Genomic DNA, 72,089 nt, shown 5'->3' on the forward strand with positions numbered 1-72,089 from the left:
ATCATAGGGAACTGTATGGGTGCGGCCGACCCCTGTGTGTGCGTGTGTCACTTCTGCTTTGTCTTGCCAGAACACACACACACACACAACTAGTCTGGCAATCCTCTGAACACACACACACACACACACCACTTTCCCCAAAAGTGATTACCCAGGAGAGAGAGAGAGGATGGATAAAATGAGTGACTTGTCTCCGCTCCAACTTTTTACCGCTACACAATCAATGATGGGCAAGCAAAACAACAATTGAGTTACACTCATTTGGTGTTTTCCGACCGGACTGTCGTCTGTTTCCAGGCAAGGCATGAGAAGACTGGAGGGGAATTGAATTAGCCCCAGTCACAAAGGGGGAATGGCACCTGGGAGCTTGAGCTATTCAATAAACCACCTTACATTTATTCCCTCTCTGTCTCTCTCTCTCACTCCCCCCCCCCCCCCCCCTCTCTTTATCTCGCCCACGCTAGTGTGGATTAAATGCTTTACTTCTTAGAGACACCACAACAATGGATTCAGGACTGCGCAATCAATCGTGTATTAATCTTTATCGTGATTTTGGCCCCTGTGATATACTAATGCATTCCTTTGGGTCGCCTTCTTAAAAAAAAAGCATCTGCAGTTGTGGCTAATCTCATTGCTGGTTGACGTGTCAGACAATTGACTATAAATAAACCAAACTTTCATCATTTTGCTGGAGAAAAGAATAGATAGAAAGTGTCCCATGTCAGCATTAGCGCTAGCCTACTTTCCAACATGAATCTTTCACTTTCTGTTCTGGAGGCTCAGCTGTGGTTAACATTGTGCTAATGTGGTGCTAACATTACTGTAGTGTGGTTAACATTGTGCTAATGTGGTGCTAACATGGTGCTAATGTGGTACTAATGTTACTGTAGTGTGGTTAACATTGTGCTAATGTGGTGCTAACATTACTGTAGTGTGGATAACATTGTGCTAACGTGGTGCTAATGTTACTGTAGTTTGGATAGCATTGTGCTAACGTGGTGCTAAAGTTACTGTAGTGTGGTTAACGTTGTGCTAATGTGGTGCTAGCGTTACTGTAGTATCATGGTACTAACGGTACTGTAGTGTTGTGGCTCTGTGAGTTTTTCTCCATCTTTTCTCCACTGCAGTCTGAAATAAATGTAGCAAGTTTGCTAGATTTATCACTGGCTACGTCAGCTATATAGACCGGTGTGCCTTAGAGTGAGGGAGGCTTAGCAGTAACCTTCATGCGACTTGCATGGTGAAAACTGTTAGTCAATTACAGGTTTTATATCTGACAACAAATTGAAAGGAACAATTATTAATTTATTATATCACCTCAACAGATCCCTTTATCCATACAAGCATAAAAGCACATGATATAAGGAAAGCACAAGACTGAAAGGAATCTGGGAGTGACCCGGGATTACCAGTTGTTCTCATCACATATCACATCTGTTACATGCAGATTCCTGCTGTACAACATCAGAAGGATTTGCCCTTTCCTCACTGACGAAACGGCACAGTTGCTCATCCAGGCTCTTGTCATCTCCCACCTGGACTACTGCAACTTCCTCCTTGCTGGCGCCCCAGCGTCAGCCATTAAACCCCTGGAACTGAAAGCTGTCACTCGCCTGATGTTCAACCACCCCAAGTTCTCTCACACAACTTCACTGGCTCCCTTATACTGGCTCCCTGTAGCAGCTCACATCCAGTTTAAATCTCTGGTACTAGCCTACAGAGCAATGAAAGGAACAGCTCCTTCCTACCTCCAGGCTATGATCAATCCCTACACCCCCTCCCGACCACTATGCTCTGCTGCCTCAGAATGACTGGTTTTCCCGTCACTCTGAGGCGCCTGCGGTTGATCGTCACAGTCACGTCTCTTCTCTGTCTCGGCCCCGCAGTGGTGGAATGAACTGCCCACTGACGTCAGGACAGGGTCGTTGCCCATCTTTCACTGCAGGCTCCAAGGAGTTCTACCCAGGTCCTCCCTCTTAAGCACCTATACTGTAGTATTGTATTTATATTTATTTAGCTTCTCTTGCACTTTGGCTAGTTGCTTAGAATTGAGATGCACTTTTGAGTTCTTGTGAGTACTATTACCCTGGCTACCTAAGTTAAACGCAATTCGTGTAAATCGCTTTGGATAAAAGCATCCGCTAAATGACTGTGATGTAATGCAATGTAATATAATGCTTTTACCACGTTTGTTCGGTTGGTCATGATGAGGTTAACTTCATTATGAGTAGATTTTAAAGGTCTCCTCATTATGAACAAATTAATTAAGGTATCTGGGGTCCTCAAAACACCTTTGAATATTTTTTTCTGAAAATACCACTCAGATCAAGCATTCTAGCCTCTATACCCCTCTGTCTCAGTCCTGACCTGGACAGGTTATTTCTGGGTCTGTACCTTTAATGCAAATGAGCTTCTGCTCCCCACCCCCACTCCGTCCTGCCTCCAGAAGTTCAAACAAGGCAAATGCAGCAGGATGTTTCTGAATGGTTACTTAACCTTTTTCCCTACTTTTGTTTCAAACGGGAGAGGTATTATTTTCAGAACAGGGGGCAAATCTGAATTAGTGATGGGAATTACAACTCTTTGAAGGGAGACAGACCTTATGGCTATGTTCCTTGCTCATTTAGTTTTTTTTTTTTTTTTTTTTAGGGTGCGGGAATTACTAGTCTATCAGTGAAATAATCAGTACAGTATATACGTAAGATTTGTTTTAGATTCAAACTTCCCACCAATATAATTAGATTTGAGTGAGTGGACTAGGTTTGGCAGCACTAAATTAGGCTACTTGTATTGCCAGACCTAATCTTGCATAACTAGGCTACTTATCTCCACACTTTTTTTAGTAGTAGAAATGTAGAATAGAACTGTAGAAATGCCAGACATCAATGATCTGCGTTACATTCACAATGCTGCCATCCCTCTGCTTTGTCAGTGAATTTACTATGAATTTGATCTTGCACACTCACATTCTGTTTCTCACACAAGCCATCTGACGTGTCAGGTTCTATGGGGCAGCCAGTGACATTTGGGCACAGCAATAAAAATAAAGTTTCTCTCAAGTACAACTCGGTTCCCTTTGTTCGTACCTAATGGATTTTTGGGCCGATTTATCCTCGATTCACCCCTCCCGACAATCGGAGGAGGAATCTGGTCTGGAACATTGGTCGGGGCCGATGATCAGCCCAGATTATCTTGTAATGTGAGGGGTTTACAGATCCAATCTTATACCTCCCGATCGGCTCGCAGAACCATCGGGGCGGCCCCGATAATATCAAACAAGTTTGATATTTAAGATTATTACGTCCCTACTTTACAAGTGAGACGGTGAGACCAGTGGTTCGTTGCTCCCTCGGGCACGATAAGATCCTGTAGTGTGTGATGAGCCGTTATTTTTAAATATTGCTGTGTGTGCTTGTTTGAGATGCGCAAGAAGAATATCTGTTAAGATTCTCCTTATGTGCGTGATGTAACCCGATTTCGAAATTGGTTAGGATTTTAAATATCCTGTAGTGTGAGCCCGGCATAAGAGCCGTTCAAAAGAATTGGACTGTCAATGTTTGTCATTCCCAAGTAAATGTGACCGGGTCTGGAGGTTTCGTCCTGATGTCGGCAGTACTCAAAATGCGCTGGAGGGCAAAATACATTTTTGTAATTTTTTTTATTTATTATTGTTTTCCTTTTTTTCATTTGACTAAAATTTAAGTTGCGAAGTAGCCACTCAATGTAACAAACAACAGTAAAGAAGCTTCTTAAGCTTCTTAGCTTAAGCTAAGATGGACCTTAAGAAGAACTCAAAGAAGACGTTCGGGAAACACTCTCGTCTTAAGGTTCCGTCTTAGCGACCTCTTCTTTGGAGCCGTCTTAACTCCTTAAGAAGGTTCTTTATCGGGAAACCCGGCCAATGACAGCTAGTCAGTGGGGGAGTGGTTGGGGGAGTGGTTGGGGGCAGGGTTAACCAGCTACTGTTTCCACCCATTACCTGGCTGTGAGAAGTGTGAACAGCTCTGAATCTTTGAAGCCCTTTTTCTCTGCTTAGTGAATTCAGGTGTGCCAACATTCACAGAAGCATATCTAGTATTGACCTATATTTAATGAATAATTGACGTGTGTCATCCAGAAGACTACAAGCTGTAGTCTGTGCTTGCATTTCTGTGTTACGTGATTGGTGTGTGTGTGTGTGTGTGTGTGTGTGTGCGTGTGTGTGTGGATGGCTGCTTCTTCCTCCAGGCCTCTCCAGTGTTGGAGGTAATGAAGATCAATGGGAGGAGAATGGAGGCAGACTGAGATCCAGGTACTGTCTCCTTGTTTCAGGCCAACGACCTATCGATCCTCTTCTGATCTGCTCGGCCAGCATCTGATAAAAGGCCTCAGACACACACACACAACTACACTAACACACGCATGCACACACACACACACACGCACACAAACGAGCGCACACACACACACACACACACACACACACACACACTACACTACAATAAACTACACTAACATGCACACATCCACACAATATTTCAGCACTCAGAGGCACACTCCCAGAAAGGGAATTAAGCTCCCACCACACTGGCACTTTTTTCTTTGTCTTTGTTTCTTCTTATTATTTTTTCTTATTTTTTTCATAAATAAAGCTGCCATAAAAAAGATAACTTAAAAGGGAAATGTGGAACTTGGTTTTCATCATCCTCAAACCATTGCTCTCGGCCTGGACGCTTCTTTGCTCCCATCCTCAGGGAGAGTGAAAACACAGCATGAGGGTTTGCTCTCCTGTTACCTTTGTTTATGTTGCCGACTTGCGACAAGTTAGACTCACTACCTTAGTATCTAGTTAGACTCACTACCTCAGTATCTAGTTAGACTCACTACCTCAGTATCTAGTTAGACTCACTACCTTAGTATCTAGTTAGACTCACTACCTCAGTATCTAGTTAGACTCACTACCTCAGTATCTAGTTAGACTCACTACCTTAGTATCTAGTTAGACTCACTACCTCAGTATCTAGTTAGACTCACTACCTCAGTATCTAGTTAGACTCACTACCTCAGTATCTAGTTAGACTCACTACCTCAGTATCTAGGCCTCATCTTTCATGTAGGCTACCTATCCATATTCAAAATATGTACCAATATCCATCTTAAAGGAAATATTTAGTCATTTAACAAAAAATTAAAAGCAAGCCGAGAAAGTCCATCACATGTATTGGTGAATTACAGGATTTAGTGTTAGCCCTGTAGCTAGGTAACTATGAAGAGAGAACTAACTGCTATGAAGTGGAGAGGGTGATAGCAGTCTCCCCTCAAGTAGCAGTTAGTGGCGGGATTCAGACACTATAGCTTTTGTTAGCGCTGTCGCTGCGCAGTTGGAAGGGAAGGCGATAAAATCAGCAGCACTCTTTTCTGTTAGCGCTGTAGCTACGTAGCCTGAAGTGATACTGGGTGCGTTAAGTAGCTGAGTGCTCACTCTTACTTTGAGCGCGGAGCAGTTTTTAAAACCACTTAACGGTCTTCTCTAACTGAGCGCTGAGTTGCTAGGAGACGAGAACTTTTCACCTGTCGTCAATCATGTGTGATTAGCGAGCAGCGTCCCAACGATTCCTAAGCCAAAACGCACCCCTTGTTTTTTTTTGCTCAGGTGATGATGATGATGACTATGACGTGGTGTTTGGCTCAAACAGATCATAGTTCAAAACTGCTCACTTGTGCTCTGAGCAGATCAGTCTGAGCGTAACTGAACAACCCGTTAAGTGAATTCTCATCACTGAGCGCTCAGCTACTTAACGCACCCACTGAGTGCTGCGGAGCAGCCCGGAGGGTGGGCGAGGTTGACGTGCTGGCCGGGACAGGGCTGAGTGGCTGCGAGTGCCTGAATGGCTGCTGGGGTTGGAGGCCTGCAAAGTGAATGTGGCATGTTATTCATGGCCCATGGCAGCAGTTCAGGGCATCAAAAGAGGATGAAGGCTGGGTTTTAGCTGACGTGCGTGTGTGTGTGTGTGTGTGTGTGCTTGAGTTACTGATCCTCCAAAATGAAGACATCTCTGCTTTGTGAACAGCCAAAAAGCTTAACTCAAAGACAATATTTTCATAATCAAAGACAAACATACACTGAGTAAACTTGAATTTGACAAGTGAAATAAACTATTCAAATGCTTGGCTCTACAATGCTTTAGCAATCATCGTCAACTGCTCAGTGTGCTCAGCACAGTAGACTATAATTCAACACCAAGACTAATTAAATGCAAATGATTGGTCTCCCTTTGAACTACCTTTAGAATTCATTCATCCCAAATTCATCTCCATTACAGATGTAAAGCAGGTGCTAATTGTCTCGCTCTCCCAAAGCCACACTTCCAAACGTGTTTTGCAGAAGATTAAATGGTCTTATTTGTCAAACAGATAGTCTGTTTTTCCCTCACAAGCATGAAGCAATTAACGAATGTGGATGTGATGCCAACATGTGAGTCACACCATCCCAGAGACCATCTCCTTTCATCCATCAACATGAACGAGGTATGTGTGTGTGTGTGTGTGTTTGTTGTGGCGCTCTGTAGTGGAACGTAAAGTCTGATGTGCCTATGATTTATCTCAGAGTTTGGCCTTTTGGGACTATCCCGTTGCTCTTCATTGTACTTTGCAAGCAAGCAACCAATTAAATCAAGGCAGCCTGATCATTACTCAATGTATTTGTTTGAGCCGTATCCGACCCGGGTCTGCTGGTCCCAGTCCAGTACCCTCGTGGGCCAATCCTGATCTCGCAAGTTCACTTTCAGTTTCTCTCCGCAGCTCAGTCTGGACTTCCCCATATGTTGAACGATTTCTTTCCGACTACGTTTTGACAAAGCCAATCAGGGACTGTGTTCTGACTGCTGTTCTCGGCAAGTATTCCCACCCACTGAAATCGTTCGAGACAAGGGGAAGGACAGACTGATCTGTGGAGTGAAACTGAAAATATGCTCACGAGATCAGGGGGGTCTCACAAGGCTAGTGTTTCTGTGGTAAACACAAGCAATTAGCGAGATGATAACGTTTATTCTTGGTGAACCCCACCAACTGTTTGTTATTGTGGAACATCCATTGGATTAGTTGGCCTAATTAGCAAGATAAGGGAAGACAGAGCTTTTTTTCTGGATCAGAGAGCGGCGTCTTGCTCATTTGAGCATGTCTGTTGTGCGAGTGTGTGAGAGAGAGAGAGTAGCCATGTCTGAAGAGAGAAGGATATGCAGCCAGACCCTGTTTTGCATCTTCCATCGCCACTCGTCTGTCGAAATGTTTCTCTCTTTCCCCTCTCATTCTCTCAGAGCCAGGGAGACGAGAACTGCACTCATGGGCGTCTCAGGCACCGTGTACAGAGGCATCATCCCTCTCTCTCTCTCTCTCTCTCCTCTTTTCTTTGGCTCCCTCGATCCTCTTATCTCCGTGGTTCAACATTTCCCTGGGGGGATGGGGAATAGCTGAAGGAGGCAGTGTGTGTGTCTGGAGATGGATGGATGGATGGATGGGGGAGGAGTGGGACAGACAGTAGACAGTGGTCGCCCACCCTGAAATGTGTGAGTCAGACATTATATCCCCTGAGGTGTCCGATAAGCCTGTCAAACAGTTTAATCCACTAACGCGCCGAGGGGGTTGGTTGTCACAATAAACGCCTACTGCTGAGAAAAACATACCTGCACGCACACATGTCGTCTCTCTTTTTCGTTCTATATTTCTCTCTCTTCCTCTCTCTCCGTGTCTGTCTCTCATTCATTCTGCCCTACAAACAGGAACTCATCTTTGAGAGGTCCATGTTTGTTTTTAAGCAGACACCAGGCGTTCTTTGTGAAAAGAAATAGTTCTAGTTCCCGGGATTTTATGGAGAAGGAAATCAGTGTCCTCAAGACATTCTGTTCTCCCCAGATAATGGCCTCAGAGCTTAACTGAAACATTAGCTGGTGGTCATCAAAGTATCTTACTGTGACTTACCGTTGAGACCATATTTCTGAAAAGTTACTGTCTGGTTTTAAACCTCGACATAGTACTGAAACCACTCTTTTAAGAGTTTTCAATGATCTGATACTAACTTTTGACTCTGAGGACACTTTTGGATTTTACCACTGCGACACCGTAGATCATAGGATCCTTTTCTATCAATCAATCAATCAATCAATCAATCAATCAATCAATCAATCAATCAATCAATCAATCAATCAAAGCTTTTATCTTGCCTGGAACAGTGTGTAGGGATTAAAGGTGTGGTCATACCTGTCAGACAGGAGTTTCTCTGTCCATTTCGGGGATCATTCCTCAGATACAGCCCCACTCACCTGTGGTGTCCGCCAAGTCTCCATTTTGGGCCCCATTCTATTTTCTTTATATATGCTGCCCTTGGGGTCCATTCTCCGAAAGCACAATGTTTCCTTCCACTGTTATGTTGATGATGTACACATCTATCTACCTCTAAAATAGAAATGCAATGAGTCTCTGCAGCCTACTAGACTGTCTCAAGGACATAAAAACCTGGATGGACCTGAACTTAAATGACAACAAGACGGAGGTCATTATGTTTGGTCATCTTGCTCTCTTGGATGATGAAGTGGGCAAAAACTTCACCTTTTGCTGTCTCAGATATAATTCACTATTGCTAACGTAAACTGCACTCAGTTGACGTCTAGGCCTAGACACAGTGTATATTTAAATAACCACACTGAAGTCTGACCTAATAGGGAACGTTCCTGGCAGCATATTTGCTGACCAGTATGCTGGTTGAGCAAGATAAAACAGGTGCTAGTGCTTAAGGGACATAAGAACTTCGGTCGTCCTGGTTACAGTTTAATTCTGACCTGGCAGATTGACCAGATGACCTTATTTAGCACATTGCAGGTTTCCATAAACTAACACCCAGACATCTGTTTTATGACTGACTCAAGACCTACTTAAAGGTACCCCGAGGAGTTTATTTTTGGTTACGAAACAGTCTAATTTTAATGTGGGTAAATCTACATTACCCACACTTGTTTATGTGTCCATTTTCGACAAATGTCGTTTCTTGTATGTAGTTTATTTTTAGATTATTATTTCGTGGTCGGGTCGTCCAGAACTTCCTTAGAATGCCGAAACGATTTACTGCAGTAGCCTATGCCGCCGACAAGACGAAGAATAATTTAAATATGACCGTTATATGTTGTCAAAAGTAACGTTACTAGTAAGACCTATGTAATTACCTCGTCGGTAGCAATCGTTCCGATGGGAGGCTCATGAGAAATGTGGTCTTTTTGGGCGGAAAACACTTCCACTTCCCGAAACTCCTCGTAGGGCCTTTAAGGGGAAACTCTCAATGGGAGCTTTTAGCTTAGCTTAGCTAATGCAGTTGTTGCTTCCTCTTGCTGCCTTGCCCGGACTGCTGTTCGGTCCGGAATGCCACTCTGCTATGACAACAACAATGTAATTGTACTCTGCCTAGAGTCTGAAGCTCGAGGCTAATTGTAACAGCTACTACAATGCGTATTGTTTAATAAACACCAGCGTCTGTGACGGCTTCTGGAAAACCATCTGTCTGGAACTGAATCCATTTACATCAAAACATGGCGTTGTCGAACAAGATTGGATCGAGCTGCGCCAGGACTCCAGGGAAAATCCATTTGTCTGCACTGGGTGCCAGAACTACAGAACCAAGGTAGGCTAAACAGTTATCCCTGTGCAGATAAATTGCCCCCAGAGCCTGTGTAACTTACCAATAAAGAACCAGTGCTAAATTTATGATAAAATCAGTGAACCAGACAAGATGCTGGGTGAAAGCCTTGCATGACGTAGCGCACTAATGAGTGTTAAATGTTGTTTTAAAGTTTTAATGTTGCATACCAGCTATAAGGGAACCACACAGGGCTTAATCAATTGTATGCTACATAAGTCACTTGGGAAAAATAAAACAGGACTCCAGCTGATGTAGCAGACTGAATGGCCCGCCTCACGTAAAATGGACTGAGGCCTGGCATATCCTTAATGAATGTATTTGAATGTATTATTTTTTAATGCATAGTAGATCCAGACTCTAAGAACAAATGAAGGATAAACCGACTGAGTGGGCCCGCTGAGACAGTAATCAGTGAGAAGGGAAAGATTCCCCAGCGGTTTATCTGTCTAAATTGCGCATGAAATTCCCAAAGAAAAAGGGTGGTCTCACCGCCCTCTAATCTCATTGCAGGAGAGCAGAGTGGCTGGGAGAAGGTATGACAGGTGAGGGAGAATATAGGCCGTGCAAACCTGTGGTTTATAGTTGAGCCCCGAAAAAGACAGTGAGACACTGCTAACATAAAGATTAATTGACAGATGTGGCTGGGGACCACGGATAAACTTAACATGTATGAACGTAGTTGAATTGTTGGAATGTCACAAAAAGAAGTAGATAAAAAAGTTACGCTTGTATATGTATAAACCTATAACGTTTTGCCACTGGTAAACATCCCGTCCTGATAAGAACAATAGAATTCCCAGAGTGGCTAAAATTGTCTTTGTCTGTATGCTAATGTTATACAGTTAACAATGCTTATTGAAACAATGCTAACATGCCAAGGCTATGCTAAATTGCTGAAACTTAACCATGTAAAGAGAGCCAGCTGTGACCAGAGTTTTGGAGATGAGGAGAACATAATTTGAACTGACTCTGACTGCTATTTAACAACAATCTGTAACAATAACTGTTTGATTGGTCTTGATAAAATGTAAATGCTAAATTATGGTGTAATGTATTTTGAAAGATGGTACGGCTAACCAAAAACAAGTATGAGCGTTTTGCAAGTTGCTTCTCTGATTGCATGAGATGCTGAGCGACAGTAGCCACAGCACCTCTAGGCTATTAATAGAACAGCACAAGCCCCCACCTCACTCTCTCCCGCTCACTCACACACAACGTACTGTAAAAAAGGAATCCAGTTGAATAGCACCATTTCTTCAAACACAGACCAAAATCTTAAAGCATACATGAGTACGCAAGTCAAAGTGTATTTCAATAAAACTAAAAAGTGCCCTGTGTGAAAAATACTCTTGTATGGAGCAATTGAAACAGCCAACTGAGAAAGGTATAAGGATGAATCATCCATCCATCCATCTTCATCCGCTTATTCGGGGTCGGGTCGCGGAGGCAGCAGTTCCAGCAGGGGGCCCCAGACATCCCTTTCCCTGGCAGCATCAACCAGCTCTGCCTGGGGAATCTTTAGCTGCTCCCAGGCCAGTGCGGAGATGTAATCCCGCCACCTAGTCCTGGGTCTACCCCGCGGCCTCCTCCCAGCCGGACAGGAGGAGGCATCTTCACTAGATGCCCGAACCACCTCAACTGGCTCCTTTCGACGCAAAGGAGCAGCGGCTCTACTCCGAGTCTCTCCCGGATGACTGAACTTCTCACCCGGTCTCTCAGGAAGACCCCAGCCACCCTCCGGAGAAAACTCATTTCGGCCACTTGTTCTTTCAGTCATGACCCATCCTTCATGACCATAGGTGAGGGTGGGGACGAAGACAGACCGGTAGATCGAGAGCTTTGCCTTTTGGCTCAGCTCTCTTTTCGTCACAACAGGGCGGTAAAGCGACTGCAGAACCACACCAGCTGCTCCGATTCTCCGGCCAAGCTCCGTCTCCATGGTTCCCTCACTCGTGAACAAGACCCCCAGATACTTGAACTCCTTCACTTGGGGTAAGGACTCATTTCCTACTCGGAGCGGACAGACCACCGGTTTCCTGCTGAGAACCATGGCCTCAGACTTAGAAGTGCTGATTCTCATCCCAGCCACTTCACACTCAGTTGCGAACCTATCCAGAGAGTGCTGGAGGTCGCAGGAAGATGATGCCATCGGGACCACATCATCTGCAAATAGCAGCGACGTGATCCCCAGCTTACCGAACTGCAAACCCACCTCCGCACGGCTACGCCTCGATATCCTGTCCATGAAAATACAGGATCGGTGACAAAGCGCAGCCCTGGCGGAGGCCAACCCCCACCGGAAAGGACGACTTACTGCCAAGGACACGGACACAGCTCTCGTTCTGGGTGTACAGGGATTGGATGGCCCTAAGTAGTAGGGATGTAACGGTAACCGCGGTATTACGGTAACCGCAGTATTTTTTGGTCACGCGGTAACCTTGGGACTGGCTCGGTAAAACCGTAGGCTAAACTCACTGTTCTGGACTGGTCAGATGTCTTAGTTATATCAAGCTAACTAATGGCATCGGTGTGCTTATCGGTACATATTTATTCAGTTTGAGTAATTTACGATCGAGCTAGCTAACCACCTTAGCTCAATTGGCTCAGTTGCTGGTTAGCGATGAGAGGCGCAGCCGAGCTGATAACTCAAGCACATCCAGCATATGTTTAAACCCCTCGTTTTGCACAACAGAATATGGCCTCATGTCTGCAGCTATAAACACCCCAATAATACCTTTTGTAATAGCTTTAGCCCGGTCGGATTCTTTAGCTAAGGGCTGCTTAAATGCCGTGGTGATGAGCGGTTGTTGATCAGGAGGTTTTTCAAGCTCTTCAGCTCCTCCGCTAGCCATGTCTACCGCCTGACTAGTGTGGATTGAACATGCACCCTACGTGATCACGTCGCCTACATCCTTTTTTGTTTTATTATTTTATATAAACCTATCCGCGGACCACGTGCGAACCGTAGAGAGATTTTCTGTAACTAGATGTCAGACCATCTAACCTAGATCTGCACCCCCCCCCCCCTCTTGTCCTCCCATCGTTTCTTTCCATTCTCTCCTTCCTCATCTCTTCTTTCTCTTCCTCTTCTGTCGTTTTTTTTATTTTTTATTATTATTATTGATATTTTTTTTTAGACCTGTCACTTCTTTCATCCAGTCTCCTGCCGTAGAAGTGCAGCATCAGAGATCAGACCTGGGCTCTCTGCTCAACACACCATCTATAGGCTACCCACAGACCTCCTCTATCACTGCTCAACACACCGTCTATACCCACAGACCTCCTCTATCACTGCTCAACACACCATCTATACCCACAGACCTCCTCTATCACTGCTCAACACACCATCTATACCCACAGACCTCCTCTATCACTGCTCAACACACCATCTATACCCACAGACCTCCTCTATCACTGCTCAACACACCGTCTATACCCACAGACCCCCTCTATCACTGCTCAACACACCCTCTATACCCACAGACCTCCTCTATCACTGCTCAACACACCGTCTATACCCACAGACGTCCTCTATCACTACTGAATAGTGGTGCAACAGATCATCGTTGATCCGTGATTGTAAGGAAAGCAGAACCACTTTAAATTAAAAGAAAAAAACTGTACACATCAGAAATGTGTTTAATAAATGCTATGGTGTTTTTTCCAAAGTACAAATCTTCTTCCTCTTTAAATTTTGTGTTTTAAAACTGTGTTTAATACCGTGATATACCGTACCGTGGACCTTGATACCGTGATATTACCGTACCGTGAGTTTTTGATACCGTTACATGCTTACTAAGTAGGGATCCCCTCACCCTATACTCCCGCATAACCCTCCACAAGACCTCTCGAGGGATCCGGTCGTAAGCCTTCTCCAAGTCCACAAAACACATGTAGACAGGTTGGGCAAACTCCCAAGCCCCCTCAAAGATCCTTGCGAGAGTGAAGAGCTGGTCGGTGGTTCCACGACCAGGACGAAATCCGCATTGTTCCTCTTCGATCTGAGGTTCGACTATCGGCCGGACCCTCCTTTCCAGCACCTTGGAGTACACTTTCCCTGGGAGGCTGAGTAATGTGATGCCTCTATAATTGGCACACACCCTCTTGTCCCCTTTTTTGAATATTGGGACCACCACCCCAGTCTGCCACTCCTTTGGCACTGACCCGGACTTTCACGCAATGTTAACGAGGCGTGTTAACCAAGACAGCCCCTCAACACCCAGCGCCTTCAGCATTTCTGGATGGATCTCATCAGTCCCTGGGGCTTTGCCACTGTGGAGTTAGGATGAATCATACTGTATATAATAAAATAACTATGGTTAGTTGTTAGCTAATTATGATATTAAACTATTGTGCCGGCACTTCTAAATATCCTGAATAACCAATTTAAAACAACAAGAACCTGCTTATGATAACTGAGTACTGTCTGCAATAATGAGCTTTGTCTCCCCAGACACTCAGGACATCTGGAGTGACTGCGTCACCTGGTGAAAAGGCATCCATTGTTATGAAAAGAGCTACACACTATATGGACCTGTCATTCAAGTGGAATGTAATAAGGGAACATATTTGTGCTGATAGCCCAGCCAGTGAGATCAATTGTTGAACTAATTAGTCGTTATAGGAGGATGCCATGTGACCTACTGACAGAAGGAGAAAAGTAGCCTACCTGAGGGAGACCAACTGGCAAGTTTTTAAAATTGGAATACTTGAATCAGACTTGAGTGGCGATTCATTGTTTTCTGTAGTGAATTTTTGCAGACGGCTCGTTATCATGAAACAGAGGGGAGAAAGGTTGACAGAGTACAGTGACTCAGGTACAGCGAAGACACTCAGCCGACACTCAACAGGTATTTACAGTCCTGTTTAAGAATTGGCATTGTAACCAGTGTACGGTGTGAGGTGAAATACTGCCTTTATCGAGACTATAGAACAATACTTAAAGGTTACTGTAATGTAAAGTGCACAACATACAGATATTATTTTTTTACAAAAATATTTGTTCCAGAGTAAGACTCAAGCGGAAGTTGTGAAGGAGAACCGACATCTGCGCGGCTACCTACGTCAGTGATTGGGCTGAAGCTGCCACCTGTGGTGATGGCATGCAGATTTAAGCCATTTCCAACCATTGACCAAGCGTTAACCGCCTGGTTGCCATTGACCGTTCCATGTCCTCCATCTTGCAGGCCCATAGGGAGGCTCGTTATTAAAGGAGTAGTAAAGGGAAAATGCATGTTTAGCCCTGTTTTAAGGTTACTTATGATCATATACAATGGTTCAGATCAAAACGTTGACAAAACCACTTTTGAGAAAGTCTGATAATTGGTCTACCACCGTTTTGGTCATACAATGGATGTGGGTGGGCACCTTAAAAAAATCTTTCAAAAACATGTTAAACTCTCAATTTCAAAGACAAGAAGCTCACCGAGGGGGTAATTGGTGTCCGGTGGTGTTCTGACATCAAATTCGCCGCCAAGTATGAATCCTGTAGGGTTTTATTGAACATTTTCTGAAATCCATTGACTTGTATTAAAGCGACTGTTGTAGATGTGTAGATCAATCCGCAGAGGGGATTCAGGAAGCGGAACTACTTACGGTAGCTATTGTTATTGTTTATGTTGCTAGGCTACCTAGTTTGCGGAAGTTTACACACGTATGTGCTGCGACTAAATAGTTCTATGCTTAATATTTAAAAAAGCCTTTCCAGATGAACTAGAATCTTACTTTATGGCGAATTATATGTCAGAACGCCAACTAACACCTCAGTGAGTTTCTTGTCTTGAGCAGACAAAAAAGCCCAAAAAGCGCTCCTGAATCGCGCCATTGTCGTCAACATAACGGACAATAACAGACAGCTGAGCGTGACAGCTCACATTCGTTGTTTCATCAACCTGCCATGCAAAAAAGGGAGCCGCATCCATCTCTTTTTTGATCTCATCTTTAATTGTTGATGCAATAGCTGATATCAAATTAATCTGGATGGTTTTAAACAGGCCAGCGAATACAGTTGAATTTGCAATATGCTCCACTAATACGTTGTTGTAGCGTGCGATCAGATGCACCAACTCCCTAGTTGCCCTTGTTATCTTACTCCTGCCTTTCGTCATGCGCTCTAAAAGCTCTTTGGTTTGGACACCCTCGCTCACACTTGATAACTGGCAAGTTTCCTCATTCTGTCTCTCCATTGTTTTGTCTCTCTCCATTCTACAATTCACAAATTAACTAACGTCTTCACCATGCAGGTATTAATATAACGGTCTTCACCACCACTACGTCACATCAACGCCGACTCAATCGGCCTTCACCGTGGTAAATCTGGAATGTGATTTGAAATGTCAGTCAAATGTCACCTGTTCGGAGTAATGTCCTCCCTTGCGGTAGCCTCGCGTCACCAGTCTCTCCTCGGGGAGAGACTATTGTATAAAGTCTATTGTATAATATTAATAATAATAAAATTGTATACATATTGTATGTATACAAATTTTTATTTTTATACATTCATCAATATGAGCTTTAGTAGGTAGTATCTAGCTATCTAGCTACTGTAGTGCACACATTGCAAGTAGGAACCTGATAAAAATAAGTGTCTCATTGTCCACTGAACAATAACTTGCCAGCTTCACATTTCCTCTCTGCAAGCTTCACATCTGCTTTACAATCTCCAGCAGAGATGTCTTCTTCTCTTTTCCAGTTGGGCCGAAGCTGCTGGATGTGTTTTAAGATTGTTATTTGAACATGACCGTTGCAAATCTACCATTTGCAGCAGCGCCGTTCTAAACCCTATCTCTCTCGATTTTCAACAAATCCCACCCTCTCTTTCTTGCCATTTCCGCAGTTTGGACCAATAGTAAATCATTTAATGAACCCATCATCTGTATCTTAGGTATTTTGGCTTCCTATTGGTCTATTGCCACTTCTCCTCAGTTCGGAGATTTATTTTCTGTGGCGATTTTGAGGAGAAAGACGATTTTGGACCGGATCATCTGTGGCGCAGGTTTTTCATTAAATTCAACTTGTTTTCTATCTAGAAATATATACATATAGTTGCATATTTGTATTGTATTCAACAGATTTCAATTAGAAAATGTACACCGCTCCAGTTGAATTACAAGCGCGCTGTCTGGCGTGGTGGTGTTCAGTGACGCTAGCTAGTAGCTAGCCGCTGTTTGTGAATGGTCTGGATGTGACTGTAACGTTAATAGACATGATCGTGCCGGCCGAATCTGTAGGTAGTTAGCTAGCTAAGTTTGATGTTTTATGTCCACATAGTATTGCCATGTAGCTTATTTCTGTTCATTGATGTTTCTTAGATTACAACTACTACTATGGCCACTGGCACATCTCCTTGAGATGCTCCTGTCATGGGGAAGGTGGAGGTGGTGTTATAGGCTCAGGCTGAGGCTGAGTGCCAGGTGTCTCTGATAACACCGACTTCTGTCATTACAAATGGCTGGCTCTATGAGCAGAGTTTGATGGGAATGACTACAACAGCATTCACAACTGAAATAATTTTATTGGCCCCCAAAAAATATACATGTCCAAACACCCTCAGAAGAAAGTGTGCTCATATCCTCTCTAAAATATGAAACATGAAGAAAGTGTCAAGACCTGCAGTTATTTTGCCAATCTGAATTGAATCACCCAAGGCCCAAACCCCAAATTCAACTGAAACCCAACTCAAAAAACAAAAGGCACTCCTCCTCCTCCTCACCAACCTGTAACACCTGGCACTCCTCCTCCTCACCAGCCTGTAACACCTGGCACTCCTCCTCACCAGCCTGTAACACCTGACACTCCTCCTCACCAGCCTGTAACATCTGGTACTCCTCCTCCTCACCAGCCTGTAACACCTGACACTCCTCCTCACCAGCCTGTAAAACCTGGTACTCCTCCTCACCAGCCTGTAACACCTGGTACTCCTCCTCCTCACCAGCCTGTAACACCTGACACTCCTCCTCACCAGCCTGTAACACCTGGTACTCCTCCTCCTCACCAGCCTGTAACACCTGACACTCCTCCTCACCAGCCTGTAACACCTGGCACTCCTCTTCCTCACCAGCCTGTAACACCTGGTACTCCTCCTCCTCACCAGCCTGTAACACCTGGTACTCCTCCTCACCAGCCTGTAACACTTGGTACTCCTCCTCCTCACCAGCCTGTAACACCTCATCTGCAACAGCAGCCTGTAACAACCTGGCACTCCTCCTTCTCATCAGTCTGTAACACCTGGTACTCCTCCTCACCAGCCTGTAACACCTGGTACTCCTCCTCCTCACCAGCCTGTAACACCTGGTACTCCTCCTCCTCACCAGCCTGTAAAACCTGGTACTCCTCCTCACCAGCCTGTAACACCTGGTACTCCTCCTCCTCACCAGCCTGTAACACCTGACACTCCTCCTCACCAGCCTGTAACACCTGGTACTCCTCCTCCTCACCAGCCTGTAACACCTGGTACTCCTCCTCCTCACCAGCCTGTAACACCTGGCACGCCTCTATTTATCTACTCCTATATTTATCTATATGATCTATTTATTATTACTGTGTTTGCGACTGTTTTATTAATATATTATTTATACTTATTTGCTATTCTATTGTGAAATGTTTTTATCAGTGCCATTGTAATGCTAAAAACGTTTATGTAGGTCCGAACCAAAGTTGGTTGTTGTTACATGGTGGCCATATTGGATTTAATCTGTCATCTTGGATATGAATTGTGTCATGCATATTTTCATTTGTTATTAATATTGGTTTCACAATTCTGAAAATAATGATGTATAGGTTCATGCAATAAAAATGTATAGTTTAAAAGATAAACTTGAATCTCATAATTTTTGTGTTCCATTTCTGCATAGCAGTGACCACTTTCAGTTCTAGATTGAATTGATATAAATTATAGTAATTCAGTTGTATATGTAAACCTTGATAACTTCTGAACCATACATGATAGAACCATGGGGTGATAGACACATTTAATTTACTCTAGAGTGAAAGCAAAATGATACAATCTGTCTTGGGGTCACACTCCCTGAAGTTGGCCTGAAGAGCAGCTGAGTCACAAAACTCACAGAACTCTCAGAGCGTTTGTAGCTAGTGCAGAATGATGCTGCTCGCCTTCTGACTGGAAAAAGAAAGCATGGCCACATCACACCTGTGCTGTCTTCCCTGCATTGGCTTTCTGTCTGCTTCAGGATCGATTTTAAGTTTTTGTTACTTGTTTTTAAGGTTTTGAACGGCCTGTCTCCTCTGTACCTAGCTGAACTCCTTCACGTCCATAGCCCGGCTAGAGCACTCAGGTCAAGCAATCAGCTGCTCCTGGATGTCCCTAAATCCAGGCTCAGAACCAGAGCTGACCGAGCTGTTGTAGTAGCTGGCCCCAAGCTGTGGAATAGCCTACCGCTGCATATTAGACTTTGGATGCCTTCAAGTCCCTAAAACTCACCTCTTCTCAGTGGTCTTCATTACATGATGAGCTTACTGTAACACCCCAATCATTTACAGTATGTGTGTATTTTCTGTTCATCTCTTGTTATTTGCTATTTATTTGATTGTATTTTATTGTTCTAGTGCCTTTTAGCCCACCTTACAGCAATTTGTTGTTTTTGTTTTTAAATGTGCTTTATAAATAAAGTTTGACTTGACTGTATATCGGGATTATCATTTGTGTCCTGTAGTACCCCAGCAGCCTCCTTGATACCCCTGACATGCTCGCACACACACACATGCACCCACCCCCCACCCGACCTGGCTTATGCACGTTCCGTTCTGTAAGCAGGGGTGCACAAGGCTCGCTAACCTTGGGCCACGATGTCTCGAGGCTGGAAGAGGGCTTTTATTCCGGCCTCTCCAGATGAGATGAGACTGTGTTGGGAATACTAGGCGCTCTGCCTCTCAGCTGCACCCAGCAATACCGGCAGAGAATTATTGCTTTGGAGAGGTCTCTCATTCTGTCTCTCCCGCATACTTTCTCCCTCTCTTTCTCTCTCCGTTCTTTTCTCTTTCTCTCTTTTTTTTCTAGGCTCTCGACATTCCGTTTAAAGTAATTTTATTCCTTCGTTTTCTCTCCCTCATCCCATCTTTTTCTCTTTACTTCTCTCTCTCCCTCTCTTTCCCCCTCCCCCCCTCTCCCCATGCCCTTGTCAGTGGGGTGAGGGATGAGATGTCTTCAGGGCGTATCTGTGTTCCATGGGCCTCAGCGCTACGCTATCATGTGAGGCCCAGAACACACTGCACACACTCCTAGCTTCTTCACAGACCACCTCAGGTGTGTGTGTGTGTGTGCATGTGGGAGTATGTTGTGTGATCCTGGATCATTAGTTTACCATGCAAACAGTTTGTAATGCATGTTGGTAGAGACATGTAGCATGTGTCTTGAGTGCGGCCAGTATTAATGTGTGTGTGTGTGTGCGTGCGTGCGTGCACGTGTGATGAGCGGGGTGGCACACACGTACATCCCTCTTCCATACACACGCCATCGCAGTGATGCATCGTCCGGCGCCACGCGACTGAAACCCTCGTCCCTGACGCTCTGAACATCATGCAGCTTCACCTCCTTTCCATCACCCCCCACTGTTCCTGCCCCCCCGGGGTCATCTACTGACAGCCCCCCCCCACACACACACATAAATCAGCCCGCTGGATAAATACAGCCACTGCCGTTAGCTAGGGTCGACACTTTACCTCCAGGTGCCCCCTGCCGTCTAGGGGCGGCCGGCCATAAATCGCCCAGGGCCGAGATGCTTCAGGCCAGGCTGATAACAAGAGACATGGGGTAATTGCGTGGCCATGGTGGTTAATGTAGGAGAGGGCTACTTTTCTCACTCCCACCCTCACACATTGTATTGCATGTAGATATTTACATGTACTCTATAAAACACATGTAGTACATGGTGCAGGCTTCATACACATTTTGACCAATGGTTTTCCATGACTTTTCAATGACTTTAACCACATTTCCATGATTAAACATTCTGTAAAATCTTGGTGTCTATACATGAAAAACTGTGGATAGGATTTGGTATTCTATTTTTTTTCAATTTTATTTGGAAGGGACCATGTGCAATTAAAACATGAATGTAAAAACATTTGATGCATCGCACCAGAGTTAGCCTTAGGCTAATTTGCATCTGCAGTCCCTGTAAACAGGTAACAGATAAAAACAACAAACATAATAAGTAAAACAAAGTACAATACAGATGACTTAGCATTCACTATCAATGAGAATTCCAAAGCATATACAGCATACCTTCAATTACATTAATGAATGGCAGACAATAGTTTGATCAAAATAATAAACATTTGTATATTACTTTTTATACATTCATCAATATGAGCTTTAGTAGGTAGTATCTAGCTATCTAGCCAGTGCACACATTGCTTTCCCTTTTGTAGTGCAAATTAAGAAGTAGGAACCTGATAAAAGAAAAAGTGTCTCATTGTCCACTGAACAGTCACTTGCCAGCTTCACATTTCCTTTCTGCAAGATTCGCATCTGCTTTAAAATCTCCAGCAGAGATGTCTTCTCTTTTCCAGTTCGGCAGAAGCTGTTGGATTTGGTGATGAAGGTCAAATTGCTTGTAGCCTCTGCGTTCTAAGCATATTCATCTGATGATTTCTGTAGTGCGCTAATATCAGCCTCCATTCTTGCCCTCTTCTTTTTCAAGTAATCCAGCTCATCTTTGAGGGCCTTTCTCTTCAGGTCAATGACTTGTCTCTCCTTCTTTCTCTTCTCTTCATCCAGACACTCATGGTACCTCTGCTTGGCTCTTGCAGGTGGAAGCAACAGCTCTTTGGTGATCTGTTCCTTTGGTGATCTGTTCCACACTTGGATGTGTCGACCCCATTGTCTTGTACAGGAGGGTTTCCACCCAATCTGTCTTGGGGTCACACTCCCTGAAGTTGGCCTGAAGAGCAGCTGAGTCACAAAACTCACAGAACTCTCAGAGGATGTCATCACCCACCGACACGTCGACATGTTTTTCCTCAACAAGAGTGTGCAACATTCTTTTAATTTGAGGCATGCACAGCTCCTTGGACACACCCATTCGTCTTGGGTCAAGGCATGCTTCTCACCAGCTTGTGGTGCACTGGACCCTTTTTCAGAAGATTCTCAGTCAGTGTGATCAAGAGTTTCTTACACTCAGTCTTGATCTCCAGGACCTGCTCCATCTTCTTGTGTGACTTGAGTTGGTTTAGAGTGGTTTCTTCTGCAAATCCAATGTCAATATCGGAAGCGTCCTAGTGCAGACTGCTGTCCTGATAAGTGACATGGAGGAGCTTCAGTGTGGAGGTGCTTCCTTCAGGGCTTGTGCCTTCAGAAATCCTCACATGAGCCCTGCAAATAGGACATCAAAATAATGAGTTCAAAATATTGCAATTTTTTATTTTGATCACTCATAATTAGAAATAGATTATGTGTGAGTATGATATGACCAGACACACCCAAAAAGAGCAGTAAAGTTACTTAATGTTGTTATCTATGTTAGACTAACTGTTAAGGCTATAGGCTATTTCGGTGGGCTAGCTGGCTGGCTAGCTAACTAGCCGATTGGCTAGCTGTCCCAAAGTAGAATGCTATTTTACTGTAATGCTTACAACAAATATTTCAACTTACATTAGGCTATGCCTTCAAAATATGTTTATGCTTACCTTTCATCAGTTTGAACATGTCCTCACTAAGGATCGCCAACATGGCCTTGTCCGTTTGGTACTGTACATGGTGAGGAATGGAATGATTTCTCTTATGACACTAGTGAAGATTTCCACTTTCACGGTGAAGAGAGGAGCTGCACAGCGGTCCCTCAGAACCTCAAAGGACTTCACCTTTGGATCAGGTAGTTCATTTTTTCGTGCCATCTCAACGTAGACTTGTATGTGCAGCCAGAGCAACATTCCTCGTTCTGACACGTTCACATTTTCATTCCATCGGTGATTATAAAACCAAAGCATATTGGTGCTGCAGCCAGTTGTGGTCACAAAGTCTTCGTTACGTGCAGGGCAGTCGTGGAACAGCCAGTACATGCTGGAAAGAGCGTGCTCAACCTGTAGATTTGCATCCATCTAGAAATGCGTTGTGGAGTATATGCAACCCATAAGAACCAATGTTGACAAGTGACTTTCCCACATCCTTTTGCACACTCTTCGGGAGTATTTCAAACACTTTCCAATTCACATTTTGGGCCGTCCATAGATATTTGGATGAGGTTGTTGACTCCAATCTTTGACAGCTGGTTGCTCATTTTCCCAACAATATCAAGGGCAGATGAATGGCTCATTAATTCCGAGCCAATGTATTTGGTCGTCACTTCGGCGCCATCCCATACCCTCACATGCAAATCCATCAGTTTGGACTGTAAAAAGTGGTTCATGCTTTTGTCAAATAACATGACACAAGCCCTTTGCTTTGCCACGTTGGACAATGTGAGCCTTTCGAGGTGGTGAGCGAGCCCGAACGAGAAGAGATACGTGCACTTTCTTTCACCACAAGCAAATCGTGTTGCATTCTGGCTATCGGGGAACATTTGTTAATTGTCAACCACCTTCAACGGCCACATCTCCGCAGTTAGGACTTAATTTTTCATCACAACATCAGTTATTAATACTTGCTTGGTAGCATATCTCACTCAAGAATAGGTAATCCAAATTATGCGCAATAACAAATTTGATATGACTTCTAGACAGCGCATAGAGAGATAGGCCTCAAGGCTTATAAAATACCGGTAGGGCCAACCTAGAAAGAATCCTAAGAAATACCCTGACTAAATTAATTGAATATTATATCTTGAAGTTATAAGTAATACAGTGACTCGTCGACATTCTCTTACTTCACCAATAGATCATGGCTTTCACAAAATAACGGAAAAAGGATGATCTGGGTTTGAAGATTCACTTTTTTAATAACCTGCCACCTCTCTAATAAGTGCATGAATCCCTGAAACCTTAAGAAAGCCTCAACTTAATTAAATTCATAATCAAAAATATGCTCTTGAAACCTCATTAACAGTTCATTCAAAGTGATAAAGTACTGCAGGTGTGTGTGTGTGTATGTGTGGGTGTATAAATGGAGTATATTTTTCATGTTGGTATTTCTGTGTGTAATAACGACTGCCGTTTGAACTGCTATTGTGTGCTCCTGTTTACTGGTGCAGGAAACGTCTCACCCACTGACCGAGCCTGTGCTGTAGCCTAGTCTTGGGTTAGGGCTAATACTACTACTACTACTACTACTACTAATAATAATAATAATAATAACAATAGGTCTTAGGCTGTGTAATGGTTGGAGTGTTTGATCAGAGGAGTGGGATCGGTTCGGCAAGAGGGGCATTATTGGGGCAGTGTCTCAAACCAAACTATGCCAGTATGATATCTTCCATCCCTCGCCTGCCGACAAACACTGTAATTGGTTGGACAGGGGCACCAACATAGCCAGTGGGGTACGCTGACACTAATAATGATAAGAAAATGCTACTGGGCTAGAATGACTGAGGAAGTGTGGTTGAATCTGGAGTAAAAATGAGTGTTTCTGAAGGCTGCTTGATGAACACCAATAATAGGGCGTACTGCTGAGTATGTTCTCTATAAAAATGTACTGCATCCCCAAGTTGTATAATCACCTCCTCTCTTACTGCAGTCTGTCAGTTCAGTAGTGTGACTATAGATCCCAGAACACTTTACAAATGGTCAGTTAAGGAATGAATAACTGCACAGCAAATGAGAATAATGGATCGCGCCTGCTGACCTACCTGGTCACATAAGGACTGAAGTACCGGCCGCGCTCTAGGGCCCTCTGTTGACATACAGTACGTCACAAGACTGCAGGCGGGGGGAAGCGAGAGAGGACCCCAAGGCTCGAGACCATGGGCGGGGGGAGGCAAGAGAGGGCCCCAAGGCTCGAGTTACCGGCCCCTTCCGCAAACTACCGCTGCCTCTCGCAGTGTGTCCAGTCCTCACCCATTAGGCCACATGCTGCTCCCCTATGACATTAACCAGAGTGGCTTATCTGCTCCCGTGGTATGAGATGGTGAGACAGTGAATATGTGTCCTTCGGTCATCGGGTGCTGGGCGTCAAGCTGCCATTCTGGGTCTTGTGGGTCATGGATTTGTCATGCTGGGCGATGAATCACATCTTATACTCGTGTGGTTTTAATTAGATAATGCTAATTTGTCTCTCCTGGTGCAGCAAGGGATCCATTCATGACCTTTTTATGCATTTGCCCCCTGCGGGGCGGCTGTAGCTCAGTTGGTAGAGCGGGTTGTTCACTGATCGAAGGGTCAGTGGTTCGAATCCCAGCAACAACTGTTCACATGTCGAAGTGTCCTTGAGCCAGACACCTAACCCCAAATTGCTCCCAATGAGCAGGTTAGCACCTTGCATGGCAGCTACCGCCATTGGTGAATGGGTGAATGAGAGGCCATTGTAAAGCGCTTTGAGTGCTGCTAAGGTGGAAACGCGCTATATAAGTGCAGTCCATTTACAGTACCATTTACTCTGAGTCATAGGATGTGGTTATATGTGTGTGACTTATTTTTTCTTTTTAAATTCAATTTACTTATGATTTTCTCTCAATTTGGTAGCCAATCACTCGCGACCTATTGTGTAATTGTCCCCTGTCACTGCTGTGGAGGGTCATGTCACACAACCACGCGGTCAACGATCTGGAAGAGAGAGGCGGCTACCTGACCCTCTCACGCCCGTGAGTCTGATTCAGGCCCTCGCACCAAAATTAAAATAACCGCCCTCGGAAGTGGCCGCCCAATAAACCACTCCCCTGTAGGATCCGGCCGTGTGTGTGTGTGTGTGTGACAAAATAATAAGTAATTCCTTTCCTGACAAGGGGCAAAACAATGTCCTTTCTTGGACTGTTGCGCTTCCCTCCTCTCTTCCATCTGTCTCTGTTGCCATGATACATCACTTCCTCACTCCCCTCCCTCTGTCTCATCATCTCTCCTCCGAGGTTCTCATTGGCTAAGGCCCCTTAGCGGGCGCGTGTGGCAGTCCTGACCAGCTGAAAAAGCCGCACCAAAGCACACCAGGTCCGCCTTTTGCAATGGCGACAACAAAACAACAAATGTTGAGTGCAGCATCCGCAGCTCTGCCAGTGCTTTTAGAGGGGAGCAGTCTCACAGGGGGCACAGAGAAATGGCCTGTCTTTGATTTGATTTCATTCACTTTATTTATCCCGAAGGAAATTAAAAATGCCAAGCAGCTCATAAAACAGACATAAAACCAAAAACACAACATAAAAACAACAATACACATGTAGGAGTATACAAAGACGAGGACATACCTTAAACAACATCAGACATGTAGGTTGTTAAAAGCAATGTATGTGTTGTACACCAAGGAATCTCCTGTTAAAAGCCATAGTGTTGTGTTATGATGGTTCGTGATCAGCTAGTGCAGTCCCTGAGGCCGCATGCAGGTTGTGTGGAGTTGAAAAGTCTAATGGCTGTTGGGAAGAAGGACTTCCTCAAGCGTTCTGTGGTGCAGTGTATGGAGGTGAGTCTGTTACTGAAAGTCCTCCTGTGTGCTATCAGTGACTGATGTACAGTAGTGGGTGCTGTGGATTGTCCATGATTGCTAAGACCTTTTTCAGGGTCCTCCTCTCAGCCACCTCCACCAGTCCAACTGCAAACCAAGGACTGAGCCGGCTTTCTTGATCACCTTAGTGAGAAAGCCCGCCTCCTTGTCCTTGATTGCTCCTCCCCAGCATACAACGCCGTAGAACAAACGGTCCTGTCCTGTCCTGCACCTCTCTCTGATGTCGTCTCCATCAGTGTATGCACCATCTACCTAAGCAAATTCCTGCTATGTGTAGCATGTAGTAGCATGTGTGTAGCATGTGTAGTATGTTGAATCTTGCTATATCCTGGTCCTATTGGCGAGGATCCAGAGCATTATTTGGCGGCAGGGGTGACAGAGTGAGACCACTGCTTGCTTCATCCTCCCCCCTCTCTCTCTCTCCCTCTCGTGTCTGTCTGCTGGCTGTCTCGGTTGTGCGTCTCAGTGCTTTTCTAGGTCAGAAGCATAACAGCACCACTGCAAACACACACACACACTCACCCACACACCCACGCTCACCCACCCACACACACACATCTACACACATGCAGACACAAACTTAAAGACACACACGTGAGCTCAAACACCAGTCTCCTGTCCTGTCTTTGCCCCCGCTCACCTTGCTAAATGGTCATCGGAACAACTGAGACAAAGAGGGGGGGGGGGGGGGGGGGAGACAGAGAGAGAGGGAGGGGGGGGGGAGAGAGAGAGAGAAAAGCATGATGGAGGAGCTCCTGGGAAATGGAGCAGCATAAGTGAGTCATTTCGGAGCTATAGTAGAGAGTAGGGGCTATAGTAGAGAGTAGGGGCTATAGTAGAGAGTAGGGCTATAGTAGAGAGTAGGGCTATAGTAGAGAGTAGGGCTATAGTAGAGAGTAGGGGCTATAGTAGAGAGTAGGGGCTATAGTAGAGAGTAGGGGCTATAGTAGAGAGTAGGGGCTATAGTAGAGAGTAGGGCTATAGTAGAGAGTAGGGCTATAGTAGAGAGTAGGGGCTATAGTAGAGAGTAGGGCTATAGTAGAGAGTAGGGGCTATAGTAGAGAGTAGGGCTATAGTAGAGAGTAGGGGCTATAGTAGAGAGTAGGGGCTATAGTAGAGAGTAGGGGCTATAGTAGAGAGTAGGGCTATAGTAGAGAGTAGGGGCTATAGTAGAGAGTAGGGCTATAGTAGAGAGTAGGGCTATAGTAGAGAGTAGGGGCTATAGTAGAGAGTAGGGGCTATAGTAGAGAGTAGGGCTATAGTAGAGAGTAGGGCTATAGTAGAGAGTAGGGGCTATAGTAGAGAGTAGGGCTATAGTAGAGAGTAGGGCTATAGTAGAGAGTAGGGCTATAGTAGAGAGTAGGGGCTATAGTAGAGAGTAGGGCTATAGTAGAGAGTAGGCTATAGTAAAGAGTAGGGGCTATAGTAGAGAGTAGGGGCTATAGTAGAGAGTAGGGCTATAGTAGAGAGTAGGGCTATAGTAGAGAGTAGGGCTATAGTAGAGAGTAGGGGCTATAGTAGAGAGTAGGGCTATAGTAGAGAGTAGGGCTATAGTAGAGAGTAGGGGCTATAGTAGAGAGTAGGGCTATAGTAGAGAGTAGGGGCTATAGTAGAGAGTAGGGCTATAGTAGAGAGTAGGGCTATAGTAGAGAGTAGGGCTATAGTAGAGAGTAGGGGCTATAGTAGAGAGTAGGGGCTATAGTAGAGAGTAGGGGCTATAGTAGAGAGTAGGGGCTATAGTAGAGAGTAGGGCTATAGTAGAGAGTAGGGGCTATAGTAGAGAGTAGGGCTATAGTAGAGAGTAGGGGCTATAGTAGAGAGTAGGGGCTATAGTAGAGAGTAGGGGCTATAGTAGAGAGTAGGGCTATAGTAGAGAGTAGGGCTATAGTAGAGAGTAGGGCTATAGTAGAGAGTAGGGCTATAGTAGAGAGTAGGGGCTATAGTAGAGAGTAGGGCTATAGTAGAGAGTAGGGCTATAGTAGAGAGTAGGGCTATAGTAGAGAGTAGGGCTATAGTAGAGAGTAGGGGCTATAGTAGAGAGTAGGGGCTATAGTAGAGAGTAGGGCTATAGTAGAGAGTAGGGGCTATAGTAGAGAGTAGGGGCTATAGTAGAGAGTAGGGCTATAGTAGAGAGTAGGGCTATAGTAGAGAGTAGGGGCTATAGTAGAGAGTAGGGCTATAGTAGAGAGTAGGGGCTATAGTAGAGAGTAGGGGCTATAGTAGAGAGTAGGGGCTATAGTAGAGAGTAGGGGCTATAGTAGAGAGTAGGGCTATAGTAGAGAGTAGGGGCTATAGTAGAGAGTAGGGCTATAGTAGAGAGTATGGCTATAGTAGAGAGTAGGGGCTATAGTAGAGAGTAGGGCTATAGTAGAGAGTAGGGGCTATAGTAGAGAGTAGGGCTATAGTAGAGAGTAGGGGCTATAGTAGAGAGTATGGCTATAGTAGAGAGTAGGGGCTATAGTAGAGAGTAGGGCTATAGTAGAGAGTAGGGGCTATAGTAGAGAGTAGGGCTATAGTAGAGAGTAGGGGCTATAGTAGAGAGTAGGGCTATAGTAGAGAGTAGGGCTATAGTAGAGAGTAGGGCTATAGTAGAGAGTAGGGGCTATAGTAGAGAGTAGGGCTATAGTAGAGAGTAGGGGCTATAGTAGAGAGTAGGGCTATAGTAGAGAGTAGGGGCTATAGTAGAGAGTAGGGGCTATAGTAGAGAGTAGGGCTATAGTAGAGAGTAGGGGCTATAGTAGAGAGTAGGGGCTATAGTAGAGAGTAGGGCTATAGTAGAGAGTAGGGCTATAGTAGAGAGTAGGGGCTATAGTAGAGAGTAGGGCTATAGTAGAGAGTAGGGCTATAGTAGAGAGTAGGGCTATAGTAGAGAGTAGGGGCTATAGTAGAGAGTAGGGCTATAGTAGAGAGTAGGGCTATAGTAGAGAGTAGGGGCTATAGTAGAGAGTAGGGCTATAGTAGAGAGTAGGGGCTATAGTAGAGAGTAGGGGCTATAGTAGAGAGTAGGGCTATAGTAGAGAGTAGGGGCTATAGTAGAGAGTAGGGCTATAGTAGAGAGTAGGGCTATAGTAGAGAGTAGGGGCTATAGTAGAGAGTAGGGCTATAGTAGAGAGTAGGGCTATAGTAGAGAGTAGGGCTATAGTAGAGAGTAGGGGCTATAGTAGAGAGTAGGGGCTATAGTAGAGAGTAGGGGCTATAGTAGAGAGTAGGGGCTATAGTAGAGAGTAGGGCTATAGTAGAGAGTAGGGGCTATAGTAGAGAGTAGGGCTATAGTAGAGAGTAGGGCTATAGTAGAGAGTATCACCCAGGAAAGGCCATGCATCCCGTTCACAGATCCTCTTCCTCCATGTAATGGACATATGAGCTTGTTTACACTGATGGACACAGAAATGTTGAGAAAAGCAGTATCCAAACTCAAATCCTCCACATGCCTGCTGGATCCCATCCCCACCGATTATTTCAAAACTATTTTTGACTCTGTATCCTATTACATTTTATCCATTGTTAATGACTCCCTATCTACAGGTGTCTTCCCACCAATACTTAAAACTGCTTTGGTGAGACCCGTGCTGAAGAAAAACAACTTAGACACTTCAGTTCTTAGCAATTTTAGACCAATCTCCAACCTTCCCTTTTTGAGTAAAATTCTGGAAAAGATTGTTTTCAAACAGATTAATGATTTCCTAGCTACAAGTTGTACCCTTGACCTTTTCCAGTCCGGCTTTCGTGCCCATCATAGCACAGAGACGGCATTAGTCAAAGTTGTAAATTACCTCAGAATTAATGCTGACTCCAAAGACCTCTCTGTTCTCGTCCTCCTGGACCTGACTGCAGCCTTTGATACTATAGATCATGCAATCCTCATCGAAAGACTGGAGAAGTGGGTTGGCCTCTCCGGTCCAGTCCTTAATTGGCTTAGGACCTATCTAACCGGTCGTGATTTCTTCGTTGCCCTCGGTGAACATAGCTCAGGAAAGATCCCTATGACCTGCGGGGTGCCCCAAGGATCGATCCTAGGACCTCTACTCTTCAGCCTGTACATGCTGCCCCTTGGCAGTGTCATCAGGAGGCACACCATTAGCTACCATAGCTACGCAGATGATACCCAACTCTATATTTCTGTAACACCAAGTAACTACATCTTGGTTGACTGCCTTGTCAAGTGTATTACGGATATAAATGTATGGATGTCACATAATTTCCTCCAACTAAACCAGGACAAAACAGAAGTACTGATCATTGGAGAAAAAGCTGAAAGAGAGAAACTATCTGCACACTTAAAAACTCTGGAAATTGACACCAAATGCCATGCTAAAAACCTAGGTGTCATACTTGACTCAGATCTTAATTTCAAAAACCTCATCAAGAATATTACAAAGACATCTTTTTACCACGTAAGGAACATTGCCAAGGTGCAACCCTTTCTCTCTCAGGCTGACACAGAAATATTTTTATCATCACAAGCAGGCTGGACTACTGCAATGCTCTACTATCAGGCCTACCAAAGAAAGCAATCTCTAAGTTACAAATGATACAGAATGCTGCAGCACGAGTCCTCACTAAGACTAGACGAAGGGCACACATCACACCAGCCTTAAAATCATTACACTGGTTACCTGTCAACTCTAGAATAGACTTTAAAATACTATTACTAGTCTATAAATCTCTCCACAGTCACTCACCAGAATACATTTCAGACATGCTTGTTAGGTACATGCCCAACAGACCACTCAGATCCTCAGGTACTGAACTTTTAACAGTTCCAAAAGCCAGGACCAAGAAACACGGAGAGGCAGCTTATAGTTTCTATGCCCCCAACCTCTGGAACACCCTACCGGAGTGCCTAAGAAGGGCCGAAACAACGGAGGTCTTCAAGCGAGATCTCAAGACGTACCTTTTCGACCTAGCCTACAATCACTTGCCAGGACTTTGAGACACAGAAAGGCAGCCTCAAAACCTACCTGTGAATCCTCTGTATACATTGGTGTTTATCCTGCTATGCACTGTATGTATATCAAGTAGTGTACAGAAGCTGGTTACCCTGAAACAGGCTTGTTCTGTTCTGACAGCTGTGTTGCTTCAATGGCTCAGTGTGCTACTAACAGTTTTCTGCCTCCCCTAGTGCCTCTCTCTCTCCCTCCTACCTTCTAACCAGGTCCAGTGGATGCCCCACTGTCGCCCGCAGACCACCCTGAGTCCGATAGATACCCCCGTGTCAGCAGTGGATGTCGTAGTATTTTAGGTAACACACACACACACATGTACACACAGACACACATCAGTCCAAATCCGGCTTAGGCCTGGACCTGATGCTCTTAGCCTTTCTTGCTCTGAAAATTTAATTTAATGTAATTTATTGCTATATAAATGTTCTTAGCCGTTAGACAAATATATTCCAGGAGCTTGCTCCAGGTTGCCTGTTTTAATATCTGTGTTGCTTTTATGGCTCTGTGTGCTACTAACCCTGTTCTGCCTTCCCTCTCCCGAGTGCCTCTCTCCCTCCCTCCTATCTTCTAACCAGCCCAGTGGATGCCCCACTGTCACCAGCAGACCTCCCGGAGTCCGATAGATACCCCTGTGTCTGCTATGGATGTCGTAGCATTTAGTTAACACACACACACGTACACACAGACATACACCAGCCCACTTCCGGCTTTAGGCCTGGGCCATAGCAAACACACACCAGTATTTGCCATGTCTCTCCTATGATGCTTTTTTAGCCTCTCTTACTCTGAAATGTAATTTAATGTAATGTATTGCTTTATAAATGTTCTTAGCCGGTAGACAAACATACTCCTGGAGCTTGCTCAACCGCCTTGTTGAGAGGGGTCAGGGAATAATTTTTACAGCTCACTTATCTGGCCTCCGGGTGATTACTGTTTTTTTGCTTCCCTCTGGAATATGTAGAGAGTGAGTCGTATGCCCACCTCCCTTGTTCTCTGTAAAGCGCATTGTGTTGCCTCTGGGTATGAAATGCGCTATACAAATAAAGCTTTGATTGATTGATTGATTGATTTGTAGTATACTATTGTAGTATAGTATTTACATTGCTGTGTGTTTATTTTACACTAATACTCCGCTTCGCGTCGTGCCTAACAACGCCCCCTAGCTGTTATAAAATCACTATAACACACAGCCTCGAGTGGTTTATTGCTTAATTTTAACACGGCTTCCAGCCGATCAGAATCAAGAACCAGAACTAACCGTTGTATAACACAACGTATGGACTCCAAAACAACACAGCAGTCTCTCCATCAGGTCCATCCCTAGTGTGAACCAGGGTAATTGATGGTAATAGTGTGGTCATCACACTCCTCTACATGTCCCTGCATGCAGCTGCTTCTGTGAATAGTGAAAATCACTAGTGGTGCCGGGAAGGTTATCACAGTACTTTACTGGGAACTATGTCTGAAAATGGCTGTATTATTTGTGTATGAGTGTTTCAATGATGAATGTAAGAGTGTTTCAGTAGTATGTGTCTCAATATTTAAGTCCAACACAGCTTCTCATATACACTGGCAACAGCTACCAATAACTCACAGTAGCACCATTGACAACTACCCTCTAAGATACAAAAATAATGTCACATGGCCAACTGACCTCCCACTGCTCATTGCTTAAAACCTCTTTAAAGCGATTACCCTTAAAGCCCCATTATGTAGCGGCCCAGTTTTGTGCACTTTAGCGGCCCCTAAAGGCCACTAGAGCCATTACAACCGCATTGTCGTAAAACGCTGAGAGACGCCTGTTTCGCCTCTCACGTGCATTTGTTGACAACTGACAAGTTTAGGAAAATGGAGTCTTCCGGCAAATTCGAAGAGGAGAGCTAAAGGTAAAGCAGAACGTTCATGCGAGAGAAAACCGTGGGTCAGGGTCAAAAGATACATAGTGCAAATACAGGCCGCCGGACCCCTCTCTGGGAATGGAAGAGGTGCTGTTCTCGCTATAATAATCCAGCACACCAATTGACTTTGAAACTGACATTTTAAGATCAAATCAACAACATAGTGGGGCTTTAAGAACATGACTTTTCTCTCAACAGCTCAGCATCTCCATTGCAACCGACAACTCTCACTTATCCGAATTGGCAATCAGTGAGAGAGCCCTCAGCGAGAAACCACATTTCGCCTCGAGAAGCTCGCTAGTTAAGGCGCATATCAATTGGTAAACAGCACTGCATTCCTCTGGAGATGAACACTCACATTGCGTGGGAGGAAACAGTTGGCCATCTAGAGACTTGATACGGTGCAAAAATACAAAAGAAGTGGAACTAAACATAAAAATACACAATAATGAGCGTTCCCCCGACTGGGCTGCACAACCTGCGGAGTTCCAGACATTCCTTTGGAGTGCCTCTCCCGGGAGTTTGCCTGAGTTTGCAAAAGGTACTTTTGGGCAGTTTCTTTGTGCTCTTTTGTCTTATCATGGCGAGACAGAGAGGGAAAGTAATAGGCCGAGAGAGGAGTGAGAGAGGGAGAGTTCTTAATTGTTAACGATTAACATTCTTCATTGGCTCCGATTGTTGATTGGCAACTCGCCGCAACACATGGCAGGCTGGTTCATTCGCCTGTTCATTTCGACTGCTCCGCCCGTCATCGAGGTACACGCTGTTCGGCCGGATGTGGTGTCTCCCTCTCTCTTTACCTTGATAAGCCGGGGTAGACGAACAATATCAGGGGTTTGGTTGCTCAACGTGCCGTGAAATTACTTTATTGCGTTTTCGCATTAAAAGCCCTGATACAATACCTTTCTAATGATGGAGATCTAGCGCCCCGGGGAGAAGGCACTGGGACCCGCCAGTCATCCGAGGTGAGGTACTGGAGGTGTGCATGTGTGTTTGTGTGTGTGTGTGCATGTATGTTTGTGTGTGCGTGTGTGTTTGTGTGTGTGTGTGTGTGTGTGTGAACGCAGTGCAAGGGTAATCATGGGGCATGGAAAACCAAATGGAACATGTCAGATTTGCACCATGACACACACACACACACACACAATGCAAAAATCACCTCCCACATAACGACATAGTCGACTCTGATGAAATGGTAAATCTGACATACGTGCGTTTGAACCAAAGACGGATTACCTGTTGGGCCCGCGGCGGTGGCGGTGCCGGGGCGCTAGCGTGCGTGAACGAGGAGCGATGGAGCGACTGGCGATGAGGGGCGCTAACGTGCGTGAACGAGGAGCGATGGAGCGGCTGGCGGTGAGGGGCACTAGCGTGCGTGAACGAGGAGCAATGGAGCGGCTGGCGGTAAGGGGCGCTAGCGTGCGTGAACGAGGAGCGATGGAGCGGCTGGCGGTGAGGGGGGAAGCCGTTTGGTGATGGGCTCAGACTGCTCCGCTCTGCTCCATATTATCCCGAGAAATTGTTCCCTGCAGCTTTCTGCTGGAGCCACTTTGTCAGTCGTTTACTGCCTTAGTGCTGTTCTCTCTGTCTGTCTGTCTGTGTGCCTGTCTGTCTGTCTGTCTGTATGTGTGGATGTTTGTCTGTCTGTGTGGATATCTGTCTGTGTGCCTGTCTGTCTGTCTGCCTGTCTCTGTCTGTCTGTGTGCCTGTCTGTCTGTATGTGTGGATGTTTGTCTGTCAGTGTGGATGTCTGTCTGTCTGTCTGTCTGTCTGTGTGCCTGTCTGTCTGTCTGTGTCTGTCTGTGTGCCTGTCTGTCTGTATGTGTGGATGTTTGTCTTCCTGTCTGTCTGTCTGCCTGCCTGTCTGTCTGTCTGCCTGTCTGTGTGCCTGTCTGTCTGTGTGCCTGTCTGTCTGTGTTCCTTGCTGTCTGTGTCCCTTGCCTTGCTGGATGTCTGTTGCCCTGTAGTCTTGACCTGGCTGTTTTCTTTCCTGTATGCACATACATCTCTGTCTGACTGGTTTCTTGTCTATCTGTGTCTGTCTGCCTGTCTGTCTGCCTGCCTGTCTGTCTGTCTGATTTCTTGTCTGCCTGTCTGTCTGAGTTCTTGTCTTCTTGTCTCCATCTCTCTACTCATTTCTCTTTAGTGTTTCAATCGTTCCGTCTGTCTCGAGGTGTGGAGGAGAGAGGAGGAGGAAAGAGGAGGAAGGAGGAGGAGGAGGAGAGAGGAGGAAGACCACGCTTGGTCACCGCACCGCCACAGCAGCCCCCCCCCCCCTCTGGTCTCTCTCGTTACGGCCCAACACGGCCAGCCATGCGTCACAGCGTGGAAGTCAGACAACAGCTCCTACCTGGAGGAGGTGAGGCTCCTGACCCAGTGGTGTCAGGAAAACAACCTCCATCTGAATGTCAGCAAGACAAAGGAGATGCTGGTGGGCTTTGGGAGGAAGCAGAAAAGGAACTACGCCCCTCTAATCTTCAACGGGACCCCTGTAGAGAGAGTGGACAGCTTCACGTACCTTGGCGTCCAGATCACCAAGGACCTGACATGGTCAACAAACATAGACACAGTGGTGAGGAAAGCACGTCAGAGACTGGACCACCTCAGACAACTGAGGAAATTCAAAGCGTCCCATCAGATTTGACTGAGCCTCTACTCATCCACAATGGAGAGCACCCTGACTGAGAATATCGGCACCTGGTAGAGTAGGGGAACAGCACCATGCAGGATCGCAAGGCCCTACAGAGTGGTACGGTCAGCTGAACGTACCTTGGGGTGGGGGGGGGAACGGGGGGGGGGGGCACTCCCCCACCTCGTGGACATCTACACCAGATTATGCAAAATCAAGGCCAACAGGATTCTGAAAGACCTAAAAACATTTCACTGTGACAGTTTTCACGGTTCTTGCATGTACTGTACACACAGCCAGAGAGGCACTGTTTATCAATACGCATCTGAAGAGAGTGAGTGAGCTGAGTAAAGAGACAACATACTATACATTGGTTTCCAGTCAGACTATGCAATGTGAATGAATGGATCCCTGTTTTCTGTCCACAACCCGTTTGGAAGCACACACTAACACACACTAACACGGTGCTTTCTATTAGTGATCGCCTCACATTGTATTGTTCCGTTGGGAACACTTTGACCTGCTGTGATGATGCAAGGCTTTGTGAGATGCCTTTCCCCACATCTTGTGCCTGTGTGTGTGTGTGCCTGTGTGTGTGTGTGTGCATGCGTGTGCGTATATGTGTGTGCGACAGTGGTGCCCCCAGATATTTTTTATATGGGTGGCCATAGGGGGACCAGAGGAAATAATAGGGTGGCCAATGATTAAGCCTTTAAAGGCAGTATGCAGGATTTTGGGGGGATGGGCAAGTTTCTGTGTTGTGATGGCACAGAAGAGCTCTTGAGCAGCAGTGTAAGAATTTCTGTGATTATCTATTCTAACAAACAGTTAATAAACATCTACATTATCTGATATGTATTCACAAACTGGTTACACTTACCAACAACACTGTTGCGTTGCTTAACAGTCCTGTCCATACAATTTCACAATAAAAAAGGAGCTTACATTTCAGTACAGATTTATTCACCTGTTGTCATTTTGCACACAATTATCCACAAAAGTATACTCTGTCCCCCGCCCCTCCCTCCTCAACTCTGGCTGTTCCGAGCCCTTTCTTGTAGAAGGGATACAAAACGAGTGAAAATCAAGTTATATTATTTTTTAGGCATTATATGGTTTATTTGACAGGGCAGTGAAGTTGGACAGAGAAGGTGGTACAGAGAGAGGGAGGAAGACGTGCAGCACCTACATGCCTTAACCTGTGAGCGCCGGGGCCCCATGAATGTTACTTTTACCATCAATTTCACCATCAGAGCACCATCCTCACCTGTTGGGCCACAGTCAGGCTCATTACTACCTGAAGGCCTGGTGTGGTCTGGGTCTTCTGAGGGCTCTCCTGTAGAAGGGATATGAAGCTAGTAAAAATCAGTTATTGCATTGGTTTTAGGCTGGTTATGCTTTAATTGACAGAGTAATGAAGTTAAGACAGAAAAGGTGGGACAGAGGTGGGAAAGACATGCAGCACCTTGACATGGGTCAGATCCAAATTCAGGTCACTGCAGAAAGAGCTCAGCCCATATATGTATTATATATGGGCTGAGCTGTTCCCGCACCTTAACCTATGAGCCACCGGGGCTTTGAAGCTTCAAAGCACCGCCACCACCACAGAAGAACACTACCTCGGAAAAATAATTTCACTCGGACAGAACACGTCTAAATAAGTTATTTAATGGTAGCGCCGAGGCTTCAAAACCCAGCATTTGTTTAAATAGACCCTTTTGCTTAGGTAAATGAAGTTTCATGTTTATCTGACACTTGTAAATATGAGCGCCTCTCCTAAATAGGCCGACACCGATTTATTTTCACGGCGAAGTGAATGGAGCTGCAAAGGACTGTTGTCTGGCATGAGCGAGCGTAATGCGACAACCTATTCCTGTGCTGCTTTCCTGTGCTGCTAATGACTGTCTTCTTAAAGTAAGAAGAGTTATCTGGTGCCTTTCTCTTCATTGTCTGCAAATTGACGTAGCACAGCACAGTGACTAATCCAATCATAACGTTAATGCTATACCAGTCCATAACGGCAGCTGTCTGCAGTTGCCTGTGGCAGTTGGCTTAAGTTATGAAAGTTTGCAAAGTGGTTTGAAAATCATTCTACAAAGCTAGCCTAGCAAAGATAGCTAGGTCTAGCTCTAGCCAAAATACTAACTTAAATGAGTGGCGTGAATTGACTGACGCTAGCCAGCTGGCTAGGTAACTTAATGTGAGCTAGATAACGTTACCCTCGGCTACTTCAATAACTTCAATTACAGTACTGGCTAGCTAATGTTACAACAGTAATGTTAAATAACGTTAACCAGCCTAGTATTTTGACCCATCAAAAGCAGTTAGCTGAAAACAATTATTTTAATTGTAAACAGAGGTAATTGTTGTATAATAATTTACTTACCGATCCTATCCTTCTTTTGTAATGTTGTCCATGCGCCGAGAATGCAGCAGTGTGCTTGCTGGCGTGCCTGTCTTGCTACATCAAATTGACCGCGCTCAGAAGAAAAGGTGTAGGACCACGCGAAGCATGAGGTGCCCTATGTGTGCGCCTGATTAAAATATTGTTTTATTATTAGTTTTGGAAAGATTCTGACATTCATATATTAACAGAGCCTAGTAATACTATATGCATGTTAGTTTCATTCAAAAATAAAATAAAAATGTAGATTTTCGGGGGGGGTGGCCAATGGCCAATTTTTTATAAGGGTGGCACTGGCCACCCCTTGGGGGCGCCCCTGGCATGCGAGTGTATAGTTGTGCGCATGTGTATCTGTGTGCGTGTGTGTATGACAGAACCCAAGGCTCTTTATTTTTGGTGTATCCAAGAGCAACTTTTCTCTCCATCATACAACTTACAATGCTTCCACAAATAACAATGCTTCCATGACCTCTGTGTGGGTGTCGAAGTGAGCTGGCAATTTTCCACTCTACACCTCATATTTTGAAGACTGTATTCACTTTTTTTCCCAAGTGATTCAAGTGTGTGTGTGTGTGTGTGTGTGTGTGTGTGTGTGTGTGTGTGTGTGTAGAAGATTGCTGAGGAGCACTCTCCTGCCAGTTGTGGTTCTACCAGCCGGTGGGCAGTTATTAAGGCGGAGAGTGTGAAATGATGTCTCACACTGATAGTCCACTCTGACCATGCTCCACTGCTGCATCTAATTACCACTTCACCAATACTGCATGAGAGTGGTCTCTCTGCAGTGTGTGTGTATGTGTGTGTGTGTATGTGTGTGTGTTTATATGGGTGTTTGTATTGAACTTGAAAATTCAGCAGTTATCATTTACTTTTCTCTCACAGACACACACACACACACACACACACACACACACACACACACAGGGGCATCTGTGTGGGGTGTCGGTGCCGACTCTTCCTTAAGAGCCCTTGTTGTCACCTCTCAGTGTGTGATAATGCCTGCACTGCTCTCTCCCTGGAGCCATGTTATCTTCCTTCCGCCAACTTGCTGGAAGAACACACATACTGCACACATACACACACACACACACCGTAGAGAGACCACTCTCAACCCACAGATAAGGGAACGCGGGCCGATAAGTGTAAGGACCAATAGAGACGCTTCTCCTTCAGTGAATGATGAGGAGAACGTGTGCTCTTTTATTCAAAGGTATAAGGGTTTGTGGAATGTCAACCTTGAACGGAGACAGCATTTAAAGTTGAAACGTGTCATTTTACATGAAATTAAGATTTGTTCTGTTTTTAAAAAGTCCAGTTTTTTTACCAGCGTATCCTGTATCCCATACCAGTCTAAATTAGTGTTGCACGATATACCGGTACCAACGGTCTATACTATACGGACTACACTATAAGCTCTATACAACGGTACTACCGTGGAATACGGTACTACCGTTGAACAGGGCAGGGGGACAATGTTACCTCTGTTCCCAAATTCACTGGTTTCTGCTAATGAGAAGACTGGCTCACGACACCGTTGTGCAGCTCCCAATGTGTTGGCTCGCGCACACATGCAACTCTGCAGTCACAATACATAGGCTATTGACGTTATCTGTATGTCTGGGCGGAAGCCAGTCTTGTTCTCAGTAGGCTATCGTAATGTCAGAAGCGTTCTCTAGCTCTGAGTCCATACCATCAAATGTAACATTATTGAAGAAATGAATGAAATTAATATATCGGACAAATTGGATAATGTATGGAGGAGTTATGAGGACTTCCTCTTTTATGGCGAAATATCAAAATTTGGCAGGCGCCACGGCAAGGGTGTTTGGTGAAAACTAATTTTTTTTAATAAGTTTTGATCCCAAAGGTCTTAAAATGAAGCTGACCGAATATGAAGTTGATCGGATTAAATCTGTAGGAGGAGTTCATTAAAGTACAAGGCATGGAAATGGTAAAAACAAGGACAAAATGGCACATTAAGAGCAAAATGGCTGACTTCCTGTTGGATGTTGGGTATAGCTCCAAGAGACATTTTAGTGTGTCTCGATGAACTATATATGCCCACCGAATTTCGTTCGCCTACATCAAACTGAAAGGTGGGGCTCACCATTTAAAATTTTCCAGGGGGAAAAAACTTGATCCGTTTTGCCACGCCCATTTCCGTCACCCATGAAATATACATTTTTTCACCAGGAATGACGTATCTGCAAAGTTTCATGCGTTTTCAGCGACGTTTAGGCCGCCAAAAAGGCATTTGTTTGAAAGAAAACACTGAAAGCATTCGTGGAGACCCGCTGGAATTTGCTACATACGATGCTGGACTCCATCCACAGCCAGTACGAACACATCCGTGCTCTTCTGGAAGAGCGTGGAGAAGAAGACTGCCTGACCAACCTGAGCACAGAGAGTCTGCTGGGTGACATGGTTACCTTTCTGGCACGATTCAAGGAAGCCACCAAGGCTTTGGAGGCCTCCAAAACCCAACCCTTCACCTGACCGTGGTGTGGTTGGAGCGCCTGAGAAGTCACCTGCAACCGGCTACCACTGATAGCATGACACTCTCCTCGCTGAAAAATGCCTCAAAATACTGAACGAGAAACTCGAAGTGCATCTCCAGCATAAGATGTCAGTGTTCTTGCATCCCAAACTGAAAAGCCTGAAGCTGCTTGCAGACCAGGGTGACGTGATGACTGTTTACAGTGAAGCACATCTTGTTCAAGGTAAGATTAGTTATATGAGTGACATAATTTTGCAAAAGCCAAAACACATAACTGCAGGAGACAAATAGCTTAATTAAGTTTTATTGAATTATAATTAATCTCTAATAAGGCTCTTATATTTTACCAATCAAAAAATATATCATACATAACGAAAAAAAGAACTAACTGTTTATCGGACGGTCACTGATGAGACAGTGAAATGTGAATTGAGAAGAAACAAAATAAATCATTGGCTCTTATGACATTGATCTTAATGTTTCTTTTTGTCTTTTTTTTTTCTTAAAAAAAAAAATATTTTCAAGAACTGAAGGACAACCATGGAAGCCCCCCAGGCCGGCGGGGTCAGGCGGCTGCTGCACCCCCAGAGAAGAGGCCCGCTGCTGCACCCCCAGAGAAGAGACACAGGCCACAAGCTGATGATTCAGCCGACGTGGAAGACTCCAGCGACAAAAACGTGCAGCCTCAGGATGAGGACATGCACGGCACTTGATGTTTTGTCTTGGTGGAAGGAGCATGATACCATGTTTCCTAACCTGGCACATGCCATCCCAGCATTGAGTGCAGCCAGTGAAAGAGACTTTTCTACCGTTGGATTTGTGATTCAAGAACGGAGAACCCAGCTTAATCCAGAGACTGTGGACAATACTCTCTTCTTGCACAGTAACCTCAGGCTCAAAGATTAGGCTAAATGTCAGCTGCAGCAGACTGTGGGCCTGATCTACTAAGATCCCAAATAAAGAGCGCAAAATTGCGTGTGCAGTCCTTCAGATTGCACGTGTAGTTGGAATGTGTTTTGCGGGTGATCTATCAAAGCTAAATGCGTAAATGGCAACAGGTGCAAAAGTGTGAAGAACACCTTATTTAAATGAGGGCTTTTGCGTGTTGCATCCCACAATTGCACCATGGAAGAGGAGCGCAAACGCAAAAGTAAATTTGACACGACCGAATTAGAGGTTTTAGTAGACGAGCTGGAGTCAAGAGGAAGGGCTGTAGGGGATACGCGCTATCACCTAAAAGCAACATAAAACATTAACTGAGATGATGCGTTGGTTCTCTTTGAGGGGCCAGGTTAGCCGACTAAACATTAACCGAACCTAAAACGAAACACATCAGGAAAACATTGGTCTATATGAGACTGCTAGATAAGCGATATGTTTGGATTATCCTCTCCTCCATTTCTTTGCGGGTACTAAGGCATTTGCACATGTTTTTATACGTGCAAACCTTTAGTAGATCAGGCCCTGTGAGTAGTAACAGGCTAGTTGGTGATTGCTACGCCTGTTTAGGCTAGGCTATTTGTAACATTATTATTTCAAATATGGGTTTATGTTCTACATTCTACACTTGTTCTACATTCTTAGTGTGTAGCCTATGATTATATATAAGATATTGTTTCCTGCAGAGTGTAAGCTATTTGTTGAATTATGGACTTGTAGTGGCTAAAATTAAACCGGCTCTGAGTGATATTATGTTTCCTTTTCCTATCATTTTACACACAGCACACTAGGCGTTTGTAGAGTACAGACTAATGCAGGACTTTATATACAGGTTAAACCTCAAGTTTGTAGGCAGTGCCGTCCGTGTAATGTCTTTTGCTGACGTGAATTTCGCAATGCTCAATAAACGGAATAAAACTAAATGTCGGAACAGTTGTATTCTGCCAAATAGGCACGCTTTTTGTTGTATCTTACAAATGCACGTAAAAATAAAGCACTTTATATTGAGTAATTATGTATATAGGCTGTTTATGTAATCACGGTTAATGGGTTGGGCAACGGGTCTTTTTATTGATGGGTGGGGCGGGTAGGGATTGGACTTGGAGATAATCGCGGTTGATGGGTCGGGCCACGGGTGTAAAACTAACGGGTCGGGGGCGGGTTTCCAAAATTGGACCCGTGCAGGACTCTTCCCTGCGCTCGCAAGTCGGTTAACAAGCTATGCCAAGAGACATATCCTTTATACTAGGGGAGTGAGTTTCAGCAGTTACTCGTTACCTTGGAAACCACACTCAGAGGGTTTACAAGGACTCACCATTCACTCGGTTACACCCGAGTTGTTCAAAAGAGCACACCGAGCTACAGTACCTGAACACCCCACTGGCCACTATTCACACATTTAATCACCCATAATGCACCAGCTCAGTCGTGCACTCCTCTCCACATTATGCCTTTCCAACCGGCAACCTGCTCATCACACAGATGCAGAAAAATGTTGGCCATTTGTTGCTAATGGCAACATCCCATTAAAGGTGAAGATGCAGAAAGGGGTCAGAGAAGATCAGTGCAACAGCAATTTTCGTACGGCCATTACCTCTAGGAAGCAGTAGGGCCTGCAGCATGGCTACGGCCACAGAAACGAGCATCTCTGAAAACAAACACCGTCAGTCAAGTCAACCGAGGCTCGAGGTAATTGGGCCAAAGCGGCCTACTGTACGTAGGTTCCTCAAGGTTCCATAGGGCTTCCAGAAGATTCTGTTATTTCCTCACAGGCAGACAAAGGTGGCATTTCTAGTTTTTATTTTTACACAGCCTCTGTATCTGTGGGTGGGTGTCTTTTTTAATCCTCAAAATGGAATCTGCAGTTTGACTGAGGAGGCATTTGAAGATTTTTTCAAAGAGCAAAAGCCTTTGGTTTTAATAGTTTTCTCAGTTCTACTGGGTTCTAGGGTAGGGCGGAGGGGCGTAACTAGATTCTGCGAGATAGATGGTTTACAATTATGTTGCGTTAAGTAAACATATGTTTGTCAGGTGAGTCATGGGGATTATGTGCGGTGGTTTCAAATACTTTGGAAGAAGATCCAGAAAGGATTGCGCTGTCATTCGGCACAATGCAACCAGGAGATGAGATATTGGACTGAAAGGCCTTCTGCTCCCCCAAAAAAACAAGATAAATTGATTGAAAACAAATGATTTATTTTCCCTCTTTTCTCCCCTCGCCTTCTTATTTTATGTAAAGATTGGTTATTGTCACTCCAAAGCCTTTCTTACAGGACTTGAAGGACATGTTGCAATTAACCTCCAAAGCAGCGGCAAAGTTACCCCCGCTGCACTGTCACGGCTCACTACGATACTGTGTGGCCCGCAAACAAATATACGGCATGAAGCCTGTATCGCGCTTCCTTTTGATTTATGCTAACACCGTGAAGCATTACACAAGGGATCTAAAATCCCCCTGTGTGTGGTTGTCAGGGCCTGCATGGCTTTGCATGTACTCTCACCATCGCAAATGAAAGGGTACTTCTCTCACCCCCACGGCAAGTCAAGAAAACTTATGTTTGCATTTTACAGTCTGACTGTAACAATACAGGATGACTAGGGACTGTCATCTTCACAACCAACGGAATATCTTTTTGATTTATATTTCTTATTTCTTATTTCTTCTTCAGAATCCAATCTGTTTTCAAATACATAAGCCAAGAGGAAATGGGTCTGATGTCATTTAGAAGAAGAAAATGGACAACCATAAACTATCGCAGAGTTTCTCAGCTGCATGCAGACCTTTGGGTAGACGGGAATAAAATAAGGTTTTATGTTTCTGGGTGCTTAGGGGAACTATCCTCCCTCTCCTACACTATTCCTATAGGTGGGCAGAGTGCTGCATTTATATTGGTATATCAGTCATGGCTTGACATTAAGCTTTTTCAGGAATTTGTCCTTGGGACAAATGAAGAGAGCTGAAGTTACTTGTCCAAATACAAAAGGTTGTGCAATGTTAGTGCAAATACCACATATGACTACTTTAAATTTGATAACGGCATATTAAAATACCATTTGCATGTTTCTGCTGTATATAAATATTACATATGTATAGTCTTATTGCATTATAGTTCAACCTTTATTTGGGACAGGCATTTTATAAGTGGTTGATGGTGTAATGGCCATCTTAGTTGGCTCAACTCGCCTGACTTGTGTCGAGAGCCTTGCATTCACTACCTTGAGATCGCAGTGCCAGCTAGCGAGCTATCTCTAGCTTTCATCTAGACTTTTGAAACTAATAATATTTTGTGAGCTGTGGCCACAGACGTTGGCTGTTGAGTATTTACTATCTTTCAGTAGGAACTGGATGAACATGTTGCATTAACAAGTTTATATTAGTGCATAATTTCATGTAATGCTAGCTAGACTAGCTGCCTTACCAAACCCAGTTAATGTGAACATCTGAACAGTGATGGCCAGATCGCTGTCTGTTTGCATATCAGCAAAATCACTGGAGTCCTCTCACTGCATCCCATCTCTTCCAGATGGTACATTACTATGTATGATAGGGCCTTTACTGTTTTTACAGTAAAGCTGCTAAGGTTACAAGCAGATACAGTACAACCCTCACACTCATGCAATAGCATTTTAGAATTCCTGTTACAAGCCCCCCTTGTCTGTTGGACAACTGCAAGAACCACTTGTCATTGTACTTAAAAGCCTTAACGTCTATAGCCCTAATCACAACCATCTCTGAGAAGTTCATAAGACCCAAATTTGTGTGTGTGTGTGTGTGTGTGTGTGTGTGTGTGTGTGTGTGTGTGTGTGTGTGTGTGTGTGTGTGTGTGTGTGCGTGCGCACGCATGCATGTATAAGTAAGTATCTAATTTGGATGGATCAGCTCTTGATCCACAATGCTTTGATCAATGTCAGAAACACCCGGGACGCCATGAGTGGAATGTAAATCATGATATGATGCATCCATGAAGAAGCTCCGCCAATCCCACACTTTTTCAGTGCCATGTCATCATGATTGCATCACATCCCTCAAGTGACATTCACTTTGGTTATGGCAAGTTCATTTATTTCACTGCTTGAGCATGTGTGTTATGCCTGCTTGGGTTACAGTATTTTGGACAGTCCACCGTGTATGCAGTGATACCGGTTATTCCTCCTTATGTTTTTTGTCAGTTAAGTGTACATGTCTTCTGCGCTTACATTTAAGTCATTTATATCAAAAGCGACCTACAATAAATACATTTGTCTAGAGCAAGCGGACTGACTCACATCCGTCAGTAAAACCTTCGGTAAGAACTGAGGGTTACCAGTGTAATATACTTATAATAATACAAGGACACCGGACTAACGTTTAGTGTGACTTTAATCGTTGCTCTTCTGGTACCGAAACCCGTAAGGAACATACTGTGCGCATGACACAGAATTACCAGATAAAGCAATCTACTACACTCCTCCCCTTTAGCAATAAACTTCCAACCATAATGCACTGGTTCTCAAACAATAACCATAACAATGAATGACCTAAGAACATGTCAACTCTACCTACTGGGTTGATGTAGACTGACCAACCCAGCACAAATCCAGGGGATTATTCTGCCCCGAAGGCGGACTTGTGTTCTATGCTAAACTCAACCAATGTTCTCTGTACTGTATTCTGCCAGAACGGCACCGTCTCTGTAACATCAGCATAACTAAAGGTCAAGCCTTTCAGGTGGTCTACGTTGTCGCACCGGATTGCGTCTCTCATGAACCTCAGGAGGAGGACCAGGTTGCTCTGGTGGGTCAGGCTCGTTGTCCTGTCCACATGTCCAGTCTGGAGCAATGTCCTCTGGGTCAGTGGTGTTCTTGTCACTGTCTACAGGAGTGTTAGACCGCAGCAAATGATCCACATGAACACTGACCTGGCGATGACCCACCTGTACTGTGTAGGTTAATGGGCCTTTGCGGTGGAGAATAACACCTGAGTTCCACAGGCGTTTGGAATGGCGGAAATCACGCACTTTCACCCTCTCCCCCTCACTGAAGTGTCTGACCGGCTTAGAGCGCTTGTCATGAGCCTTCTTCTGCTGTAGTTGATGCTTAACCACAGTGTCTGAAAGGCCTGGCTTCAGTAGCATTAGGCGGGTGCGGGGCTGGCGTCTCAGAAACAGTTCAGCTGGTGTACGTTCAGTCACTGTGTGGGGCGTGTTTCTGTAACTGAACAAGAAGCGGGCCAGCCTCTGGTGAGTAGGTACAGACTGAACCTCCTGTTTGGTCCACGCTTTCTTGAAGGTCTGCACAGCTCTTTCAGCAGCTCCGTTTGAGGCTGGGTGATAAGGCGGAGACAGCGTGTGTCTCACCGCATTGTTTTTCAGGAACGTCTCAAACAGTGCTGAAGTGAAGGGAGGGCCGTTGTCTGACACTAGCTCCTTAGGAAGGCCATAAGCTGCAAACAAGTGTCTCAGTAAGTCAATGGTCTTTTCGGCTGTCATCAGCTGAGTAGGGAACACCTCCATCCACTTAGAGTGAACATCTGTGACCACCAGGAAGTGCTGTTTGTTTATCTCAGCGTAATCCACATGAATACGCTCCCATGGCGCAGTAGCCCAGGACCATGGATAGAGGGGCGCAGCAGCAGGCTTGTTGCGGACTGCTTCACAGGGCGAGCACTGACTTACACACTGCTGTATATCCTGGTCAAGCCCCGGCCACCACAGGTAACTCCTGGCAAGAGCTTTCATTCGAGTGATTCCTGGATGACTCTCATGTAGATCTGAGATCAACCTCTGTCTGAACTTGGGCGGCACCACTACTCTAGATCCCCAGAGTACACATCCTTGATCAGTAGAGAGTTGTTCTTTCTTGTCGGTGTAGTGACGGAGGTTAGGGTCACTCACATACGCTGGCCAGCCGGCCAGTGTCAAGTCCATCACCTTGGATAGGACTGGGTCACGTCTGGTTTCCTCTGCTATGTCTGAAGCAGAGAGGGGCAGCTCGTCAATGAGTGAGATCTGGAAAACAGCTGCATTGTCTTGACCATCTGAGTCACTCTTGCATGGTAGCCTTGATAAGGCATCTGCATTGGCGTGGTCACCTGATCTTCTGTACTCAATGACGTAGTCGTAGGCTAATAGTATCAGAGCCCACCTTTGCATGCGGAGAGCGGCCAGTGTTGGGACAGGAGATTTGGGCCCCAGAATGGCGAGGAGAGGCTTGTGATCTGTCAGCAACTGGAATTCTCTTCCATACAGATACTTGTGAAATTTCTTCACGCCATAGATTATGCTCAAAGCCTCTTTTTCAATTTGAGCATAGTTATGCTCACTGGGTGTGAGTGTTTGTGAGGCAAAGGCGATCGGGAGTTCTTCACCTGAGGGTAGGACATGCGAGATGACGGCTCCAACTCCATATGGAGAAGCGTCACATGCCAGTCGCAACTTCTTCTCTGGGTCGTAGTGCGCGAGCCACTTGCTCTGTAGTAGGCGCTGTTTGCATGTCTGAAATGCCTCTTCACATTGTGAGGACCATGTCCATTTCATGTCAGCCTGCAGTAGTTGGTGAAGAGGGTGCAAGATCGTTGACAGGTTTGCTACAAACTTGCCATAGTAGTTTAGGAGACCCAAAAATGACCTCAGCTCTGAGACATTACTGGGCGCTGGTGCACTGACAATGGCCTCCACCTTGCTGTTTGTTGGGTGCTGACCTTGTTCATCGATCTTGTAGCCAAGATACTCCACTGAGTCTTTGAGAAACTCACATTTTGACTGTTTCACTCTCACCTCACATTTTTCCAGCTTGCTCATAACTTTGTCCAGTACGGCTATGTGTTCTTCCATTGTGGGGGCCGTCACCAGAATGTCGTCCAGAAAACACACCACGTTGTCTATGCCATGTAAGATCTGGTCCATTGTTCTCTGGAAGACCGCAGGGGCTGTTGAGATTCCATAGGCCAGACGATGGTACTTGTACAGGCCCTTGTGAGTATTGATGACTAGATACTGCTCTGACTCTGAGTCTAGCATCAACTGCTGATACGCAAACGACAGGTCAAGCTTACTGAAAACCTTACCCCCAGCCAGGGTGGCAAACAGATCCTCAACATTGGGCAGTGGATATTCTTCCTTCTGAATGCACTGATTTATTGTGACCTTGTAGTCCCCGCATATCCTCACACTTCGGTCTTTCTTGGGCACAACCACAATAGGGGCAGCCCAGTCACTCCGGTCCACTTTTGAGATGATGCCATTTTTTTCTAGGCATTCTAGTTCCTTCTCTACTGATTCTTTTAGAGCGTAGGGGACTGGGCGTGGCTTGTGAAACCTAGGCATGGCTCCATCTTGAACTCTGACCTTTGCTTGGAAACCCTCCATCTTTCCATAGCCATCTTTGAACAGTCCTTTGTGTGTCTCCAGCAGGGCTGTGAGTGTAGGTGGAGTCACAGACTTGTCACCTTTCACACTGAAGATCTCTGCCCAGTTCAGTTTTATGTGTTTCAGCCAGTTGCGGCCCAGCAGGGCTGTCTTCTCACCTTTCACTATGAGCAGGGGTAGCGTCCACTCATTTCCTTCATATCTGACTGGTACCTGTATTTGCCCTAACACAGGAATCCTGTCCCCTGTGTATGATGAGAGACGGACTGCTGCTGGCTGGAGAGGGCACTGTTTCAGATTTTCTCTGTAGACATGTTCAGGAACTATAGTAACTGAAGCACCAGTGTCCAACTGCATACTAACTGGTTTTCCTGCTAACTCCATTTCCACATAGATTCCATCATTGTGTTTTTCAACTGTGTGTATGTTGAATAGATCCACTGTCTCAACTACCTCTTCCTCCTCTTCCTCTGACACATTGTGAGCATTTCCTGTGTGTTTTGCACCTTTACATACCCTCTGCACGTGTCCTGTCTTTCCACAATTGTGGCACTGCTCATTGATGAATCTACAGTCACCCGGCCTGTGATTTTCTCTTCCACACCGGTAACAACTTTGCTTTGCTTCGCCTGAGGTGTACTGTGTCTTTGCGTTCCCTTGAGAGCGAGACTGGGTCTTGGGAGCGCGTTTTGGACGCCTTTGGTCTACTTGGTGAACCTTCTGACGTTCCGAGTGCTCCGATAGCTCCATTGTGTCCTTGTGGGCAAGCTCGAGTCCAAAGGCAATATCACAGGCTTTCTTGAATGTCAGATCCTTTTCTGTCAAAAGCCGTCTGTGATATGTTTCACCTGTGAGACCACACACAAACCGATCTCGGAGAGCATCATCCAGAAACAGTCCAAACTCACATGAACTTGCTAACCGTTTCAAAGCAAGGATGTAGTCTGCCAGCGCTTCTCCCTGGTTCTGCTGACGCTTGTAGAATCTGAAGCGTTCAGCGATTAGAATGGGTTTAGGTTTAAAATGGGCTGACAACGCCTCCGTGAGCTGGGCATAAGTCAGTTCCACACATTTCTTAGGCTCTACGAGACTCTTCAGTAATCTGTATTCCGTTGCACCCAAAATACTGAGAAACACATTTGCTTTCTTCTCATCTTTTATTTCATTTGCAGCGAGCCAATGCTCAAAACGTTCCAGGTAAGACTCAAAATCCTCCTTTGTTGATTCAAACTCCGGTACCCGTCCAATAGCAGACATTTTTCTTATTTATTTTCTCAGCAGAAAGATTTACCTGCAGAATGTCCGGTTGTTGTGTTCCTTTTTCACCACTAGTCGGCAGCAGAGCACCACTAAAATTATTTCTCTGCTCTGAGTGAAAGTCCTTCGTGAGCTAGCAACGTTTCTTGCTAACAGCCAGGCTAGCACTCGCTTGCTTTCCCTTGCAGAAAACGACGCAGGTTCCTTTTATTTCGCGGAGTTTCATTACTCCTTTCTCTTTCTCTTACTAGAAAAATCAGTTTCTAAACTCCTATTCTCGTCGCCACTGTAATATACTTATAATAATACAAGGACACCGGACTAACGTTTAGTGTGACTTTAATCGTTGCTCTTCTGGTACCGAAACCCGTAAGGAACATACTGTGCGCATGACACAGAATTACCAGATAAAGCAATCTACTACAACCAGCAGTCACAGTGCTATAAAAAGGATGGCTTATTATTTGTATTTATTATTTTACTGTATGTTTATCTGAGTCTTAAGAATGAATGGAGAACACAATTCTAAGGTAATAGAGAGGTACTAGAGATAGAAACAGAAATATTCTTACATCTATGAATGCTAGATGGCAGATTGCTATTCCACACACATGATTCTCGTGAGGGGGGCAGATGAGCGCCATATATCACATACACCACAACCCTGACAGCTGCCAATGTCGGAATTCAACTATGACCCCCGTAGCTCCATTCATCTGGGTGTGAGCACATTCTGCGCACGCACACACACATCTTTTCGATGCACTCTCTTACAATGCTGTATGCATGCGCAAACACAGATGCTCTCCATCTCAAGCACACACACATACAGTACACACACACACAGAGCAGGTAATCCCTCTGGTGTGGACCCCCCCCGCCTGCCTGGTGGCCCTGTGCGAGGGTTAATAGTGTGCTGGGGTTCTGGAGGCCCTCTCAGGCACTGATGGTGTCACCATGGTGACCCTCCTCAGGTGCCCCCATTACTCAAACCGCCTCTATAGCACTTCTCTACCCAGAGTCCCCACTCCTCTACCCAGAGCCCCCACTCCTCCACCCAGGGTCCCAACTCCTCTACCCAGAGTCCCCACTCCTCTACCCAGAGCCCCCACTCCTCCACCCAGGGTCCCCACTCCTCTACCCAGAGTCCCCACTCCTCTACCCAGAGTCCCCACCCCAGAGAGAGAGAGAGAGAAGTGTAGGCATACGGTACTGTGCAAAGGTCTAAGGCTACCCAAGAAAATTATGTTTGAAGCTCTTTATCTGGGAAGTAAGGGTTTATTTGTTTGTAAAAATACTATAACATTAAAATAAACACAAATGCAATGCAATACAAAGTAACACAAATTTCAGTCAGTAAGTCTTTTCCGTATTTTCTATGGCCTCCCTTAGAATGTGAAACCAAAGCTGCTGTGTGCCTGTGGTAAATTCTTCCAAGCTTCTTGCAGGATTTGCTGTAACTCTTCTTTTTATTGTGGCAAGTTTTCAGAATGTTGAAAATAACATTCCAGTTTCAATGTTTTCGAACAGAAAATCACATATGAGATGTTTAGAATACATTTCAGTGTTTCCGCTGTAGGAGTTTAGGAGTTTAGAACTATAGAAATATGATGACTAGCTATAATTTATGATTATACTGCGGTTATCACAACTATGAAGGAAAATTGATTTAATACATAAATCAACTCATATGGGGCACCACCCTGTTCTGTACAGGAAAACAGATAACCTTCATCAATAGTCTAATTTATTCATCAATCTCAGTCTGACGGAGGAGGTCTTGACTCAAGCAAGTGACCTAGAAACCAACTGATGACGCTACAACAATATGATCAAAGCATTTAAAATTTATTGAAGTATACTAATCAATTATCAAGAGAATATGAAAACAGACAATTCAATAATAGATGGAAACACAAACATGGTAGTATGGAAACAAAGCAGAAGGGAAATTAATGATATCATAACATTGCAGCCTGTCCTAATTCTCTAAGCTCAAAACTGTATAGCACCACAGACCACATCAAGCGAGAGCGCAGACATGTGACCTTACATTTGTGTGGCACGCTGGCTCGCTCGGCTGTGCAGCTCTCATTGGAGTCTTGAAGACCTCCGTGACCAGCGTTGTTGGGTTTGGTGCAGGGCGTCGCACGCCGGCTCTTCCGTCGATGCAGCTTCGCAGTTAGGCAGTTTGGCGAACGTTGGGAGTCGCAGAGACTCAGAGTTCAGACTTGGCGCTCAGAGTTTTTAGAGTACAGTCTATTCTGTCGCTGAATTAAGATGCAAAAGTCTCAACTACTCACCTCTCGCTCTTGCCGAGAGGGTGGATCCTAGAACAGCTGTGGATAAATGTTTCAGCAGATACTCAGCGCTTCGACTTGCAGGTACCTAGCAGGCTGTTTCCAGTCCACAGAGACAAAGTGACTTGTTTTAATAGCGCACGGGATCCGTGATGTTACGGTAGATCACAAAACAAAAACACAAGAGAGAAAAAGCATCTCATCCCAGGGGTTATATACCTGGTTACGAGAAGGGGGTTGGTCTTGTTGAGACCAAGTTGGGTGATTGGCCGTTGTTCCCGCCAGGAGGGCGTCCTTTCGCACCTCCGTCAATATCAGAGGGACTGAATACAGACTCACTCATTTTAAATCCCTGGACATTTGATCTCATGTACAACACATTGGAAAGACATCAGGAAGGATGGCATATTCATATTCAGTACGTAAGCCGGAGTAAATAAAGTCCAAACATGACCTTTTTAATCACATTCCCATGTTGTATTTACTGTTTTACTACTGTTCCGACCCCATTCGAGCCCCAGCTCCTGTTCATTCACACTGGTATGCTCCACATAATAGAATAAACAATTGCATTTGGGGAATAACTCAGTTTCATGATTGAAATAGCAGTTTACTATTCATTTTCACCTCCATACATTGGTGTTCTGGAATGTTCTCAGAGAGGGAGCGAGGAAGAACAGTGACCATCGTGAAACTGGTCACACTCCAGTTCTTTCGTTAAGGGGGAGACTCGGGCTCTTTGATGTCATCAACAGGACGCCACTCGGCCGAGTCTCCCAGAGTCTGTGGACACCGGCAACCTAGATCAAAGGTGTTAGAGCAGTTCACACTTTTAGTGACCTCACTAAGAGGAAGGGGAGATCAGTGTGAAACGTCTTATCTCTGGGTCCATCCGGCTCTGCCCCACCCCAGACCGGGGCCTGTGTAATGTCTGTTTTTGACTGCGCATGGCCCCTCTGCTACACCGCTGGTAAGTTCCACTAAGACGTGCCGACAGCTCCTGCCCATCTCCTGCCTATTTGGTCTTATCATTCACTGATGGCAGCTGGGGGATCCTATAGCCTAAAGCCTATATTTTCCAGATGGACATCTGACAATATTTGAAGAGGAACAGAAAGTAGAATGATGTTGAGAGCAGTCAGGTAGGCTATTGCTTCCCCTGGACCAGTAACGCTGTTCGGGCAAGTGCCTCATCCAGTTGTCTGATTGGACAAGTAGAAATTGTGTTTAAATGTGATAAATGTGTAAAGCTATCTAAAAATACAGTTTAGAAACATGATGTGGAGCTACACATGCACCCGGTATGTTTGAGTCGAAGCAGAGCCTCCATTTGAGCTATGTAGCCTATGCGCTCCTGTCCATCAGTTGTCAAGTAGATGGCCCACACCTCAAGCGTTGTCAAGGAGACGGCCCACACCTCAAGCGCGAGCATGCGAGTCAGAGGCCTGACTGACTGATTGAGCGGCCATCTTTTTGGCTGGCTGAACCGAAAGTTTGTGCTTATGTTCCTCCAACCACCTAAAAAGTGCCAGTCAAAACGAGAAAAAGCATCAAAATGTCAGTTAAGCATAGCCTTATTAGCATAATCTATTATTTAGGCATGTAAAAAAAAGGCAGTGATTGTGGTAGGAGAGAACAGGACTGTGGCACAGAGTGGAGGTGAGAGACAGGTGAGAGAGGAGGGGATAGAGGTTGTAGAGAGGAGAGCAGGAGAAGAGAGAGAAGGAAGGGGACAGGAGAGTGAAAATGAGAGATTAGAAAGACAGTCTGATGATTTAGACGGTTTGAGCATACATCAATGAGCATCAAGATCCATTTTTATTTATTAAAAGCATTCTATTTATTACTCTCACCCCATAACTAAAAAAGGTATTTAACATAAAATGCTGTTGCAATATACATTTATTTTTATTCTTTAAAAGTCAGCAAAATGCAGGAAACTAAGTCTCTGAAACTTTTTTTTTCTGTGGGAGGACCACCAGAAAACCACACGGTCTTGTGATTGGCACCACCACACCAAGAGATCAATTCCACAGGAAACACTGCATTTAATTGGTCCCAGGGCTGGGAGGTGTTCGGAGGTAGTAAAGGGTCGTCCCAGCTTTCAATTGATGTAAAAAAAAAAAAAAGATATAAAATCTCCAAAATGGATCTAAGTGGTTTTCATCCAAAAGCGACATTATATTTCGTAGCATTCACCATTCCATGGATTTTGACCAGATCCCCTTCACCACTGACTGACATGCACCCCCAGGCCATGACAGTGCTTCACAGAAGGCTGCAGACAGGCATCAATGTAGGCCTACTCCTCGTCTTTGTGAACCAAACATTTCAAATTTGGACTCATCAATCCATAGGACTTTCTGCCACTGGTTGTCACTCCATACGGTCCTTTTCATTCTGCAATCTCTTCTGCTTGTTGCCATTCTGCATGAATGATTTCTTAGCTGCAGCATGCCCACAAGACCATGATTTCTTATAAAACTTAAAAAAAAACAAGCTTCTCATGGTTGAAGCATGAACTTTGGTGGCAAATGACTCAGCCAGATGCTGAGTAAGTGTTCACGGGATTTAATTCTGTCTCTTAAGGAAGTGACCTTTAGTACTGCTCATCAGATGCAGACCGCTTTTTGAGTTTCACTGTGTTCTCTGTTTATCTTGCCCAGTTTCTCCAAATTGCTTGACCACAAGAATCAATAACATTCTGAAAAACAAGGAATTATTAGTACTTTTCATTGTATTCATGTTCATTTGTATTTATTCTAATATTATATCATGTTTTATACCAGCAAATAAAAACTTACTGCCCTACTAAACTACTCTTTAAACATACTTTTCTTGGGTAGCCTTAGACTTTTGCACAGCACTGCATGTGCTGGTCCCCTGAGGGTATCTACAGTATGTTTCTACTGAGGGTATCTACTGAGGGTATCTACAGTGTGTTTCCGCTGTGGGTATCTACTGAGGGTATCTACTGTGTTTCTACTGAGGGTATCTACTATGTTTCGACTGAGGGTATCTACAGTATGTTTCTACTGTAGAGTATCTACTGAGGGTATCTACAGTATGTTTCTACTGTGGGTATCTACTGAGGGTATGTACTGCGTTTCTACTGAGGGTATCTGCTGTATGTTTCTATTGAGGGTATCTACTGTATGTTTCTACTGAGGGTATCTACTGTGTTTCTACTGAGGGTATCTACTGTATGTTTCTACTGAGGGTATCTACTGAGGGTATATACTGTATGTTTCTACTGTAGGGTATCTAATGTGTTTCTACTGTAGGTATCTACTGAGGGTATCTACACTGTAGGGTATCTACTGAGTGTATCTACGGTATGTTTCTACTGAGGGTATCTACTGTGCTGCTGTATGTTCTGTGTCAGAAGCATATAGCACACCATCAAGAAAACAGCATTTTAGATGGGAATTTGTAAGCAGAATGTTATCAAATAAAATGTTATGAATGGTAAATTATAATATATCAGTTTACTGTGTTTTATTACCATAGTGATACGAGGAACATACTGCCATGTTGCATTCGATCTCAGTGGTTATTACATTATGAGGTTTAAAATACAGTAGAACCCTGTGGCTAGCTACATGGTAGCTTACTGTTCTTGGACTGTTCATCAAATATACAGTATGTGGAGTATCAACATCAGGTAGAGCTATAAGTCATACCCCCTCCATGGGCAGTGGACCAGATCGGTTCCAAATTACACACACACACAGTCACACACACACACATATATATGAGGCTGGTGTCAACGCAGAGCCCTCGGTGTTCATCTAACACATACAGATGAAAGATGACATTTCATGGCGGATATGCCCGGAAAAAGGGCGGTGAGAGATCAACATGTGCCGTACCACTGTGCGTGTGTGTGTGTGTGTGTGTGTGAAATCAACACGAGGGAAAACCCGGGGCTCTGAACACCCTTACTGGGCTGGTATTTTCTAATAAACATTGCCTGGTCATGCGCTATCGCGCTTATCACTCAGCTATTACTCAGCTTATTACTCAGCTACTTACCAATGATATTAGACATAGAGACAAAATATTGCTTAAAATATATTTTATAATTATTTTGTAGCTTAAGCAGGGAAAAAAAAAACAATGGTTGGCTTCAGCTATGAAAAATCATCCCTAGTAATGCTTAGGCTGTTGTGAAATTTGACACGCTACGTGGAAGTTGACAGCCGAATTGATCTGGTCTGTGTCGTTTCCCTGGCTTCATGGTAATAGTAAATGGATGGGTAATGGACTACACTTACAGTATATAGCGCTTTTATCCAAATCGCTTCACCATGGCCTTTCATTCACCCATTCATACTCATATTCACACATGACAGCTACCATACAAGGTGCTAGCCAGCTTAGAAGCAATTTGGGGTTGAGTGTCTTGCTCAAGGACACTTTGACATGTGCACAGGAGGAGCTGGGAATTGAACCGCCGACCCTGCGGTTGTTAGACAACACACTCTATCTCCTGAGCCACAGCCGCCCCCTAGTAGTAACGTTACTCTTTTTCTTTCACCAGCGAATTAGCTTAACATTAGATACTTAACAACAGTCCAACAGTGTTTCCCCCTAGCAGCGGCCAATATTGCTCTGTTGCCCCTAACGTTGGTCAGCTGTTGAGAAATAATTGAATGTGTCGATTGTCCAATCAGAATCGAGCATTTTATAATAAGCAAGTAACGGTCACCCGCAGGTATGAAAGGGTATCAGTAGGTGGGAAGGCAACATCTAGAGTATGTGTGTGTGTAAGTATCGTACAGGGACTCTGTGTAAATGGACTGCACTTATATAGCGCTTTTCCACCTTAGCGGCACTCAAAGCGCTTTACAATGGCCTCTCTTTCACCCATTCACACACACATTCACACACCAATGGCAGTAGCTGCCATGCAAGGTGCTAACCTGCTCATTGGGAGCAATTTGGGGTTAGGTGTCTTGCTCAAGGACACTTCGACATGTGGACAGTCAGAGCTGGGATTCGAACCACTGACCCTTCAATCACTGAACGACCCACTCTACCAACTGAGCTACAGCCAACCCGTGGACTCGGTCACTGGTTTCCCTGTACCAGGCCCCTGTGAACGCTACTGTGTCACTCAGACTATGCTGTGAACATACATTCCACTGAGGACATTTTCAGAAAAGGTGCCTACTCCTTTCACGAGCACAAGCCCTTATTATAGGACATCTCTTTGCTTTAGAGATGTATGTAGTATGGATTGTAGAATACAAGGAGAAATCAGAACAAATGCAATCTCAGGGGCTGACAACCATGTACTCCATAGAAGAGGGAGAAATGTCATGGCAACCTATCCTGCCCCTAGGCTATACCCCATCCTCTCTCTCTCTCTCTCTCTGTCCATTTCTCTTTAATGCCCTGTTCTTCACTCTAAGGGTGAGCAGTGAGGGAGGAGATGCCCCCCATCTCTCTCCCTCTCTCTGTCTGTCTGTCTCTCTCACTCTCACACACTTTCTCTCTTTTTGTGTGTGATCTCGTGCAGGGGAGCTGCAGAGGGTGAAGGAATCTGTCCTAGGCCCTGTACAGTAATTGCTTGTTGCTGTCATCTCTGTTGTGTTTTGCAATAGCATTCCTGCCTTTTGACGGCGAGACAAGTAAAAGCTCTCTCACTGAGACATGTCCTGAGGATCAGTCAAGACACAATTGGCTCCGAGGTTCACAGCTGTGTCCAGGTTTGCCACATATATTGTCTTAGGAGCTTTAGCACTCGCTCTCAGACTTCATACTGTATTCTACCCATAAATCCGTGAGGCACAAATCCAAAGCCGATCTCGCATCTGTGACTGGGATTCATCATCGAACATCAATGACCAATCATTTAGGCACAGTTTCTCTGTCACACATCAAGCATATAGTCCAAGACTAAGATGAGATTCTCCATTGACGATTCAGGAAACTGGCACATACAGTTCTGTGGGACTGGCAGAGGTGACCACCTCAAAGGCAACACCTTTCATGAAGCATGCTCACTTGTGATAAGGACATGTCCTTAGTTGCTTAACAGACGTTTAGAGAAGAGTAAATCTCAACTAAAGTGGATTGTGTGCAGAGATTTGGATTCTATGGCTCTATCTTCCATCAATGTGGACTATGGGATTTGACAAACTTAAAATGAACCGATCCCCCCAACTTTTGAAATAAGCATGAAAGTTAATGCATGTGGGGGAGCTAAAACATTTTCCAACAATTAGCATCGTATAATTGAAAAAACCCAAGCGATCCATCAATGCTGAATAAGTCCATGAAATGTCAAGGGTTCATCAGGAAGAGCTGCCAAAACATGCCCTCGGCATCACCGTGTTCCTCCCCTCGGCGTCACTTTTCTCCCACTCACACCCTCAATCCCACTCCCACTCACAATTCAGAGATCACTCAATCAATAGGTTAGCGGAGGTCTTTCTCTGCTTCCATCTGCATGGATTTCACTTCCTCCCACAAGACCATCAGATTTACTCAGTATTCAGTCGGCTATTCTCTCAGACAGCATGTCTGGAGTAGACTTTTAAGGACACATAGGGCTATATTTAGTTCTCAAAAAATATACACACAAAAGGAAACTTTATACTTAGTAGTAAAATTCTATATTTAAAAATAAAACGTGTATCTAGAGTGGCAAGCACCTCACACATACTGATAAATATCAGTGATACCATGTTATGAACCACACTTGTGTTTGATTACTTGGATGCCCGTCCCAGGGTCCACAAAAAGGCATCCATCAAATCCACTGTCACACAGCATGCATGTAGATAAAATAAACACAACATCATGTTCAAATATAGAATATTTCGCTCTTTGGGAAAATCATGGAAATATATGTGCTGCTAAAAAATCAGCATCAAAGTATTCTGTATAATAGACTTTGCTCCACATTGACCAATTTAACCGATCCATCGTGTCAGCTGTCCAGCACCCAAGTGTGTGCTAGCTAGATCCAGAGGGCTTTGAACCCATATTTACTGCTCCAAGCCTAAGAGTCTATACCATTAGACCACGAGATTGTCTGCTAGCTCCTTGTGATCTAATTGCACCTTACAGGTCTGAAAAGAGGACACTGGAGGGGATTGAGCCTCCATTTTGGAGTCACCGGGGCTGGCTGGCTAACATTAGACCAAGTGGACCACCGGGTACAATAATAAACTCAGTGCTAGTTTAGCTGGGTTGCCTACCAAGAAAAAGTGATTGATGTTCTCTTCCTCCCTAGCCTGTCTCTCGGACTGCATTTCCATTTTGTTTCACTTCATTATTCAGTCTGGGTGGACTGGCTGGATTTTCCGAGATTGGCGTTGCTGAAGAGTCCTCAGCGAATAGTTCATCCCCTAACCAATCACACCGCACAGTTTAATTCAGTCATCAGTGAAAGGATGCTGATTGACCTGGTTGGAATTCCAACCGAGAAATCACTCAAGACAAGAGATTTTCCAGACCTTAATCACATTTTGAAAATTCATAATCAGGGGCTGGAGCCAGGCTACTTTCTCCCAGCCTTCCAGTACAGACCAGTGTGTGTACTGGACTGTGTTTCAAGGGATTAAAATAAATAAATAAATAAATAAATCCAGTCCTGACGTAAATTGTGTTCATGAACACAGGGTCATCTTGAAGTGTGAGGTGTAAAAAACACTGTTTCCATCTTTCACAGTCAACCACCCTTCCAGAGTGCGTGTGATATGATGGAGAGGGGGATGGAGAGCGACATTTTGATGGACAGATGCAGTGAAGGACAAGATGGTGGCGCCTTGGGCTAGTTGTAACATTGGAGAGGAGAGTGCTTCTGGGATGGACAGAGGCCATCCAAAAGAGGATGATAATAATAATAATAATAGTAATATTTAATATTTTAATATTTTAATATTTTAATATTTTAATATTTTAATATTTTAATATTTTAATATTTTAATATTTATTATTATTATTATTTATTTGTATAGCACATTTCATATGCAGCTTAAAGTACTTCACAACATTTAAATGCACATGTACGTGTTTAACATAAAAATTGACATAAAATGATAAAAAAGCAGGGAAAATAAGATGGAAGATAAAACAGATGGTTAAGATAGTGTGGCTTCAGGGGATATATTCCGGAAATGTAATTAATTTAATATTCACACACTGTACACACACGCACTGCACACACACACACGCACACACACACAAGCACACACACACACACACACGGCGTGTCCTCGGTCACATCTCATCCCTGTATTTCTGATTAATACTAGCCTGTGGTCATCCATCAACATACGGCTGTCATTACTTCGATCGAATCCTCACTCAGAAATGCATTTAGGGAAAAAAAGGAGACCCCCCCCCCCTTCCATCCGGTGACATGGATACATGGATAATTGATCACCTAAGTTATGTGCCTCTGCTCTTCATTATTTAGCCAGAGGGATGGAGAAGTAGCAAGGACACAAGGTCCGGTTCACTGTTTCTGCTTGTTTGTGGTGCCTTGATGGACTCCGAACACCAAACATGATCCGGCTAGCAAACAGGCAGCAATGTGTGTGCTGTATACTACGAATACACACTCTTAGTGAATGAGATGGGATTGCGGCCCGAGTTTGCGCATGCATGTTTTTATTTTTTTTTAATTCACATGCATTGTTCATGTGTGTGCGTGTACTGTGTGTTTGTACTGTACGTGTGTGTGGTCGGAGACGAAAAAAAAAGTCTAGAGCCTTGTGTGTCTAATGCAAATTGATTAGGTTGGGGGGGCGCAGGGTTGATGGGGTATCCAGATTGCCTGGGACAGGACGAGGTCCCGGCCTCAGGGAGAAGCTGACCTCGCCCTTCTTTCAACCTCCCCTGCCCCAGACTCATGTCCCTGGTAATGGAATCATAACATGGTTAATCACAAGTTTATTAGGCTACATGGAGACAGAGGGTGGAGGGGGTGATGAGTGAGTAGCAGGGAGCTGATGAGGCCAGACGGGGGCGGGGGGGGGGGAGATTTCATGACCACAAACTCAATATTTTATAGCAATCATACAGCGGAAATAACATGATAGCATGTTGCGTTTGATGAGGTTATTATGGCCTGGTTTATTCAGACCATGTGACATTATTATGGCCTGAGTCTAATGCTGAGGACATAGAGATACTTTCCAGAGGACGCGCAGCGAAAGGCCTCAGAGAAAAACATAATGAATCTACACGCGGGTCTCTGGGATCGATTCCTATCAGCCGACAGAAATCCTCCATCCAGATATCGAGTTCCGCCATAAAAATCAATACCCCAACCTTACCAATAATCTTCAATACCCCTCACATGTAATTATGTTTGCATGTATCATTGGAAGAAGCACGCAGAGTGTTTTAGAGTTTAAACATATGAGACTGAATTATCATAATAATGCTGCTTCAAGAAAATAACCAAGAACCGTGGATCTTTGTTATGTTGTTATTTTTTATTTATAATGCGCCCCCCCAACCAACTGTTGCATCAGCCGTCCGCAGCCCGTCTCCTGCTTTCTTCCACTCCAGCCCCCATCCCTCCACTCTCCAATGAATATTATCCAAGCTTCAAAACACGTCAAGGGTTTCGCTAACGCTGAACTCCCTGACTATCCGAAAATAGCGGCCGCTGCCGTTAAATCCGCTTAATACTGTGTGCTTTTGCGCTCGCTAAACTTACAGCCCCAAAACATCCCCATGTAACAGCCCCTCGTCTGTTTTCCACACCTGAGATGGCGTGGCTGTTTGCGAAGCTGTCAAAAGAGACATTCTTTATCTCTAGACCAGTGGTTCTTAACCTGGGTTCGATCGAACCCCAGGGGTTCGGTGAGTCAGTCTCAGGGGTTCGGCAGAGGTCAAGACACACACCCGACTCATATGATTCGTGATGACACGCCCCGCTTGGCCATCATTGGCAACAGCAGAAGTCACACTGATTTGCAGTAAATATTCATTATTATGTTTTTGTTTTTGTGTGAAAATCATGTTTTGATGGTTTTGTTCTTTGAACACAGTGATGTTGATGCACGGTTCATTTTGTGCACCAGTAAAATATATACCTATGTTTTGAATTTGAAAAAATCATATTTTATTTTTCCGATTAAGAAGGGTTCGGTGAATGCGCATATGAAACTGGTGGGGTTCAGTACCTCCAACAAGGTTAAGAACCACTGCTCTAGACGATAATGACATCCGTTCCTCTTGACAAGCTTTGCGCAAAACGACCACGGATGAGTCATGACAATTGTATGGGAGTGTGTGTGTGTGTGTTAGTTGTGGAGGGCTAGCAAGTGGTGGCCAACATTTCCTGATGTGAATGAGTAGTGGGGGTTGGGTGGGCGGGTGGCAGCCTTGCGTAAAAGGCAGTTGGAGGAGAGGTTGACATGCAGCCTGTCAAAGATTTGATGACGGAATTATGCTGCCGAGTGCCACAAGTGCAGCACACACTGACACTTAATCAAACGCTCTGACGACGTGCGCTCACACAGCTCATCAGACGGATATTGACTGGGTCTGGAGGAGGGTCTTAAAGTAAAGGAACATGTTGTTCAGTGAAGTTCAATGTTTTCAAACTCTCTTAACATCCAGCTGCATCATATCCTGTCTCTTTCCTTCACACATTCTAAACATGTTCTAGACGGTTGTTTCACCATTCGTTGGTTTTGTCTAAAACAGGAGCGGCCAAGGACATACGTTCATTGTTCAAAGTACCGTTATGTAATATAGCGACTTCAGAAAGAGGCCCATTACACTGTGTACAAACAATGCTCATGCGTGTGCATCCTAGTGGCAGAAAAGAACGATGACACCGTTGTCCGTTGCCCAGAGTATTTTATGGCTTGGCTAACGCTAGCTAGCTTGCTGCAAGATTATCGTAAGAGGTGTGCATACTTGTGGCATGATAACTTAAACATGATGTGGCCTGTAAATTGGTCTGTAGATCACTGAGATCATCCCCATCTTATGTAAACATAATCCAGATCATGGGTGGATATACAGTACCTGAGCCTCTAATTTTGGAAGGCGCAAAAAGCGTGGGCGTGGCGTGCCAGTAGCGGCCCTGTGGTGTCAGCGCATTGGCGGGAAGCACCAACGTGTTTCCGTGCAGTGTTGCACACTAACCACCAGGAGGCATTGTTGATCAAGAAGCAACTAGTGGCAGCGGGGCTGGAATGTAGCCTATTCAGCGAAATCTAATCAAAACTATAACTAGCCTATAGATAAACTATAATTACATAACATCTGAGATGTACAATGTATGTAGCCTACATGTATAACATTTGAGAAAGTATCCTATGGTGAACTTGCAAATCTATTTGTGGAATGCAGAAGAGAGCACAAAAAGAGGGACTCGTTGAATGATAAATTGAATGAATGAGCTGAGGTAGGCCTAGTGTATCCATAGGAGACTACATGCTGATGTGGGCTACTGTATTTTGACACAAATGGGCTAATGTGAATTAATCTGTTTACCGAATGACATGCCACGCCGCCGCTTTTTGCACCTTCCAAAATTAGAGGCTCAGGCACTAATCTAAGTTGATATGAGCCAATCAGAAATGTGGACATCTATAGGTTTGGCCTCTGAATGGTGGCTTGGTCATCGCCATCTTGAGCGGGCTGGTAGAGAGAGCCCCGTTTTTGTCTATGCACTTTTCCCCCCCTCTCAAAACAGCCCGGCTTATGTGACGTATCAATGTAGTATGTTGCATCACAGATGTCCTGCTCAAATGGTCTTACAAGGCAGACTATCAATTTCCATGTACATCCATACTGTACCCCTCATAGGAAAACATGAATCGTATATTGTGCATGCCTTCATACTTAACATGCCTCAGATAAACTGATCCCATATTGCAGTGTATTATTCAGTGTCGTTCGCCTAATTTTTAAAGGTTAAGAAATAAAACTAGACCATACGTTGCTTGCCACGCAGTGCAATTTCTCATTCTCATCTGAAATAAAATACTTCTAGGTTTTTATTGTGCATTCTTACAAAGGTACACACAGGTTACCCTACACTATAAAGTTGCCTCCAATACAATTACAGTAAGTGCAATTTATTTTCATCATCTCGCAATTGTAATTATGTATTAGTTTATTTGTCAGGGACAATACAGACAACATTGTAACAGGTTACAGTAACATGAAACAGGTGTGTTGTATTGGCTTTCTATCCAAGGCAAATTTGCGTCTCCTGTCCCTGGGTAGGCTCACATAAAAGTATATAATATACTAATATATAAATATAAAAGTGAGCACATAGTAAGTAGTGACATACATAATCATATTACCATGGGCGTAGAATTTAGGGGGGACGCTGGGGACATGTCCCCATCAATATTCAGACTACTGAATTGTCCCCAGGAATAATTTGGTACACAAACAGATCTCCTTCTCTACTAGTCCCGCCTCCCTGGCCCAAAATCTCGAATATTGTCTTGTCATTTCTTGCTAATGCGTGAGAGGCTGGCTGTGGTATCAGGTTGAATTTGGCTGCACGGCTACAAAGCTCAGAGCCTCCGTCAACACCACAGATCTGTGCACATGTATATGGGGAAATCCTTGCATCTCGTATTGATTCAGTATTGAAAGTGCTTTTTATTTTTCAATACCAAACAATCCCGTATTAATGGCAACAACTTGCCTACAATTGCAAACGTGGCAAGATCTGAGCAACAACGAGGCTGGCCTACTGAATTGCATAACACTAGTAAACAAGCCAGACATGTAAAGTTTAGGTACGTTTTCTGAAATCAGTTGTTATCAATTTGTATGCAGCAAGTGCACATGTGGGCCAAATGCATGATCATCAGTTCAGGAGGTTACAGAACCAGCCAACAGGATAATCAGATCTGACTGTAGCTCAAATGTAAGCCTATATGCTTTTTATTTTATATAGTGCCAAAAAAATCTGCTTGCATGTAATGTCCCCTCCAAAGCTCGAATCAACAATACGCCCTTGCATATTACATCACATTATAATCTTTATCAGTTTGTACTGTATGTGTTTTTAAGTGTGTATATCTGTGTGCATGCACGTATTATTGATGAGTATGTGGTTCCACACCAAAAGGTTTCTGTTGTAAATTTATTTGGGGGCAGCATGGGAAAAGTTTGGGAACTCCAGTCCTCAATAAACTACATTGTACACAGTGAAGAGACTGATTAGAATTTCAGTCAGTTTCAGTTTTTTAATTAATATTGCAAGCAGAAAATTTACAATTTACCCTGGTTCCATTTCTGTTATTTGGTTTGTTTTGTTCATATTTCATTAAGTGGCAGAGCCTGCAGAACTTCACAGTCATTTCAGAACAGAATTATTTCATGTTGTTTACGAGGCCATTTACTCTTCTGCACTGTGTGTTTTATTGATTTTAGTGATTTGAAAGTCTCCAGGGCCCCGTACTACGAAGCTTGTTCAACATATCCAGGATAACTTTTCGCTAGCTCGCTCGAGTAAACCGGACAACCGCAATCATGGATAAACGGTACTACGACAGTGGCTATCAACTCGTTAAGTCGACCCAGCTGGTCCAATCTAGCTATGAGCGCGTTCACGGTAAAAGGGGAAGTATTTGCTCGAAATGACCAATCGCATACCTTAGTATGGGTATTCAGACATGGCCATGGACAAGGCAAACAATACGCATAACCAAGTTCGGTCCATCGTATGTTAAACAAGAGGAGCAATATAGAAATATGAACTATAGGCGCAACACAGTCGCTACTGCCAAAGGCAGGAAGGAAAGCTGGAAAAATACTGCTTACGTTTTATCATTATCCTCCACATGAACATGAGTAGGCTAGATCATTGGGCTATGGCCTATTCTTATGGCATGTAAAGCAACCTATATCAATATATCTTATTCTTTCAGCTGCGCAACTCCTAGACTGGCAGGGGACGCTTAAATAAAGCAAATGTAGGCTAAAGTTTTCAATAGTTTCAGGTTGGAGTAGACAATGTGAAGTCTCTATACAAGAGGAACTAGAGATAAAACAGGCTATTACCCTACTAACACAATCAGGTTGCAGCAATGTTGCAGAAACGTGCAATTTAGACTTTTGTATGGTCCACTCAACGTCAAGTTAAACGTGCATGCAACGCAAACGCGGTATCTGCACACAAGTTGCTGCAACGTGCAGGTCCAACGTGTCTGCAACGTGCCTGCAATGTGTACACAACGTTGTGATTTCCGCGATGATTTCGATGTATATTGCTGCAACGTTGTATACACGTTTATATATTACTTTGTTACGTTGCTGCAACGTGGTCTACACTTCCGTTGGCTACATTTATAATTTGCATTACAAAACAAATCAGCTCCTTGCACAAGCTCCACTACTTCCTGAAACTCTACAGGCATATTTCTTTACCGTCCTATACTATTGGATAGCAATAGCGATGAATCCGGTGTTCAGCACACCTGATCAATCACTTCCATCCACTAGTATAGGACAGGAAAGAAATACGCCTGTAGAGTGTCAGGAAGTAGTGGAGCTTGTGCAAAGAGCCTATTAATGTCATAGTCAATGCAGCAAGCAAAATTATGGTACAAAAGTTATGACAACACCATTCAGTCAAGAACAATTTATTTTATTAAAAAAGTACACAATGTCTGGCCTGCAACATGATAAACAAGTTTAAAAACAAAAAGGATTTAAAAAAAAAAATACAAAAAGTTATTTACAAAAAAAGTTATTTACAAAAAAAAAAGGCAGGCTGTGCTCAGATAGGCTGGGGGGGGGGGGGGGGGGGGCTGTGCTCAGATGGGCTGCGGGTGGGCGTCAGATGGGCTGGGGGGCAGCTAGGAAGGGAAGTCTTCCTCATCAGAATGCTGGGGAGTGCTCAGATGGACTGTTCTTGGATGGGCTGTGCTCAGGCGGACTTCTGCAGATACCTAAAGACACAATGAAATGGCCGTAAATACACAACGCACATACATGCACAAAAAAGTGGTACACAATCTTTGGAACCATGCAGTGTCACTGGGTAGGAGAAACCAAAAAAAAAGACATCACTTACCCTTCTGCATTTAGCAGGGGCATGTTTCAATGTCTCCTGCAGCTGGGCGGCCACCTACGCCATCATAGCCTTTGGCATGGAGACCATCACTGCACCTTTAAGTTATCAAGAAAGGTAATGGTTTCAATTCACATCGGTCATGGAACAAAGACGATGTATTAAAAAATATTCAAAATATGAACCATTTCTTACGTGTTAGAACATTGAAGAGTGTCATACTCTTCAGTGGCTTCTTCCCCTTCTTCCCGTGCACACTGTAGGCGCTCCACACCGCATGTGTGGCTACAGCTGACAGCACCCGCCGGACTGTGTCCGCCAAGTCTCTGCCACCAATGGCACCTAGGTATTGTGTCTGCAAAACAAAGACAGTCATTTACTGTACCCTTACCTGCACTGCAAAAATAAGACAAAGTTCCACCCTGCAGACACTCACCATCTTCCTCTGATGTTCCCGGTCCTTCAACCTGGCCTCACAGACCTGCAGCTCCTCGTCCGTTTGGGCAGGGTTCAGTACATCGAGCACTTCTCCCTGGGCTCCAGACTCCACAGGCCACGTGCTCTGGGCCAGTTCCCTCACAGTCCGTGCAAGCTCACGGAGTTGCTCCCGCATCTCTGAGAACTGCTGATGTACAGACCTCTGGAAATCTAGATAAACACAGATGTGGCTATAAGTACATTGACATAAAACTAAATGAAACTCAAAATATATCCCTGCATGCAACATGAAGTAGTCCCATACCAGCATCTGCAGAGCAGCATCGATTAGGTAGAGGGTTACATGGAGTCAATGGTGCTGGAGCCGTTTTATTGGGCGACGGCATCACAGACCTAACTGAAAAACAAAAGGGATAAAGGAAAGGGATTAGCAGGAAACTGTATGGTGTTGGCAGCATGCTTTGGCTTCTGGCATTTGAAGGAAAATGAATTAAGACATTAACAGGTAGACATCAAAACACCACAGCAGTACATGCCACTCTTACCTGGTCTGGCTGGGGTGCTATACATGAAGCCTGGGCTCGCATGGTTTTCGCTCACAGGGGATGAGCTCGGAAAATCTGCAAGATGAGTAAATGGTATTCAATCTAAAAAAGCCAATCACAGAGCTAACTGAAAACCTAAAGGGATTAGCAGGAAACTTTATGGTGTTGGCTTTGGCTTCTGGCATTTGGAGGGAAACTAAATAAAGACAAGACAGGTAGACACCACAGCAGTACATGCCACTCTTACCTGGTCTGGCTGGGGTGCTGTATGATCTGGCTGGGGTGCTATACATGGGGCCTGGGCCCCGCTCGCCCACATGGGACAAGCTTGGAAAATCTGCAAGATGAGTAAAATGGTATTCAAAATAAATAAAAAATAGTCCAACTATCAGTGTGCAGTAGGCATAGACATTTCATTTCAACACAAACATGCAGTTTCAGTTTTAACAGGAACGCCTGTTTTTGACTCGAACTCCAACAATATCCACCACCGATATTACTAATGTGGCAAACAAAGCTGCCTCCATCTTTGTTTCGAGCTAACGCTATTGTCCGGTAACCCGCTTACCTCGTGGGTGGCATTGTTCTCAGTCTCCCACTTTCCAGACAAATGGAAAATATATAAAGCATTATCTTGGCTTCGCCTTCACTGTTGCCTATGTAATATTAGCCTAAGATTCGTGATGTCCTTAGAAAGCCTGACACGAGTGAGCTCCCAATGTGAGTCTCAAATTCAGCAGAGTCAAACAACAAACAATTCACATGTGCAGCGGCCATTTTAGAGTAACGTTAACTAACACAAACTACCAGCTCAGACCGTTCGCTTGCTTATGTTTCTGCAAATGTCCGCGGCGAACACAAAGCCAGCAGTAACAGAAAAAAGGTTTGCAATAGTTTGTCGGATTATTTGCAATATTGTCTAAACGTTAGTCAAGTTCGGGCCTTGACTTAGCTAGCTAACACTAGGTAGCGTGCTAGCTAGCAATAGCTAACGTTAGCTAGCTATCATTAGGTAGCGTGCTAGCTAGCATTAGCTAACGTTAGCTAGCTATCATTAGGTAGCGTGCTAGCTAGCATTAGCTAACGTTAGCTAGCTAGCATTGGGCTTCCAATTCCTGAACTTAGTTTAGCGTGCAGGTTATGAGTTACTTCTGTTTACTTAAATTATTACCGGTAAGTAAACAAATAAATAGCTAAACCAACAGTCAAATCAATGTAATTTGATGAGGAAAAAAACCCCGAGGTAACTGGTATAACTTACCAGAGATGAAGTGCGCACCACACTGTGTTTGTTAGTCCCCAATCTGTTCTCTTTATGGCTTTAAACCACAGCTTTCGACGGTTCCTCTGAAAAGGGTGACATCTCGAGGGGATGCTGAAGAATCTGAGGCCATCATCTTGTCCTTTTCTGTTTGTACAGTTCACAGCACAGCAGCTTTGAGGCATAATTAGCTACATGAAACGAGTAGCTAGCGAGTTCGTTCCTCGTTCGCTCGTTCCTTTTTACCGAGAGGCTGCGTGTTGTGCGAACTGTGACGTAGACGGCGAACCCATCTATAGGGAGGGAAAGTGATCTCATCGCCCCCTAGTGGAAGCGTTCCATAATGCCGAGAGAATGAATGGGTTTTCTCGACACGTCTTTTGAAAAATGATATCTTGGTCGACACCGAAAAGTTAGAATTTTTTTTAATTAATGAAAAAGCATTCAATTTATAACAAACAGGGAAATATACAATCAATAACATTTCTAAGATGCGTTATTAACCTCAACATACAGTACAATATGAAGGATATAAGCGAAAATTTTTTTTTTTTTAAAAAGACAGGAGCAGTTTGGCAAAGAATCCTGCCTACTTTAACTGTGAACCAGCAAGCAGTGACGTCACGGGATAGCCCGATAGCAATCCTAATGCTAGCCTAATAGGACTTTAATCCAACGTCACTGCAACGTTTATTTAATGACGTTGCAGGGACCCATATTGCAAATGTTTCTGCAACGTTGCAGAAAAGTCTAATTAGACTTAGGAGGGTAAAGTTATTTTCGACCTTAGATGGACGTTGTCACAACATCGCCTGATGGTAACGTTGCAACTTACCTAAGTACAACTTATGTGCAACGTTGCTGCAACCCACTGTGTTAGTAGGGTAAAATGTAAAAAGTGAAGCTCGAGGCTTTCAGCCTACGGGGAAAAAGCAGCCTATTTCATCGTCATATCATATAACGTCATTGATTGTCAGGGATTGGTGCTATCACAATTCAATTAAAATGTAGCCTACTTATCTTTGTTCCTAGGAACGGGAGGCTAGTCTATTAAATCAACATTAAAGACTTGACAATTGAATAAAAAATGGTTCTCTGCATCACCCACAGCCTACACGAAACTGCAGGTAGACTAATAAAACGCAAGCCAGTGCATAGCCTACAGTCTACAACTGTAAATGCACAAGGCAAAATATTTTTATTCAATTTTCAAATCTTTAATGTTGATTTATTAGACTAGCCTCCCGTTCCTAGGAACAAAGAGAAGTAGGCTACATTTTAGTTGAATTGTGATAGCACCAATGCCTGACAATCAGCCTACTTCTCCAGCCCGAGCTTCACTTTTTCCATTTTAATAGCCTGTTTTATCTCTAGTTCCTCTAGAGATAAAAACAGGCTTGACTACTAATGCCTGGATATGAAAACCACGCCCCCCTAATTAGCATGTAAGGAGCAGCAAACAAAGAATAAATAAATGTGGAAATAAATGTTGAAAAGAATGTGGAAATAAATACATAAATGAATAAATAAATGAATATGGAAATAAATGCAAGAAATAATGAATCAAACCATAAATAAATATATAATTTTATACATTTATATCAAATTTAATGTATTTATTTACACATTACTGCATTCATTTATTCATTCATTAATTTATTTTTGTGCATATTTATTCATTCATTTTTTTATTGGTCATTTGTTGAGTCATTTATTTATTTATGTATTTATTTTTAATATATATTTGCATGTGAAACGGTGAGGGAGGTAGAGTAAAACTGTAAAACATAGGACAAGGCTGAGGATAAAAATTTCTATGACAAAGTCATATATGAAAATGCTATAATACAAAGCGTATGTGATCTGCTCATCGTTTTGATGGCGGAAGAGCTCATGCATCTTCTTTACATTCAGGTCAGCTGGAAGATATGTTCTGCCTGGTGCACCACAGCGAGAATAATGGCTGGATCTGCAGGTAAATGTTGTAGAGTGGTCTCTCACTAGTTCTCTTGGCGGTCTTCTCATAGCGTGGTCTCTCTTGTTCTCTTGGCGGTCTTCTCATAGCGTGATGTCTCACTAGTTCTCTTGGCTTTCTTCTCATAGCGTGGTCTCTCAATAATTATCTTGGCGGTCTTCTCATAGCGTGGTCTCTCACTAGTTCTCTTGGCTGTCTTCTCATAGCGTGGTCTCTCTAGTTCTCTTGGCTGTCTTCTCATAGCATGGTCTCTCACTAGTTCTCTTGGCGGTCTTCTCATTTGAGTTGTGAGCACCACCATGGTTTTCAAGCATTGGCACCCTGTTCTCCTGCCAGTACTTCACAATGCAGCAGAGGCAATCTTTTTCGATGCCTGGAAAAAAACAATAATCTTTTAACACACTGCCCCCTCTTGTAAAGCTTGAGGT

Source organism: Borostomias antarcticus, assembly GCF_949987555.1.
Source record: "Borostomias antarcticus genome assembly, chromosome: 21".
NCBI lineage: Eukaryota > Metazoa > Chordata > Actinopteri > Stomiiformes > Stomiidae > Borostomias > Borostomias antarcticus.